Here is a 72,089-nt window from a genome sequence, read left to right as displayed (position 1 = left end):
TTTTAAAATAGTATACCCAGGTGATAAAGAGGAAGTCCAGACTACATTTGAGAGTCATTGTCTTAAGGCTTTCTCCAAATCCCAAATCTCTTCTTTTTCTATAGCTGTTAGGAATGTAACACACTTGGCATGAATAAATACATCATATTCTCCTGGGTGTTACGACTCCATTTATAGAAACTGTTAAGGTTTACTAAGTACATTGAAGGTAGAGGAACAATAAAAATCAAGGAGTTTTGTATAGTCAAATTTCCACATCTTTTAAATAAAACTAATAAGTTATACACAATTTATAAGAACTCATTGCCCTGTAATATTTTAAGTTCAATATATAAGTAAAAAGAGGCCTCTTTATGGCAAATTTATTTCATAACTACAGTGATCTCTTCTCTGAAGGTGCACACACAAAAATGATTTTTTTCCTGTCATTTTCGCACATTTTACTACCATTAAATGGAAAAATTGCTCACACTAATATGGAGGCATGCATAAATATTGTATAAAATTCTTATTTAAAATTAAGAACCTCCTTTTAGCAGCAGTGCTCAAAGAAAAAAACTATCCCTGTGTCTAGTAAAAAAAAAAAAAAATCCTAGAATCAATTCAAGCACAAAAACATGTCTAGCTCCTAAGAAAAAAATTGACAGTAGCCATAAGGAAGGAAGTTAAACATATTTTTCCCAAAATATAGCTACCCAATTATAGCAGCTGAAAGACAGAATGGCATTTTCACTACTTCTTCAACGATTGTCATTCTACGTCATACAGAAGCATCTGACTTGAATGAGGTACAATTCCTTATAGCTAGACATGAGTGTTATGCCTAAAATATCTCTTTACTGGATCTGCCTACTAGAACACATCGTGGACTTTCTCGCTCGGCACAACAGTACTAAAGAAACTGCCTTGAGAAAAAGATCATGTGCCAGGAATTTCTTTAGAACTGTTGTGCTGAGCGGGGTTGCTTCTACTTTGGAGTTATTATCAACATAAATGCTATGGACATTCTTGTGCAGGTTTTTTTTTTTTTTTTTTTTAGAAAATTGCACTTATTTCTTTTAGACATATACTTTAAAATAATGGAAGTACTTGCCTATTGTGTAGATTCAAACATTTTTTCCAAGTGGGTTTATGTTAGTCCAGGTCCTCCAAGAGGCAATCACTAAAATGGGCCTAAACGTGAAAATATTTTATTAGGGAAAGTACCTGTGAGAGAAAATGGAGAGAGAGCTGGGGAAAGCTGAGTGAGATGCCAAGGGGCAATGCAAGTCTGAACTCCTTGTGAAAGATGGGGAGAAGGGAGGTTGGGTGAAGGAATCTTGGAGTGCCATGTAGTGTAAGGGAGTTTTGGCAAGGCTATCGAGAAGGCTCTTTGTAGTCAGAAAATTATAAGGCACATTCTCCAGGTTCATGGTTCCAATTCCAGGGACTGTATGCTTAACCGTTACTCCATGTGAATTTTCAGGTGGCCTGACTTTCAAAGTTTATGAAAATTTATATATTTGGTTGTTATAAATTATATAGAGATGGTTTATACAGTTATTTTATAAAGTAATTGGTGACATGAGTTTATAAATTGTATAATTTATAAGGAATTAAGTTATACAGATCTAAAGAAGATGTCTAACTTCTGAATTTCAAAAGGTAGTAAAATGTTTATGAATCCTTATTAAAAAGTATTTTTACAAAATTAACAAATTAAAAATCAGAGGTGAAGTTCATAAATATAAAATGACATGATGTCACACCATTTGATAATGGGGGCAGCATTATAGCAACAAAAATTTTTAAAGTTTCCAAAAAATTAGTACTGAGCACTTATAATATGCAACACTTGTTTTAATACAGAAATCGATTAACCGTATATCTTTATTTCCAGGAATTTATGAATATGTGAGGTCATTTTTTACATCATCAGCTACACCATGTGTCTAAATTATTTGGAGAATATTAATGGGTATCAGAAAGTAAATCTTTCAAGCCACAGTAAAAACCTTTCTGCCCGTGGAAGGGGACTAGCCATTAAGGAAGAAAAAGAAGTTCTGCCTTAAGAAAATATATTTGGGAAGGAGGAAGTGGTTAGCAGTTCTTAATGGGGAGTTAAAGTGAAGAAATAAGCCATTATTTTTTTCCTTGGAGCTTAATCTTTTAATAATGCTTATTATATTCTAAATATAAAACTAATATATACTTCTTGTATATAATCATGTAAAAATAAGTATAGAAAAAATAATAAACATTTGTATGTAAACCTATCCCTTATTGTTATTATTTTGTTATATTTCTTTCCAACAATTGTACATTTATATTCATATACATGTACATACATATATCTTTTTAAAAATGAAATTGATAGTTGGATTTTTTCACTTACTATTATCTTATAAGTATTATTAACTTCAAAAATAAGGTTTTAAATTAAACAAAATAGAACATTATATAGCTCCAATATAATCTTGATAATAAGCTTTTACTGTTTCTATGAGTTCTTAGAATTTTAGACTCCTATACATTCTAAACTGTACAAAATGCCTTCTAAATATAAAAGATTTACAGAGTATTTGTATTTTCTTATTAGTATAACAAGCAAACCTAAGTGAAAATAAAGAAATCCTGTGTCATGGGCTTACACAGAATGTATTAACCTATGAAACAACATAAAAACTTATTATAATTCAGAAATGTATATTTTTCTAGTACAGTGATTCCCAACATGGTGTCTCTGGTCTCCTAGGGGTCCGTGAAATAGTAATGACAGCCTTTGAGCTATTTTCAGTATTTCAAAAAGCTGAATATAAATTATATATTTATCTACAACAAAGCAAAATGCCAAAATAGCAGAAATTGTACAACTCAGTATAACAATTGACTATCTTATATTAATTAAAAGATCTGATTGGCTGTTACATCCTTCTGATTAACTAACTGAAAGATAAAAATAAGTTAATTATTAGTTCATAAGTTTAATGTTTGATGGACAAAGTTTTTTAAATATAGTGGATGAGTAGAAATTTTCTTTCTTTCTTTCTTTTTTTTTTTACAAAAATGTGTTATTGGTGATGAAAATAATCCTAAATGCAATTTCAAACCTCATATCTTCCTATATCTCATTGAATTCAAGCACCATTAATTATAAGGCACATCCTGATATTAGAAATGTTTACATGTGAGATAAAAAGGCTGATAATTATCAGATATTTTCAATTATGAGTCATATCTTGATTTCAGAGATAAAACATATGGCCTATATATCAAAGTTAACAATATCAGTACTTCGTATGTTGTTAGAATAAGTTTATTAAAATTATATAATGTATCCAGGAATCAAGCTGATAAATATAGCAATGGCAATAAAATTCAAAATACCTCAAATTTAATTAACAGAAAAAATAAATTTGCATAGTGAAACTTTAGGGTTCTTCCTGTTAGAGTTCCCCTGCATGGACATTATCTGAGCTTGCATCACATCACTACAAAAAGTAGCTTAATTAAATGCCTGGTAGGGAACACGATAAACACTGGGAGTCATGTAATTGAGCTATTTTATTTCTAGTAGTTTTTTAACCCATGCAACAATGTTGTTTTTCAAATGAATATATTCTATGTGTATAGCACTATAGTGATTGAGAAGATCAAACTATGTGTTTATTGGAATGTTTACATACTATTTTCCTTTTTAATGAATGGCAAATCTGAAGCTCAGAGAAGATAAAGACTTATCTAAGGTTGCCTAGTTAACCCAAGTCAAAACAAATATTGACCAATTTTGCCTTATCGATATGTTTATAAATACCTTTTTTATTACTTGGTAAGCTTATTCTCTTCAGTAAAATACTAGAGTATTCCCTCTAGCAAAATAAACTGAATTATTAAAGTAGACATGCATTCTTTTAACAATAACAACAAAAAGATATGATGCTCCATTTTAACCTGCTTTTTGATACCTACTCAGAGTTGTTGATCTGTATCTATTTAGCAATATCAACATAGCCTTTTTAGGGGTTTTTAGTGCCCCTAACAACCTACATTTTCAACTTAAGCTAAACTATCACAGCTTTAATACTGGATTATAGTTGACAGATTGTGATGAGGCCTAGTCCTATCTTTGATTGAGTTAGTTGTGGATAGTAAGTAGGTCAGTAGATAATTTTTTCCAGGAGATATCTACATTATTTTGAGCTGTATGGTAGTTAAATCCATTTAATTTCTACCTCTATTATTATAAAATTGTCAATAAATATTTTTACTTAATGTTTTTACATGTGTATGAATAAACCATTTTAAGACTTATTTTAGGTTATAACTATTATAAATAACACAGTACAGAGCAATTATTTTTACACCAAAAAAGTATTTTTAATGCAAGTATGTGTATTGCTTTGATATGAATAGAAGTCATAACAATCAATGATGTTGATCTTATAAATATACAGATATTCCATGAGTTTTTGGTATACACTGAATATTCAGCAGAATTTTGAATATCATATTGGAGATAGCTAATTAATCAAAGGTTCAAAGACTTTTGTCCACTTATCTATTTAATTAGATTGACTGTAGCAGATGCCTAAGATGTATAGTTCACATGCTCTTGACCTTACTTATCACTAAGGCTTTTGGTAACTTGTTCCAGTGACAATTTTAAGGTAATTAAAACTGAGGTGACTGGGCAGCTTCACACAGGACAACCTGAGAGTGTCTTGCATCATGCTTGTTCCACCTTTTCCACCTCTGTCCAGAGATTTCTCTGTTGATTTAGAAGCCGGAGGTCTCAGGAATCTACTCCACATCCATATATATGTGCATCCTAGGAGTACAACATAAATACTTCTCCCTTCCTCAACAGGATGGATTGTTGTGAGAAGTGTTTACTGTCTTCTAGAACAAAGCCACACAGGACTGAGTGATCTGTAATATTTAATCCTGAGTGATCAGCAGGGTAATGTACATTCTATTTGTCTTTCATGCCTTCCCTCCGTAAACCCCATTTCCCCCGACTCCTGCTCCCTGGGATGTACTCCTTTATAAAGTATGAGCACATGAGCCTTTGTCTAAAGCCCAATTTTCTGAGGAAACCAGCTAAGATAGTGACTGTTCATCCTGGTTTACCTGTTGTGCATGTAAACAGTATAATTAAAAATAGGGCCTCTTTTCATAATCAAAGGTGTTCTAATTTTTATAATCAATATTATGGTTGTTCTTTTTTTAGTAGTAATGAGAAGTGTGCTAGCTAACATTGAGACAACCAAGTAATTCTTGATTCCCTATTATCCATTTGCCTAGCAGAGTAGCTAACATATAATGAAACTCAATAAGTATTTGTTTAAGAAATAAGAGAATTGATTATTGAAATTCCATTGAATTAGATAGTGTTTAATAGAACATGACATACAATAATCTAATCAATTACAATTAATTATATGATATGAATACATAATAATATAATTAGATAATGACTATCTAATATACAAAGGGTATGGCGTATAAAGAGAGAGCAAGTGTTGGAAAAAGAGAGTTATACGAGTCTTTGTAGCGGAAATGCCATTTTACCTGGGTCTTGGGAAAGAAATGGTATTCTCAAGCTAGAAAAGAGAAAATAGGCATTCTAAATGGAGAGGAATATATCAATCAATGAGACTGGCAAATTAGATGGCTCGATTAAGAAAGGGCAATAACACATTTAAATCATTTTAACTTTCACATTTTAATATTTTTGAAAGTTGCACATATCTTTTAATCAATGGAATCTTCTGTTTCATGAAATGTGATGGCTTTACCTAACTATTCATTAAGGTACATAGTAAATGTTTGAGTAGATCATAAAGTGTGCTAAATGCTATGCTAAAAAGTTTGGATTTTATTCTTTAGATTATTAAAAATCAAAATAATGTTTTTCAGGCAGGAAGCGACAGGCAATTTTTTAAAATCACTTTAGTATCAGAGTGAAGAATAGAAAAATGAGACAGGGAAACCGCCCAGAAGTTTTCTGAAATGGTCTACACAAGAACTAAAATCATGGTAATGGAAAAAGAATAAAGGAGATGAATTAAATTTTAATGTAGAATCCATGGCATTTGAGGACTATTTGGATGTGAAAACTAAGAAGAAAGGAGGAGTTGAGGAAATAATGCTCAGATTTCTGATTTTGGCAATTAGATGGCTATGGGCATAGTTAACAATGGGGAAAACACTAAGAGATGGAGAAAGAAAATTCATAAAGTACATATTAGACATTTTAATTTTAAAATTCTGCTGGAAAACAGCAGAGAATGTATTTCATAACACTTGTCTGAGCTCAGAAGAGAGATCAAGGTTTGAGATAAAGATGTGGTGTCACTTATTCACAGGGAGATATTGAAACTGTGGTTATAGAAGACATCTCCCAGGGAAACTATAAAGTATAAGCAGAAAAATTCAGGGATAAAACTGTGAAAGACTAATTTCTGAAAAGGGAGATAGAGCAGCTTCTGAAGGCATTGAAACCTGGAAGAAAGGACAGAAGAGATGCAGGAACTGATGGGTTCACAGACACCCAAATTGCAAAGGAATTAATGAAGAGAAAAATGCAAAATGTGAGTGTTTTCAGAGGGATCAACTGAAATGAAGGGTTAATGTAGAAAATGAACTTAGAAGGTTACTGATGACCTTATAGAGAGATTTTCTTTGTAGTAAGCACAGAAGACCTATTGCTATGGTTTGAGCAGTGACTACAAGGATTGAAAATGACAAATTTGAATTAAGAACTGCAGTTTCAAAGCATTTCGATGTGGCAGCAAACAAAACAACCACAGTAACTAGATGAGGATAAAAGGCAAGAGGAGGGTTTCTGTTGTTATTTTAGGGTGAGAACTATGAACTTATTAACCGAGGACAACGAATAAATGAGGAAAGTTGAAGATTCAAGAGAATGAAGGGAAAAATTATTGAGTTGGTCTTGAAAGAAAATAGGGTGGGATTAGGGCAAAAATGAAGGGGTTAGCCTGAGAAGGAGAGATTTTTTTTTTCCTAGATAATACTAGGAGATAAAGAAAAATACACATATTGCTTGCTACAAATGTAGGCTGAGAATGAGGTAGAAAAGCTGAGTTTTAATTTTTTAAAGTTATTCTATTTAGACCTGGCTTTATTTTCTATAGATTATTTATTTCTATATAAGGCAAAATCTAAGGGCTTTCACAACTGTTTCAGAAATTTCTCATGTATTTTATTCTAAATTTCAGAATATTTAAATGCACACTAAAAACCTGTAATAAAAACTGCAATGACAGATATGGACTTTTATAAAACATATATCTTGCATAGATATATAATAAAGTCATCACATTGGAGGTCACTGACATATTCGTTTGATAATCAGATTAACTTTTTCCCTTTGCTGTCTGTGTTTGCCAGAAGATAGTTAAGAGATAAGGTGAGAAGGTAATATTAGTAACAACTTTAACATATGAATAAAATTTTTTGTAATATTAAACAAAGAAGAAAGCAAAAAAAAGAATATTAAGTATATCAAGTCTGAAGTCAGACCGTGAACCATAAACACCACAATAAACATTTTAGTTCTTTAAACAGTTTTGATATTCTTTGTTATTCTTTATGGTTGTTTTTAGAATCATTTGTTTTAATAACATTTCTAATGATAAAATATTTTTATGTTTTTTATATTGAATTTTTGTGTAAGATTTGAAAGTAATTTGAAAACTACTGCAATAGACATGTATAGACCTGCAATAACATGCCAAGACGTTGTATATGCTTCTGTTTCCTTGATAACATATTGAGAATAATTATTCTCTTGGAAAAGGTATGCACAGCTAGAGATATGCAAATAAATAAATGCCTGTCATTAAATCTGTAAGTTTCATATCAACCTGGTAGATTTCAGGGAGTTGTAAAGAATGAATGAGTGAGTTGTGTAATGAGGAACGATGAAATGCATTGAATGTGGAAGACAATTATCTATTTCTGCACTTATTCTTTTGACGTATGTTGTTCGATTCATCAAAAGTTCAATACGGGTAATTTAACTTCATGAAACTGAATCTTATTAAATCTTAATCTAAAAATGAAATCTTAATTTTTTTCACATTTTTGAACTTCTAAACCTCAAGTCCATCTTCCAAAGACTTCAAAGAAGATCAAAATTATAAAATAATAATGTTGGTTATTCAGTCTTCATCGTGGTAGTATTATTTAAGGTGCATGAACAACTTTTGTTTTCAACTGATACTTTAATACCAGAGGAAACAATGACCTTTAACACACTCATTCAATAGCATAATAATTTTGACTCTGATATACAGCTTAATTATATCTTATAATACTTTGATTCATTATTTCAATAAGTTGCTTTATTTTAAATCTTAGTTAACCTTAAACATGTTCATCATTAAAGTTTCAAGGAAAAAAAAAACTCTTTAGAATCATAAGCTGAAATCAAAATAATGGCACAAAAGTTTAAATTCTAGTTTGCCTCATCCTTTTTCATCAGATCTTCCAGTCTCCTTATCATTATAATATTTTTTAAGCCTAAGGGATTACCCAATATAGCCATTTTACTTTTATAAAGAATACTCTTGCCAAGAAAATATGATGGGATAACTTTCTACTACCATGTTCTTTCTGTATTGCAGTAACTCTTTGACCAAATATATCGCATGAAACAGAATATAAATAACAAGTGCAGCAAACAAATGTAGGCTATCATTACTTTATTCCAAGTCCAAAGTTTAGCTTCAAATTATTTTCCATAGGAATTTTCAGAAATGCACACAGCACTCCCACTTTGTAATTTCAGTATCTAATGTTCTCTTGAGTTCATTAACAACGAATTTAGAGAAGCAAAATAAAGAAGATTAATATTGAGTGAAGTAGCAAAATTATTAAGAGACAAATAATAAAGAATTTTGGAAGTCTTTGTATAAAACACAGATTGGAAATGATTGATTATATCCTGTCAGAAGATGTTTCGAATTCTACAGAAATAAAATGTTTAAAATACATGCATAATAAAGCATGTAATATCTTTTGACACTACATATTTTACAGTTACATAGGTTTTCACCACTCTTTTTTCTAAATAATGTGTGCTTTTATATAGTAACTAAAATAAGGGCTTATCTCCTTGCTCCTGATTGAGGAAATAAACTTTACATATATTTTGTTTGAATATAATTGCTCACAAAGTACACTGAACAACAGCCATATGTCTGGAATGTTTAACATATCTTCTTAGATTTCCATGTTGACAAATATTTTATGATATTTTTTGGAGGTGGGTAGAATCAACTTTGCTCAAACCTGAACCCACCAACTTTGCCCCGACATCTGTTCCATCCAACCTTCTTGTCCATGTCAAAAATCTCCAATCCAATCAAATTTCTTCCTTAAACATCTAATTAATTTACTCTTTTCTCTCCCTTATAGTAGGATTGCTGAAATTCAATCCTCTAGTTTCACCATCCTCCACACTGTACTCTCAGTATGATTCCTCAAACATGAAATCTGATCATGGCTTCCCATGCTCAAAATCTCTTGATCGTTGTAGTAACAATTCACATATCCTGGACCTTTACTATCTGCTGCACTATTCTCATGGTCTTATTGGTTGGAATTCATCCAACCAATCCTTGTCACAGCCCTATGAGGTAGTTATCTCCACTTTCCAGGTGAAGAAACTGCGGCATGAAGAAGTTAAGCAGCATTCTCAAGTTCATATAACTAATGAATAAATGACAGAGTCAGGTTTCAAAACTCAGGCAGTTTGACTTTGGCACACTGTTGTAAACCTCTTTCCTATGTTGTCTTTCATAAGCATCTTGTGATCTACAAACTAAAATATAAATTTAATTGCATGAAGCTGTTTGTACCTTATACGTATCACTTCAGTGCACACAGATGGACACCCAACTCCCAGCATTGCATTTCCTTGCCTGAATGCCTTATTTGGCCTCTAGAGCCTGTTTTGCTGCCAGTGCAGTAGGTTGGAAGTACCAGTGAATTAGTAGCTTTCCTTAACCAATGACCAAGGAGAGTTGGTGTATAAATACTGCAGGCCCATTTACCTGCTCAAGTGTAATAACTCTCAGGCCTGTATTTTTTACTGGCTTGAGTTCACCAATGGAATTAAGGGAATTAAATGCTAGCATGCTCCATAATAAGCTCTTAATTGTTTACTTTCTACCTATCTGCTTTATTCTCCTAGGGGTATTTTTTGGCTCACCTACAAAATAAAGTAGTTGCACATCCATCTTTTGCTTAAGTACTATTTCTGGAGAAACTCAAGTAAAGCACATCATATGAAAATTAGCGTCTGGATTCCTGTTCTTTCTTCTCTACCAACTCTCCCATCTTCTCTCTCAAAGTTTTGACATATACTTACACATTTACTTTCTTGAGTTTACCATACTCTCTCAGTTTTCCATGATTTTGTAGAGTCCACACCCTCCACATGAAAAGGTCTTCCGTTTTCAGTCTGACTGAAAATTCTTGCTCATCTTCATCCTCAATTTAAAGCTAAAACACCACCTTCCATATCATGAAGTTTTCCCTGACTTCCAGGAAAATGTAGAGTGCACTAGCCTCTGCAGGTGTACTTTGTGTAATTATGTTATGTAACGTAATTACATTACTATTGTGTAATTATATTACCATGACAATTATCTCAGTGGTTTTAAGTAGATCTGTGTCCCCACAAGAATCTAGGCACCTTGATGATATAGAATAGATCATTACATTTCTATATCCCTAACACTCAGATTAGTCACTTTGTAAACATTTGTCAAAAAGTTGGGTAGATGAAGCATTCTGTTAATTCTCTAGGCATTTTGATTTATAAAATAATATTTTAAGTTTTTTTTCCTTAAAAACATATTGTTTTATTATTTAATAGTCAAAAGGTCTATTCTATGTCTATCAAGCGCATTTTTATGATTAAAGTTTGATATTTTTTAAGATTCTTGACTGGGTGTTAATGTTACAAATATTACAAGGCTATGTATTACAAGATTTAAGCAGAGTAGTTTTGTATGTAACAATGACATTATTTTAAATGAAATTTAAAATATAATTTTTATATTGTTTAGTGAAACTGAGGCCTTAATAAATTGATGGGACTACATTCTATTATTTTTATTTTATTATAAAATATTTAATGAAATATAAGAAAATCTAAAACCATCTTTTACTAGTATTAATATTAATTATATTCTCTAGATGTGGTACCAAAAAGTTCTTTAGATAATTTGAGCTAAATTTTTGTTCAAATGACTTCGAGTTGATTTATTTTTCGAATGAATTTCACATGGAATCAAATGTCACTATGAAAGGTTCCTCTCCATCAATTTATTTTTCACTTAGGCTAGTCTGAATTTAGGTTTTATTTATATCCCTAGGTAGTTTCCCTTTACCTCTAAGAATAAGTATCAATAAAGAATTGTGGCCAAAAAAAAAAAAAAAGAGAGACACTTTGAGTGTATATATGCCTCATGCAGCTATAGAACCAAGTACTTTTTCTTCTTGGTTAGACTAACATTGTGTCACAGCTGATATTTTAAACATAATTCTAAGAATTGAGAACTGAGTTTAGTTCCCTTAGTGACAATAAGTCATGTTCTCTCTTGAGCAGCTATTTGTGTGTTTGGCTTTTGCATCTAACACTTTTCTTTTTCCTACCTTCTATTCGCGAAGAGAATTTTTAAGATGCATTCAAGTCCAGAAATTCAAAATTATGGTTCCCAAAACAAGTGTTGCTCAGCCACTTTGTGAATTAAGGCAATAAAGCAAATGCCTATGTTCAACTTTTATTTTTATTCATTTCAAAAATGTTATTCCCTGGAAAGCCCTCATGAGATGGACACCTCAGAGTGAATTACTTCAGCAAACTTCTTACCCATCTGGTAATCACCTGAATAAAAACGGTACTGGTATAAATGATAGAAATCCAGTTACCATTAAATGGAACAATTTCTTTCCTTCCTCAAGTACATACTCTTCCTATGGCTTAGAACACTTTTATTACCCTCCAACCCTCACATAGCCAACACTTTCAGTGTTTCAGATCTTGACTTAACTACAACTAACACCCCCATTTTACACGAATTCATAACTACGAATACATCTACTTCACAGTAATTTTCATAGCTGTTTTTAAATAATAGTGTGTTTATTTGTATATTTTATGCTTTTATCACTAGGATGCTAATTCCACTGAGACAAAAACCTGCTGCATTTCCAGCTGCTAGCTAATATAGTGCCTTACTCTTTATAGGCATTCAATAAGCATACATTAGTGAATGAGTCTCCCTGTTACCACTTTGTGCAGTTACTATATTAATTGCTTTTGGAGAATCATGTCCTCCATATTTTCTAGTGAGTTTTCATTTACCTTTTTATTTAAAGACACAATCTCCCTGTGGCTCTATCTCAAGATCACTTCTAAGTGTATTTGCAGTGATTCAATGAAAATAAAAGTTTAGTATGTCTCCAGGCTGACTCAGGCTCTGAGCACCTCAAAGAGAGGGTCTATTATGTACTTACATTTCCATAAAATAATGTAAACTAAATCATTACTAAATAAATATACAAAAGAATAAATGAATAAAAATAATCCATCATAGCACTTCATGGAACTGTTTCCTACATTATAAACATCTTATATATTTTAATTTTATTAATTGATGACTAAAAGAACCAGATACACATTTTATCCTACAGACATATTCTATTTATCAATGTAATATTCTGGCCTTCCCATAATGCTAAAGTCTCTGTATTTTAAAACAGTTCTCTCATAAGGGCCTAATATCCAAAATATATAAAGAACTCATACAATTCAACAGTAAAAAAAAAAAAATCCAATTAAAAAATGGGCAGAAGACCTGAACAGACACTTCTTCCAAGAAAACATACAAATGGCCAACAGACATATGAAAAGATGCTCAATTTCACTAGCTATTAGAGAAACACAAAACTACAATGAGATACCATTTCACACGTCTTAGGATGGCTATCATCAGTAGGACAAGTTGTAACAAGTGCTGGAGACGTTGTGGGCAAAAAGGAACCCTCAAACACTGCTGGTGGAAATACAAGTTGGTAAAACCACTATGGAGGTTCCTTGAAAAACTGAGAATTAAATTACCATGTGATCTAGCCATCCCTCTACTGGGTATTTACCAAACAAACAAACAAAAAACCTGAAAACATTTATCTGCAAAGAAATATGCACCCCAGTGTCCTGGTGGCCAGGACATGGAAGCAACTAAAGTGTCCTACAATAGATGATTGGATAAAGAAGATGTGGTACATATATACAATGGAATATTACTCACCATAAAAACAAACAAACAAAAAAAAAAATGAAATACTGGTATTTACAAGAACATGGATAAGCCAGGGAGAAAAAGTTGAATACCGTATGATTCCATTCATATGTGGGATATAAAACTGAAAGCAACAAACAAACATGACAAACAAAAATTCATGGACATGAACAGTGGACTATTGGTTACCAGAGGGAAGGAAGGGAGGGGGAAATAGATAGAGGTTAAAAGGGTCAAATAGTTGGTGACAGAAGGAAATCAAATTTTAGGTGGTGAACACACAATCCAAAATATATACAACATACTGTTGAATTGTACACTTGAAACTTATTTTATTTTATTAACACATTTCCCATTTGCCCCGAGAATACAGGCCAGTGGTGCTTATGACTGTAGCATCTACCCCAAGATAACCCAAGAGAGTTACAGCCCTAACTTTACCCTCAAAGTTTGCCACAAAATATCTCGCTTTTATTATTATTTTTGCATAGCTCTAGTATATCGATAGTCTTTGGAACAAATGACATCATTCTATTTATAGCATTCTGTTTTTAGTAGTGGTGTTTCCATTTACAAAATATAGTCATTCTTGATTGCTGAAAATGTCAAATCCTAGAATATGTAGCATTCTTACACATGATGTTAAATTAACGCTGGCAGCGAGCTACACTTTTTTTTTCTAAACAGTAAATGGGATAATCGATGTCACCCCAATAATTTTTAATAATATAAAAAAATAGTTTCTGAAGAATGACTTTTTAAATTTATAATTAGTACATTTGTTAGACATTTATATAGTTTATGAAACAATCCCCCCAATTACTTTTTCTTTCCTCTGGCTCTATGCCTAGCCATTACATTAATGCTGACTGCATTCCCTATGTGGTACTCCCCATCCCACTGACTATCTATCAACTACTAATTTGTACTTCTTTAACCTTTCACCCCTTTCTCCTAGCCCTTCAGTCACACTCCCCTCTGCCCGTCACCATATTGTCCTTTATATTTGTGAGTCTGTTTTCAATTAGTTTGTTCTTTTTGTTCCTTAGATTCTACATATAAGTGAAATCATAGTTAAAGGATATTAATTTTTTAACCTAATGAGGTTAATGTGTCCAATCAGCTTATTCACTCTTGCTGAATACCATATGAATTTCAAATTCTGTGCTAAGCACTAGGCATATAAAACTATAAAGCATGGTGGTTGATCTCCAGGGATCTATAATGGGGAAGCATAAGTAAAAAAACTATATGATTAGGCAAAATATATCATGAGTAAATGAGTGGAAGTGACCAAAACTCCTCTTGGCATTCAGAGAACTAAGTCACTGTGTTTGGAGGATAAGGGAAAGTTTTATGAAGGAGTTGAACTTAAATTACAATTTGAAAGATTCAAACCAAGTGTTTAGCTAAGGAAAAAGCATGAACAAGGAAGGCTACAGGGGTTAGAAGTCATATGCTATTCAGACAGCAGGCAAAAAATAACAGGCTACCAATGATTAAATACACTGTGTTGGCAGAAGCAGCGGTGAGCTATGCGTGGTGAATTTGAAGATATTACAAATGAGTAGAGAGTAAATGGCTCTCAGGGAGGAAAAACTTTCCCTGTATTCTTATAGATTAAGTTGCTGGGACCAAATGAGTTAAACTAACAAAAGACAGATTAATAGGAGAAAAATTTATAAATGTTTATGAACATCTTACATGCGCAGAAGTTCACAGAAAAGTGAAACTCAAAGAAGTTGTTAGACTCAGGGCTTATATATCATTTAACAAAGGAAGTAGTGTTTGTGCTTCAATGGATGATAAATAATGAAATGACTAAGAACTATATGGGGTACTAATGGAAATATGGATTATTTTAGTAAGGTCTGTTTATGCAAACTGGTTTTGGTGTCAATCTTCTGTCTCTCTCTCTCTTCTCATGCACGCAAGTGGGGGCATCTTCACAGAGGGGAATTTATGCCCTGCATTTAGACAGGTAAGGGGAGGGCAGAGAACTCTTCCTGGATCTGCTGATTCTCGACTGCCTTCAACTCAAAGTAATCCTTATGCCAAAGAGGCATTTTTGGAGTGGCATATCCTGATCCTATTCAAGTCTTTGAATAACTAATTATAGATCTTGAACTTTATCTTGTGTGTAAACAAAGTTATTCAATGATTTGAACAGAAGATGGACCATTTTCTGTCCCTTCACCTCTTCTAGCATATCTGTTGTACTAGCTAATCTGTGTTTAACTGTGCTCCTTTGTTGATACGGATACAAAACTAATCTCAGGTCCAGGAGCTCATCTTGTCTCCCAAAAATCTGCTTGAGAGATGTAGTCTCAACTTACCAACTCTGACCTCCTGTATCTATCGGTAAACCTTATGATCACATGTCTACTTCTTTTAATTGGTGAATATGAGAGTTGGTGAGAGTAGATATGTAATGAGAAGAGAAGAAAAAGCAAAGATGGTACATTTCAATTTTAATTTTAATACCCTATATGATACTATGCTTTCTGTGTCTCCTGCAACACTGCATATGGAAATAAAGATTAAATAAAATTTCTAATTCAAAATTTCACTTGACCTGTAATATCATTCTTTGACAAATATAAAATCTCAATTCATTTTTTACAAATATTAAGAGTTACAAAAGGATTTTTCTCTACCAATTCCTTGAACAATTATGATAGCTTTTTATAATTATAGTCTGAGATAATACCAGCCTATTTGCAGACATGATGAGATAAAATACCTTGACATCAGTTGCAGAAGCATCCCAGAATTCCATTAGGAGCATTTAGATTGCCATAGCACCATCTGGATACTTCTTTGTTAAGGAGTCCTTTTTCAGATTAATGTAATTCATCATACATTTATTCATTGGTGAAGAGTTAGCTGATGAAAACAATGCAACAGTAACTTACGTGCTGCTATTCTTTAATCTGCAAACAAACACAATGCCTCCTTTTCTCAATTTATCCTGGAGAGATTCTTAAACCTAATCTTAGGATTTTGAATTTTCAACTCTGAAAAGACATTTATGCAGAGCACAAGTTTACTGTGGTTTTTTTTGTTGTTGTTGTTTTTGTTTTTTTGATGAACATGTCATGCTAACCATGGAAGGGAGAAGAATCAGATTTTAGCATGAAAAGCATAGAAACAAAAATTCTATACCCTACTGAAAAAACTGTCTGAGATGAATACTATTAATCAGAAGGCACATCTACAAAGAAGCATTCAATTAAAAGAAACCAAGCAGTTCCAGTGAATATAGAGTAATATCCTTTTCAAATCTGGGCTCCCAATCTAGTACCCTTAAATGTTTATTTGCATTTTAATTGCTTGAAAAACAGTAGGATATTAGTGAAATTTCTCAGAAGGCAAATTGTCAAAAGACTCCATTTGAGGACTGTAGTTAGTAATTCTCATTGTGGTACCACAGAACACTTTCTTTAATAGGATGCATTTAGAAGGCAGTCTTAATTTGTAATTCTGGGGCCTGTGCAATGCTATTAACAGTTGTGTTTACCATGGCTTTAGGATGCTTGAGACAAAGGCTTTCTCTATAATGACCAAAAATAGTTATAATTATACAATCATGCATGGAAATTATATTCATAAGCCCATGGACTAATAATTCTTTCCCTCCATATGCCTGCCTACCTTGAAATCTACATTATAAAGAAAATGACTAATATTTTCATAAGTTGGAAAAATCCAATTGCAGTATCCAAGTCGTCAAATATCCTTTTGAGAGCAGTAAATTAAAAAAAATAACCAATAACCCTACTCACCCCCAACAAGCCTGAACGATATTTTGATATTCTATTCATACATATCCAAACACTTTTGGGATTCATGAGCTCAAATGCCTGAAATGTCAACTGGAGCAGTTAACACTGAGAACACTTTATTTCCATTACAATAATCAAAACAATGCTTAGACAAAAATACTGCACAAAACACATTTTTTTATTCTGTAGATTAATACCACAAATACTAAATTGGGCAAGAAAGATAAGTTTGTGAAAAATTAATTACTTTGGAAAATAAAATTGGGAGCATGTTAGGTGTGACAAATTTTATTGTTTTAATAATTTTCTTATGGAGTACCCCATTGCCCTTCTTATTTTCTGAGTAATACTCAGATTGCTGTAATGAATGATTTATTAACATTTCCCCCATTTCATTTGATATGAGAAAAAAAGGTAGAGAAGAAAGGTATCCAGTGTAGTTAGAGACTGAGACAGCAGTATTCCCATAGTCATGCATATCATCCTTTGTCTATAGGCTCAGAGATCACATGTGTGGGTATAAGCATGTGTGTCAGTGTGTGTGGACATGTAACTATGTATTTGTATGTGTACGTAAATATATATCTATATATAGATATACATTTCCATACCCATTGAAAGCTGAGGCAAATTAAAAATAAAATGCAACAATATGCACAAAGAGAAAAGTAATTAGTTTTGTCTTACTACTGCTCCTTACAAAAATCAAAATGGCATCACCTTTGTACTGAAATATTATAAATAGCACATGAGAAATAACGGCTAATATCTGCTGAGTACTTACTATGTGGCAGAAGCTGACCTAAGTGTTTTTTATTCATGAACTATTAACTAACTCGCTCTTTATAGCCATGCTCTCAGGTAGATACTATTATTATTTTCTCATTTTATAAATGAGAAAACTAAGGCACAGAAAGTTCACACAAGTTTTTCAAAATTGCAGGATAAGTAATTGGCTGACGCAGAATTTGAATCCAGGCTGTTTGTATCAAACCCTTTCTCTTAATCGCTATTTTATGCTGCATCCTGCTTAGAAGCATAATTGAAAGTTGAAATATTTTGGATCAGGTGGCTAAGTTAAGAAAACCTAGTGTACTTTAAATTTGCACCAATAAATGTAACACCAAATTTTCTATGCTTTTGCATTTTCATGTATTAATCGTCTCATGCTTTAGTATTATCCCTCACAAATAGTCTTCAAGCTCTTGGAGAGCAGGTGTCATCCCCTTTGTTGTACTTTTTTGAATGCCACTAAACAGATAACATAACACCACATATATAGCAGCTGCTCAAGAAATGACTTTTTACTTGATAAAAAAAAATTACTATGTTTGAACCTCCTCTTCACTTCATATGATGCATTTCAATGTTAGAAGATATATTATGTTTGGATTTTTCAGTTATGTCACTGAAAGTATAAATTCCCAGTACAATATTTCTGCAAATGAGTCATCTATTCTGGACTGGAACTTCTCCATTGACAAGGACACAGAGATTCCTGCTCAAAAGTTACATAAAGTATCTTCAAAAGAAGGGTTCTGTTAAGTTGTTTGCTTTCAGATACATTCCCATGTTCTTTGTGCTTTTCTGGACTGCAGGGGATGACCCTGCATCTATATTTCCCAGGCTTCCTCTTGCCCATTGGCTCACGATAACACACACTGACAGGGGGTTGGAGAATGGGAAGAAGAGAGCCTGCCGATTTGGGGTAAAATATTCTGGAAGTGGTTATCTTTCTCCAGATCTCCTTGGCTTCTGAGATCTGAGCTCCTTCTCCCTGTGTCACCACTGTCATAAAAGTGGCCATATCTTATTTTGCTTATATCTGGCCATAGCTTCTTTTGCTCATTTTGTTTCCATCTCTTTGATTACATTTGTAATGAATTATTTGCACTAAATTCCTCTTGTTTAAAATATGTATAGTGTTTTTATTTTTCTTATTGGACTCAGATTGATGGCAAGATGTATTGTAGAGACACAGCAGATGTGGTCCTATTATCATCCCTGCTATTTATTTTCTACTTGATTTAGTTATTTATTTAGCATCAGTAACAAAGCTTCATTCTTACATAACAGATAATGTATATTTACAACCAAATGACCTCCTTCCCCCATTCACTGGTTCACCAACAACCTTATGTTCTAACAAGAAAAAAGTTACTATGAAAAATAAACAAGCCCACGTGAGTTCCTATCAGAACTTTGTTTACAAAGACAAAAAAGAGAACCTACAAGAAATAGTTTTCAGAGAAATTACTTCTGCAAAAAACTGTCCCTCAGAGTACGTGCTTTATCTCCTTGCATTATTCTGATTGCCATCTATTTGAAAATAAAAGATAGCTTCTCAAGTGCCTGCCAACTAAAAGACAGTAAAGAGCAATTCCTTTACCTTTCAAAAGAAGTGACTGAAAGGGCCACCCATTGTGCAGTCATCATTCAGTTTTCAGGGAGAGAAATGTCGATAGTAAGGTTTGTGTACTATTTATTGGCCATGCTTAAACACAACTCGCATCTTACTTTCAGTGTGTAATATAGGATCCACAAAATATTTTCTCTGATAAGTTCTGATGTAGAATTATTGAAATATGGAAGCTCTGTTTCCACAATTAAAAAGAGAAAATGTAATGTGTTATCTCTTTCTGTTTTATTCAACTCTGACTCTATATTGCATCTAGCAGTTTCCATATTAGTAGGTTCTGAATGATAAAGGGCTAAAAGTGATACCAGATGAAGCTTTGCTGTTGCCAGTATTTGTTAACATCTTAATATAATAGTCAAAGATATTATTGAATATCTATATTATATACAACAAATCCCCTATCCTTTAAGCCTTCACAGTTTAGTTTGGGAGACAAAATTTTAAAAATTAATATATGTTACATACTACATATATAAACAAATATATATGTAAATGTAGTAATAATGTATAATTCTATTAAGTACAACAAGAAAGAAAAAATCATCTTAGCTTAATCAACTTAAATCAGCAAAGATTTATTAAGGGCTTTTTTTTAGTATTACAATGGTTTGACATTCACTTTAGAGGAAAAATATAAATGGATCATAAAGAATGGATCAGGTATAAAAGAATAAGGGGTCCACAAAGAACACTACAGGCAAGAAGTCCAGAATGAACAAGAAATGACTGAAGTAAATTTTTCTTCACCTTTTTAAATGCTTTCAGTGATGAATTGTGTAATTCAGTGTTGAGGAATCCACCTTTTCCCCACAGTTTATTTATTTATTTTTTTAAGTTTACTATAGAACTACTAAGTTTACGAAATAAATAGTTGGGGTATAGAGAAGACAAATACAAAATGTGCCCCTTTAAACAATAAACATTTTTGGTATCCTCTTGTTTGATAATTCTATACACGATTTTATTTCTTCTCCTTTTTAATTTATTCAATAATCTACTTATATCGGTATGGACTCATGAATATTTATTTTGTACTTTGGGTTATAATCATTCAATATTTGACCACTGAAAGCTTTTCAGTTTAGTTCCTATATCCCTTTGACACCCATCTATCCTTTTGTTTTTTAAATATTTCTTTACTTTCTGATACTACAAAATGTTTCAGGATCATTTTGTATTTTCCCTGCCCTGGCCCTACAATCAGTCGTTTCTCCAAGAAGTCCTTTTAATTTTCTTGTCCTGGTTAATTTTATTGAAGAATGGTATTCAGAAACCAAGATCTGGTTGCCAAATTTGCTCATTGCTCCTCGAGTTTCATTATTTCTAGTCACTCTCAACAGACAGAATAGATAACATATTTATATATACTAACTCATATATCTACATGTATTTGTAATTGTCTCAGTATCTATCCCTCTGTAAACATATTAAGCAAAATTTAAGACATACTGATTTCTCTGACTCTAATTCAGTAGTATAAGTTTTATTTTAGCCTTACTTTCTTATCTGTGACTTCCCTTTCCAAAAGTGAGAAAACTGGCTCCCACCATCTGCTATCCATTTACTTATTTGTTCATCCTCAGTATATGTGCATAGTGGCTTCAATATTGTTCATCTGTACTCCTGTAAGAAATAAGTTTACTAACTAGGATAAATTTCTTAGCACAATATGTAAGATTGTCTATGATCTGGTTTCTCAATTATTCTCATCTGGTTTCTGCTCTACTGAATGACCCATCTTTGAATAGATAAATTGTACTCCTTTCTTACTATTCACATGACACAGAAACATATTTCTATTCTGCACACTGAATTGTAACCATTTATGTACATTTCTGTCTCTGGAACTTGAAAATGAGTTATTTCATAGTTGATGCCTGATACTATTCATCTCTATGTCTCCAACACTTTAAACAGTCCCTGGTATACAGTAAGTCCTCGATATTGGCTAGAAGAAAAAGCACATGAATAGTGTGCTTAACGCTGGTGGTTAGTGGAAGGAAAACAAAGGCAAAGGTAATGATTGGACCTCTATCTCCACCCCCCAAAAAAGAAGAAGAAGTCTCTGTTATGCAGTGATTGCTAATATTCTCTATCCCCCACCAGATTCAGAAGTTGAAGCCCAATTTTCTATGATGCTGGTACTTACATATGTGGCTTTTGGGATGTAGTTAGGTTTTGATTAACCTAACTATGCAATCAGTTAACTCAGATAAACTAACTATGCAGCCCCCATAATGCGATCAGTGCCCCTATAACAAAGACCAAGAGACCAGAGCGCTCAAGTGTTCTCTCTCCCTCTCTTTCTCTGACTCCCATGTGAGGACATAGCAAGAAGGCAGCAGCCTGCAAACCAGAAAGAAAGCCCTCTCCAGATATCAAATCTGTTCGTATCTTGATATTGGGCTTCTTAATTTCCAGAACTGCGAGAATTATATGTTTATTATTTAAATCATGGTATTTTGTTAGAGTAACCCAAACTGAATAAGACAGTCTCTGAAGGTGCAAACTATCAATACGAATCAGTAAAAGTTAATTGGCAAATGAATGATGCCACAGAACATTTTGTAAAGTTCTGTTTTTGATCTTTAACCCAATGAAAACAAGAAAAAGGGAGAGCAATGCGTTGGTGTTTCCCACCTAATATTTTTTTCTATTAGCTCTTCAAAAATACAAGTCATACAAACTAGGCAGGGTTAGATAAAAAGGTTTGATAACAAACTTTTGTTAAAAATGTAAAAAAAAAATCATAGAGATTTGTTCTGTTAAGTATGACAGGAAGAGAAGACTATTTTGACACTTAAGTTTATTTAATTGTTTCCCTGAATAAGAAAAATAAATTGAACCAATAAGAATTAATTATATTCATAGTCGAATGAGGCAAGAAAACTACCCCCAGATCTGCTGTAACATGAAAGAAAACCATCCTCAGCTCTGCTGTGACAACCTTAGGGAGGTGGGTCAGTGAGAAAGAAGTTTACTCACATAGATGGGAATGGTGGGGGAGGCTAATTAGGTTCCAGGCTGTGGGTGCTACAATGAATTTGACTCTTATTCTTTTGTAATAGCACTAAAATTCAGCCCTATTTTTCTGACTAATCTCCCACTAGACCTTTTCCTCTCCACTCCAAATATAGAATCCAGCCAAACAGATCTCAAGTGGGAAAACATCTGCATATTATGTTTGCTTAATATCGTCTCTTTCTACAAAGATCACTTTTGTGACCACAGCTATTAAGTGTGTAAAATGAGTGACCAAATGTGTTATTAAGCATGTGTATGTCATGTAGAATTTAAATAGGCCATCCAAATGTGGCTAACTTAGAGATGCCATCTGCATCAGAGTCACACACAGAAAGGAAACAAATACTCAGAGGAAAGATCATGTTAGGCTTGAGGATTCAGGGAAGTGTTACAAAACAGGTCAGTTTTTAGCTGAGTCCTCAATAGTGAGTGTGATTTTAATGAGTGAAGAAGAGACTTTTTCTAGGAAAGAGAAACTGAACAGAGGTGAGATCATTCAAGTATGTGTGAGTCAGGGACTATACTAGTTTGAGTAGAGTGGTAGATCTGTAAAAGATAATAAGGCATCGAAGATTTGGAAACTGTATAAAGTATAGAGATGGAAATATAACTTGCTGAACAAAGTTAATCTCTCCTGAAAAAAACCATATTTATTCTACTGTTGATGAAGTAGTAGACTAGGAAAGTGCATGGCATGCTTTCTGGAAGATTTCATCATTACTGAACTCTAGTTTTTAAGTTTGTCCTGATTATGGTTTTGACTCTACTGCTCCCTTTTCTTGCTGATAGGGCTTCAGTGTTATAGATTCTGGATAAATGTATAGACTTATAAAAAAAAAATCTGCTCTAAAAGCAAGGTCAGAGTCTTGTTGTTCACCAGGACAAACTGAGCCGCTTCCTATATTTTCAGTTTTCTTTTCAAACATTTGCACTAATTGATAACACGAGGATATTTGTGTGTTCATGAATGCCTACCGTGAAATTGCAGTCTCTTGCAAGTCTGTGGTTTCCAAGAAAACTCTATTGTCTCTAACAACTAAGTCAAATGGTTTAATTGTTCTTCCAATTGACAACTTCACTCAGTTTTCATTTTACCAGGCAATCAATTTTTCCTACTAGCTAGGTTTACTCAGCACACTTAGATATTTAGATGAACTATTTATTGCTATACATATACTATGTAGGAAAAATAAAAGAAACACAGTTATCTCAAGATGTAACATGAAAACTATTAAAAAACTTCATTGTAGCATTTGCCTTCTAATAACCACCTCTTTAAATTATTTTCCAATTTCTTAAATGAGAGAGGGTTTTGTGTGTTGTGTATCAAGGTACGTATGTGTTGTGGGTTATGCATTAAAGCCCTGATAAATATAATTATGAATGCATCAAAGGCAATTAAGCTATGTGATTTTGATTAGGTATATTGTCAAACTGTATTAACAGCTGGCACTATGGGGAAAATCATCCAACTGCTCAAGGTTTAATTTACTATACAACATTTTCTATTCTTTGAAGCTGACAAATCATTTTGAATAAAGCATTATATTTCATTACATAAAACTCTTTTCCTGATACACAATGAGCTTCAACTAACATTGTACACAATGACTAAAGCTGGCAGGTACACGTGTATTGAGTTTCATATTATTCTTCTTACTATTTGCATAAACAGAAAGCATAGCCCCTTAGAGTCAGGCTTTCTTAGGATCCTAGTATCTTGGCATCACTCACAAACCAGTTTTCATCTTTGTAGCCTTTAGACCATTACAACACCTGCCCTTGCTCCAGGCAATTATGCAGCCAGCAGGTGGAAGAACACTTAGCACAGTGTCTGGCCCAAATAGGCACTTGATGCCTCTCTATGTAGGGCTAAGTGGGGGAGCCCAGAGGGTAAACAGACTCTGACCTAGAGTTAAAATACAAAATTGGTGTCGCAGACTCACCAATGCCAGCTTGCTGACTCTCTGAGGCTCTAAATTTGGCTTCCTCACTGATTGACTGAATGACCACAATCCACTCCCTGACCCTACCTGCTCCTGACACCACCTGCTCCTGACCCCACCTGCCCCTGACCACACCTGCTCCATGACTACACTTGCTCTCTGACTACGTTCTGCTTCCAAATCACACTCTGCTCCCTGAACAACTGGCATCCTAACCACATTCTACTTGTGACTACACCCTACTCCCTGTCTGCACTCTACTTTCCGCCTATACACTTTCCCATGACTGCATCCAGTTTGCTGACCACACATTACTATGCATCCTGCTATCAAACTATTTACTATTCCCTGGCAGCACCCTACCACCTGACTGTATCCTGTGCCCTCCCTATACACTAATCCCTAAATACACTCTGCTCTTTGGTACACACTGCTTCCTGACGACACTCTACTCCCTGACAACACTGAGCTCTGTGACTACAATGTGCTCCATGATTGCATTGGGTTCCCTACCACATCATGCTCTCTAGCTTGAGAAATCATCTCTCTCTCTCTCTCTCTCTCTCTCTCTCTCTTGTTCTCCCTCCCCACAGCTCTCAGAGACCCAGTCTTTTCCCTGATAATCAGCAACCCGCAAGTCAGCAAAAGACAGTAGCTCCAACTTGACTAATGGCCACAATGTCTGGACCTCTGTCAGGCTAAAGATAACAGCTCGACCTAAGTTATGTTTCAGTTCCTGAGCCCTAAAGTGGAAAGACCTCCTTGCTACTTTCCCATGAGACAAGACAGAGGCACTCTGGAAAAGACCTCAGAGCTGTCATCAAGACCTGAAGAAATTATTTATTACTATTATTTCACCTCTGACCAATAGCTCCCAGCATGACTCCAAACTCCTAACCCATGGTGTCTTGTGATTTTGCCCTATATAATATATAATCTATAATCTATAACTCCTCCCTGACTACCCACACTCCCTGACTACACATGCCATCAGGTTTTTAGAAGCAAAAACTGCCCGCCTTCGAATTGGCCAATTCAATATTAAACTATTTTTTTTTCTTTCTATACTGCAAACTCCTGCTTGTGCATTTCTTTGGGTCAGTGCATGCAGGCAAGCAGACAAGGAAAAACATTGGGGTTCTGGTAACACATCCTGCTCTCTGACAACATTGTGCTCCCTGCCTACACCCTTTTTCTTGACTTCATTCTGCTTTTACACCACAGTCTGCTCCATGACTACATTTAGCACACTGCCTACACCCTGTTCTCCAGTTGCACTGTCCTGTGACTGCAGTCTGCCACCTGACTACGCTCTGCTCCTGGAGCACACCCCACTCCCTGATGACATTGTTCTGTGACTGTACTCAACTTCTTATCTACTCCCTGCTATGACCACATCCTCCTCCCTGACTACCCGCACTCTGTGACTACACACACCCTGATTCACATTCAACTTCCTGACTACAATCGGCTCCTGCTACCTGCCCACATCCTACTCTGATTATACTCTGCTCCATTATACTTCTCTGGTCTCTGACTACCCTTGCTCCATGAGCATATCCTTTCTATTCACTATACTCTGCTCAGTGATTGCACTGTTTCCTTAATCTATTCTGCTCCCTGTGTCAACAACATCCCTACCACTTCTTGTTTCCCTTTGCTTAGGCTTATATTGTTGGCCTTCTTGGCTAACCTGATTCTCAAACTGACCCTCAAACTGTCTTTCTGTAATACAAGCAATATCTATTTAATTTTCATTTTATATAGAGTAGTGTTGGGCAGATAGTAAATATTTTAGGCTTTGTGGGTTATAAGGTCTCTTTGGTGACATCCAGCTCTGGAGTTGTGTAAAGACAGCCATAGACAATAAAAACAAACAAACCAAAAAAAGTGTGGCTGTGTTCCAATAAAACTCTTTTTTATAAAACCAGGCAGAGGGAGGGATTTGGTCTACAGACGCTAGTTTGCCAATCCCTGATCTAGAGTATCTTTTAATCTCTGATATGGGACATAGTACACCATTACCACCATTTTTACCATTTTAACTGAAAATAAATACTTTCTTATATTCCGCTTAAAAAGTGAAAGGAAAGGCAGGTCAATAACTTGCACAGATTTAAGAAAGAAACAAATGGGACTTTAAAATGGTCTAATAAGAGCCTTTTATTTTTTAGATAAAAAAGAAATTACTGTTAATTCTCTATTCTTTTGTTTCCTAGAATAAATTTAGCTTTATGTTGGAAGAACAATTTTGTCTCAGACTCAGTAAAAAATGAAAAACAAACAAACAAAAAAACCCTGAAACATCCAACAGTCTATGTATGAGGCCTTGCTTGTAGGTAACTAGTAGCCACATGTATGAGGTCATTTTAAATCTAGAAGGAATACACAGGTGCCATAGTGCCTCTCTTATCTCTTGTTGATACCTGTAATTACACTGTTAATTATATTCATATAAGAATGTTTAGACTCCACAGGGAAATACTAAATCACAAGATACCTAACTCTAAATGTGAATGTATTTCACATCTATTATGGGTATAAGGTTTTGATGAATGGAACAAGAAAAGAATATATGAACACTGTGTATTGAGGTACTTCTGAAAAACTTTATACTGAACTGGGGCTCATGTTAAATGCAACTTTTGAACCAACTGCTCAATTTAAAGCCAGCTCCATTACTTCCTAGCTGTGAAATCTTGAGCCATTTATTCAATTCTTTAAGCCTCGATTTATTTATTTTTATTTTTGTTAAATGTATTGGGGTGCCATTGGTTAATAAAATTTAATTATACATATATTTTATAACACATCATCTGTATATTGCATTGTGTGTTCTCCACCCAAAGTCAAATCTCTGTCACATATGTTTGAGCCCCTTCACCCTTTTTTACCATCCTGACTCTCCTTTCTGTCTGATAACCACCATACTGTTGTCTACATCCATGAGTTTTTGTTTGTCTTGTTTGTTTGTTGTGTTTAGTTTTATATCCTACATATGAGTGAAACATATGGTTCTTGACTTTTTCCATTTGACATATTTCCCTTAGCATGATATTCTCAATACTTCAGTTGTTTCCATGTCTTGGCCACCATGAATAATGCTGCAGTGAACATCAGGGTACATATATTTTTAAAAATAAATGTTTTCAATTTTTTCAGGTAGATTCCCAGAAGAGGGATTGCTGGGTCACACTGTAGCTCTAAATTTCTTGAGGCATCTCCATACTGTTTTCTATAGTGGCTGTACCAATTTACATTCCCACCAGCGATGTATGAGTATTTTTTTTTTTCTTCACAACCTCTCTAACACGTTATTACTTGTCTTGCTGATACTAGCCATTCTAACAGATGTGAGATGGTATCTCATTGTGGTTTTGATTTGCATTTCTCTAATAGCTAGTGAAGTTCAACATCTTTTCATATATTTCTTGGCCATTTGTATGTGTTCTTGAGAGAAGTGTCTGTTCAAGTCCTCTGCCCATTTTTTAATTGGATTGTTTTTTGTTGTTGAGTTGTATGAGTACTTTATATATTTTGAATATTAATGCCTTATCAGAGGTGTTGTTTGCAAACATCATTTCATTTGGTCAGTTGCCTTTTTGTTTTGTTGATGTTTCCTTTTGCTGTGCAGCTTTTTAGTTTGATATAGTCCCATTCATTTGTTTTTGCTTTTTACTTCCCTTGCCTTGAAGTCAAATTCAGATAATCTTCTCCAAAACTAAGGTCCATAAGACTAGTACTTGTGTTTTCTTCTATGTAATGTTCTAATGGTTCTAATGCTCAATCTTTTGTTTGTCTAAAATGGAATAGTGCGAGTAATAAATAAGACTTGATATAAACAAGGCCTTAACAAATTTAAACTATGATTATATCTATGTTGTTTAGACTGTTAGCGAATCTTATACAAAGGTTATATATAAATGCAGCATTCACATAACTCCTGGCATTTTCTGCATAGTTTATATTTTCAAAGTTTTCTACTAAAGTGATTGATACATAATCACTATAAAATCCTGGGAACAGGTAGTATACATATATGGAAATTAAACCTCAGTAAATTTAAGTGGTTTTTACTAGTTTATTTTTTCATAGTAGAATTATGTATTCTTCTCAAGACAAATATATATCAAAGAATTAGTTACCTACATCATACCAAATGGCTTTTGGGGGAAGTACATTTCTTAAAATGCTACACATTGGGGCCAAGGGCAATCCAACTTCAGTAGTTTCTAATGTGACCTGGAAAAAATGGGCTTTTTCCTGAGATGGTCAGCCTGAAAGTTTAGAAATTCTCAATATCCAAAACAATTCTTTGATCTTCTCTCTGATGCTCAGAAGACCTTTACTAGGAAAGCCCCATTATTTGACAATTTGAAGCACAGCTTAAAATGGATTTGATCTTGGTAAATGGAACTGTGTACTTTGATCCCTACTTATAGTTCCAGCTTCGTGTTGAGGTGGAACTATAAGTCATCTTCATCCACTGAAGTTGGAAGGCTCTCTGTTCCTCTAACTTTCCTACTCCAGGTCTTCCAACTGCATTTCTGTCCACTTATAAACAAACCATTATTCCCTTGCAACTGCCACTCATGCTTTATGTTTCAGTTTGCATATCAATTCCTTAAGAAAGCATTTTATGTCACCTCAGATTAAAGTTAAGTTCCCCTCTTCCACTGTCACCAGGTATTATAATTACCTAAATGTCAATCTGAAGGATTTCCTTAATGTCTTCTTTCCTCTATAAAATATAAGCTCTTAGGAGCAGAAACCATGTCTCTTTTGCTCATTGCTCGTTCCCCAGGGTCTAGTACATATAATGCCCTATACTTATATTTGATTGACTGAGTTACATTCCTATTTGGGTGCAAATAACCAATATCACATCTTCTCCTGAAAGAACATGATAAGGGTGTGAGTTGAGAAAGCACAATGGTGCTATTAACCTGACTGAGGTTAGAGAACAGTAAGGGGCAGTAAGGAGAAATGTCAGAATGCGGGGGGAGGGGAGGGCAGTCAGAGCTAAAACACACATGCACACAAACACACACACACAAATATATAAGCACAATCCATTCACTAAATTACTTTCTATCCTATGTAGAAGATAATGGATTCTCCTTTTTTCTATATAGTACACTGTTGTGAAATAGGAAAAAGAACATGATCATCATGTATCAATCCAGATGACTGAATGGCAGCTATCATCCAAGAGAAGCACTGGAAAAAAATAAAGGATTTAATGTCTGAGGTCAAATTGAAGCCTCATATTCAAAGAATTATAGGATGGTTGTCCTGGCTACAGGGCTCTTGAATACAGTGGTATGAGTTGTGCATTTCACAATTTCATGGGACATTTTGCACATGTATTTTCAGCTATTTGCTCAAGTGGGCTTTTAGATATCCATTTGCTTCAATTATTGAAAGAAGGATAGTGCCTGGTTCCTAGTGGCTAAGACCACTAAGATGGTGAATTGATAAATTAGTTAACATTTTACCAGGCTACATTCAACAGTATCTCAACTTTATCAAATTAAGAATTACTTCGATATGCAACAACACATATTCAATTTAGGGATAGTGCAGCTCATTGAGATAATCATCAAAGGCTGAGACTCTTTCTACACTCCTGCTTTACCATTTCTACTTATAAGATAGGCTGGGGCATGGAGGATTTGAGCTGGGAAAATTCTCTTCTTGAACAAAATTGGAGTGCCTTAGTAAAGGAAGAAGTGAGGATAGTAGATGTTGGGCAGGCCAATAGCAGCGTCTGGTACACTTAGGACTGCAGCTCATGCTTTCTGGCAGGAGGCAAGGTTTGAACAATGAGTCTGAGCCAACTATGCTCTGGATATATTTCCTAACCTAGTTAAATGTAAATATGGATCTGTTGGTTAACTAGTATGCAACTTCAAAACATTGATTTTTTTAAGTGCTAAAGAATAGACAGAGGTGAAAGTAAAGAGGACAAAAGGAAGATGTTCTTTTTGAATGAGATGCTTGAAAGGGATCATAAAATAAAAAGGTCTAAAGAATCAGTAGTTAGAATAAAAAGAATAGCAATGTTTAATTTTTAAAATAGTAAAAGAACTATCCAGATGTGAGTGGATAAGAAGCATGTATTTAGATGTTGGCCCAATAATTATTATGTATAATATTAAACTATTTTATTATAATAGAACCTGCAGACTAGATTCACTGAAAAACATCTAATTATATCAACAGGGATATCACTATATTTTGCAGAATGGACCTGTTCCAGGCAAGAGTTTTTGTCTCATACTTGGGATTAGCAGTCTGCATGTATATTCTCTTTCATAAGAGATTCAAATACTGCTGAGGGACTCAAAGGGAGTAAAGTTAGAGCCTTCTATTTTATTTGAATGACTCAATCATTCAGATTTTCCCAGGGAGAAAAATGTCTCCAGCATAAATGGTAAGTTAAGCTCTTTCATATGTAATAACTGTTACAACTAACTAGATCTTTTCTAATATGCTCCTTCCTTTGAGTTAAATTATTCCCACTAAATAATTATGCACTTTTAGGTGCTCCATGGAGCAACTAGAGACTCCAAATTAAAAGAGTTTAATTTGGAAACATAGCTATCTATATAGCTCTCTTTGGTGCCTTCTTAACTTTTTTTTTTTTCTTCCAGATTCTTTTATCCCTTTGTGTCTACTTTTCCTTTATTTTATTCTTAAGAAGTAGCCATAGCAAGAACTTAAGACCTAGTGTGAGCTAAAGAAAATTATTCAGTCTCTCTCAGATTCCATTTTCTCATGCCACACTGAGATAAGGATGCCTCATTGGTTTGAAGGGATAATTAGAAAAGTCTTCACATCTAAAATATTTAGCAGAGCCTGGCATTGGCACATGGTAGGTGCTCAGGTTGTTTTACTTTCAGTAAAAGTTAACATTTCAAACCCCCTCTCTTCTTTTCCTCCTCCTCCATCTCTTTCTTTTCCCTGTAGATGTAAAGCATCATCATTGCTCTTTATTTTGTAGACTATCTCTTGTCTCTTGGCTGTCTCTTTGCCCATTTTTCCCCACCCAGTTGTATCTTGAACACTATTATTAGATTCAACCATGACTTGTAGGTTGAATTTGAGAAAGTGATTAAGACTCAAGAGCAACTTCACATGGGAATATGGGAATTAAAACTCTCACAAACAATAGGCTCCCAGGAATGCATTAAAATCAATCCAGCAGGAACAACTTGCTGACAGCAGCTGAGGATTCTCAGGAGGTGGGTCAATGTTACCCACACTAAGGTGTAAACATGGAGAGAGGGTCATTTTCTGCATGTGGGCAGTGCCTGTGGTTATTCTAAATGAGAAATGTGAAGTTGCCATCCTCAAAGACATGGAGAATATTTAAGATTAGAATTATCAAGTATCTCCTCAGCTTGGATTACAGTGTTTAAAGCAGAGCTGTATAACTCATTTGATCTCAGCAGGACAAGCTCATTGAAAATATAACATCTGTTCACCTAATGCTCCTCTCCCTCATGTAAGTCTCATTGCCTAATTGCTTGAAGTAAGACTTAAAACTTTCAAGCAAATGAACCCCCAAATGAACATACACTGTAACAGAATGCTAGAATTACATCTATACCTTTCATTATACTAAAAAATTCTCATTATCTGACAGGATCCATTGCTTCATCTTTTACCTCTTTCCTCTTAATTAATGAATATAAATTGAATTTGAATACAACTATTTTCAATCAGTAAACAAATACCAAGTATCTTTAATGCTTCAGAGAGATAATAGATAAAAAACTGGTGAGGAAAATAGACACATTCCCTGCCTGTTATGAAATATGAATATTAAACAAATAATGCCACAAAGATAATCATTGTTTTGCCTGTTAAGCATATGTCCAAACTGAGTCCTTGTCATTCATATAAACCTTTTTTCTGGTAATAGTCACCATCCATTAGAGGAGTAGCTATGTCTCTCTGACTGGGCCAATCATAGTATTCCATGTTTCTCTAGTCACTGTAATTGGTCCAGGGTCGGTCATGTAACTCAGCCTGGCCAGAAGAATCTTTCCTCTGGATTTTTCTACCTATAAACAATAGAAAAGAACCCAGAAAATTAGGGCCACTATGATGCCCAACAGATGAAAAGGGTTCATTGGAGGGAGAGCATAAAACCAAGCACAGACAAGCATAAATTAAACATCAATGGGAAAAAGGGGAATAAAATCTTACTAATTTTATCCTTACTTCTAGAACTCATAGCCCTTGGAGGTAATCTGGTTTCTATTTTGTCTCTTAAGATTCTCAGAGATGACCAGATATTGTGCAATATTCACACTGTGTAATCCCACTTTAGTTACATTTCTGTCACTTAAAATTAAAAACATTCTTACCAATGAAATAAATATGAATTCATGGTTATTAGTGGTGGTACATGCTTTAAAGGTGGTACATGAATCAGAAAAGCATAAAATAGAGGGAGTCATTTCATTTAAGGGGGTAGGAAAAACTACTATGGGAAGGTACATTCAACCTGAAATCTGAAGAATGAGTCTGCATTAACTAGCAAAGGGGCAGAAGAAAATAGCAAATGATGGGCCTGGTGGCAGTGTGTTTGAGTTTCTGAGTGAAGGCCAGAGTAGCTGAGACACTGATCTGTAGACCCACATGGGCAAGATCAAAGCACAGAGTCTTGTGGGCCATGTTTTTTTCCTGACCAGAGTTATAAACACTAAACACTTCTTCACGTATATATCACAAACTTAATTTGAGGACAATTTTTACCAGCTGACATTGTATTATAAACTTTGCAATGACCAGCAATGTTTCTTTAGTCATTAGTAACACCCACTCTCCTACAGAACTTATATAGAAGCTAAGTGACCCTATGATAATGAAATAAATATAAATGAAATAAAATATTAGTGAAAAAGGATAAACAGATTGAAATTTTGTTTGGTATACACAACCATCAGAGGTGAAAAGAAAATCTGTGTCCTACAAAATTTCATTAAGGTAGGAGATTCTACACCAGTTAGGACAATTTAGGGTGATTACATTGACTAAATTTAGTTTGCAAATACAAATATTTGATCAATATCTAGGGCATTCATGAAGAGATTTATAGATTCAAAATCTCAGAAAGAGAAAAGTGTATATTTTAATGTTTGGAAAAAAAATAAGAAAGCAAATGGAGAAATAAAGTAGTGGGTATTTCTGCTTAAAATATTTATATATCTTTTCAATGCATATAGATTTTTCTCTTTAAATTCTAGGGGACTATGACCATAGTCATGCACCAGAGGAAACAGACATTGGTGGTAACTTAATGGGAATGGATATGCCTAGAAAGAAAAATAAATCTTAACCAGCAGCATTATGTAAAATTTTAAGACAAAATCATAAACCCAAGCCCACTTATTATATTTTGTTGCCTAGCAGAAGCCATCATTGCTTATGAAAACATGGCTTCACATAAACGCCACAGACATTTTAAAAATAATTTACCAATAACTTGCAGAAAGAAGATTTTAAAAAAATTATAGCAATGCTATTTCATTAGAAGGCATAGCAATGGGCGTAATTTTAAAGTACAGGAAATCTCGCTTATCTGGCTCAGCCTGTTTCCATCAGTGGAAAATGACTGACAAGCTCAGCCTCAAGACTAGTTGTGTGTTAAATTAAGGAACCCCTTCAATTATTGCCATTATTCATATTCCTAACACAGATTATTAACTGCATATTTCTAGGTTCAACGTCTATATTTAGTACTGTAATCTTCTTTATTAAACATTTCTTCTAGTAAGTAAATGAACATGTCACTAAACAATAGTTGTTAGAATTGTTCCAGTCCATTCTCCTCAATTATTTATGAAATGAATTTTTAAGTCACTTAAGGGATGGAAAACTCGAGGAAGCTTAGATTTGGTTAGGGCAAAAAGAAATGAAACAAACAAAAGAACGTAGCAAAACCTGCTCCTTGATGGAGGTAGCTTGTTTCCTTTGAAGTCCTTGTGAATATTGCTTAGTGTTGCTCATTTAGAAAACTCATTAACGTTGAAAAGTGTTAATTAAATGTTTAGTCCCTTGTGCTGAGTACCACACTACTTTGAATTTGTAGGTTGTACCCTCTGCATTACTTGTAGTTGAAGATGTGTTGTCTTCTGTGGGATCTCCAAGCCCTTAATCCTCTGGCCCCTGTCTACTTCTCCAGTCTCATCCTTACGAGCCCCTTCACTGATCATTCTAACACCATATCTAATTACTTTCAGATTCCAAATACGATGAGTCTCTTTTATTTTCAGGGCTTCCAGAATACTGCTGCTACTGGCTTACAACACCTTCCTCCCTCTTTCCTCTTCTTTTACTGAACTGATGTCTCTTCCAAACTCAGCACAAACACTATCTTTTTCAGGGTCATATTTGATCTCATCAGGTTGGCTTAGGTTCTGCTCCTCTGTACAATCTCTTGGCTTTTTGTGTTTAATTAGAACACACTTCTTTGCACTGTAATTGAACATTTTATTTTTAACTGCAGATGGTCCAGACTTACAATGGTTATAATTATGATTTTTTGACTTTGTAAAAGCGAGTTTCTGTAAAAGTTTAGAGAAATAATTATTTTAAAAGAATTATAATTATAAACATAACTAAAAGTAAGCACTATTCTCCTCAGTTAATTTTACTGTAAATATTGAGTCAATTCAAGTTACTTTTTTACTTAGAAAGATGCAGTCACTTTTGGCGGTCGAGACTTGTGAAATGTAATAAAACATGGTCTTGTGACTAGTTAAAAAAGACACTATAAAACTTTGATAAAGATCAATCAAGTGGCACACTAATAATGTATTGGGATATTATAACAAATATGGTGAAGGCCACTTTTCTCTTAACTAGGTAATAGAAAATAGACATTGAAGTTGTAGAGGCTTAGTCATTTACTAGCTTTGAGACTCGAGAAAGTAGCTTAAACTGAGCATCAGTTTTCTCATCTATAAAATGGAGAAGATAATTAATACCTTGCATGTTGGCTTTGAGTATTAATTACATGAAGCCCTTAAACAGTGCCTAGCATATATTAGGCTTTGATATACAATAGCTATTATTATTCCTGGCATCTTAATGTAGTATTTATTAAGCATGTATCACTAGGTCCTCCACATTATATTTCACAGTGATCTTTTAAAAAATGTTCCTGAGTTGCAACCCAGAGATCACAAATTAGAATATTAGAAAGTTAGACTTAGGACTTTGAATTCTTAAGAAACATCATTCATGAATTATTTTTATTTATTTTATTAACTGAGCATCACTGTATTGAATGATACATATCAGTTCCAATAAGATGAATAAAATGTATGTGATCGCAAAGTGATTGTGGTATGTGAACTTTCTAGTTTATCTTAGAAGATTATGCCTATCGTTGTATTTAGCCTCACCATGTTCCGATTAATATGATCATTTGTATGCTCAGAAATGTGTAGTGTAGACTAATCTTACTGTGGTAATAAATTATATCATGGGCACTTAGTAAATCAGACTATAATGAACTATTGTTAAAAAACTGTTATAAGATGGTTATAATATATTGACCTATAATATGTTAGCGTTAACTTTAAAAGAAAGAAAAAACCTTTGCTAGTGCTTTTGGTTTTCAATTTATATGTTTCCAAGATACACCTTTAACCTATAAATGCTGTGCAACTGATCCAGATACTATATTGAAAATGTAAAGTATAAATTCCTCAGTGTAATGTTCTGCTCTTTTCCGGGACCTAGGGGGCATCATTTTTACAGAAGTGTCATTTGAATCAGCTAATATCTATGTATCTTGTGACAGTAGAAGTCTTTGGCACCTCATTGTTTGGAAGGAACTCAACTGTGAGAATTACAAAGACTTATCCAACATTTTATAGGCCCTTTCATAATGAAATCTAGGAAGCAATTATCTATTAGCACATCTGCACTGGCCCTGGGAAAAAATAAACAGCATTAATGAAATCATAAGCATTAATTAATCATTCTTTTTGGTTTTAATAGCCAAGAACTAGTCTGTCCTCATCCAATTTAATAAATGGCCCCTCCCATGCTGGTTTTACTATTATTATTATTAATTTTCACACCTGCAATTGTTTGCATCAGCTAACTTCAGCTTTAACTGTCTGAGCTCTTAGAGGCAATTGCATCTAAAAGTGCTCAGCTGAATGTGCAATTAGCCTATTGTCAGAAAACTGCAGTGCATAGATCATACGCTAATACAAAGGAATCTGGATGTTTCTCTCCTAATGCTCATCAAGCCTTAGAGGTCAGCAGGGAGTTCAAGAAGTTTCTAACACTATTCGTTTCTTCCCAATTAACTTCAGTTTTAAAGTATCCAAAGGGATCTAGAGCATTAATTTTAAAGTATTCTATGTAAAATTGGGTTTTCTGAGGCCAAATGCAGATCAAATTCATTTCAACCATTTCCCAGCCAAGCAGGATGATCCAAGAGGTTAAGTATTCTAGGTTTTGGTCATGCTAGTATATTACTACTGGTTTTTGAACAGCAATATTTTGGTCTGAAAACAATCTTTGAGATTATCTCAAATACTTCAATTAAATTGACCTTTGTTGAACAGTTGCATGTTACACTCATTTTACAGATAAATAAAAGTTAAAATCCAGAGAGAAAAAATTTTTTGTCCAAAGTCCTATAATTAGAACCCCACACTGTAGGATCTTATCTAGATTCCTTTTAAATCATGCATTTACCTTAGTAAGACTTAGCTAAGAGGCAGAGCTGTGCCTTTGAAAGTTGCCCCTACATTACAAATATTGGAAGAAAACTCCTGAATTTTTCTACCATTCTCACCAGGATTGCACATATTTATTTGGATTTCAATGATCTGTTAGGAAATACTATCAATGAAATTCCCTAATAGGTCCCCAAAGCTACAAAAGACTTGTGATTGCTTCTGGAACATTTCTGGGCCCAACACTATCTCTTATTGTTGTGAGATTTAGATATTATATGTGTATGTTTTATATTATCATCTTGTCACAAGAGGCATAATAAATTCAATTAATTAATTAATTACAAATCAATAAACTTAAAATTAAAGCTAAAGATGACAGTGGTTAAAACAGGTTCCAAATGGGACTTAAAAAAGAAAACATTTTGTTGTGGAATGAAAATGTTTGACACAGTTTGAGAGCCATTTGTTTATCTTACATATTTTGTACAAGAAGCCCGAAAATTCTTAGTATGCCTCTTCCTTAGGATAACACATTGTAATTATAAAATACATTTTAAAAATGCAAATAAAAAATATATGGATATTATTAAATAATTAATTCGCATGCTCACATGAATTAGCACAATATTTGCTAAGAGAAATCTTTGGTAAAGTGACCTCAGGGGTTGAAGTTCAGAAAAATTGTGACACATTAAAAAAAAAAAGGAAGTTAAGAATAGTATTAATCTTAGAAGGCTCACTGCACTGTATTAGGGACTCCTAACCACTTTGAAGGTCATAATGGGCAAGAGAAAGAAGGCAAAGAGATATGTGAAGGAAAAGGGTAGGCATTTCTTTACTTTCACAGTTTTCTCTAGGGTCAACCACAAATGAAACTCATGGAAATAGAATCATGATTCCAAAATAGTTCTGGAAACTAATATGGCAAACATATATCTTGTCATAATATTCAATCAAGTCAAGTCACCAATGGCATTTATACTTGTTTATCCAAGAAGACGACGAACCTCTGTGTTCCATATTCCATTGAAGGTCTGTTTTTCTCTTCTATTTCCAGGGATTATGATATTAGGTGGCTGATCTCTTCATATCACTAGAAGTCATTAAGCCAGGTTTTCAACACATATTTACCTTTTATCAAAAAGCTCATAAATTCTAAAGCAGATTTCTCTGTTCTATTCAACCCACCTTGCCCAATGGCTTTGATCTCACTTAAATTGAGAGCCATGTGTCTTATCCTGGCTGACAAGGTTCTACATGATAGATCGATCATGCTTATTTCTCTGATCTCAACCTACTACCACTCTGCCAACTTGTTCATGATAGTTCAGCTAATCTAAACTTGTTTTTATCAATGACATTAAGCACAAACTTGCCTTTTGGATTTTGAACTGCTGTTCTATTTTCTTTGACCTTGAAAGGGAAAAGATTAAAGTGTGCAAGAGTATGGGTTCTGGAGGCAGGAGATTCTGGTTCATAATCAGGCTCTTCTACACATTTCTTTCTTTTTTTTTGCTACAACATGGCAAGCTATTTTAAATGGATTATTATGTGTAAAAGACTTGGAACAGTAAAGAGCTTAAATTAAAGTGTTAAGAAATGATAGCTGTCACTACTGTTTTGACTATTTCTATTGTTATTATTATTAGTCTTTTATATAAAGTCTAGTGCCTTCATGCCATTTGTGTCTCAGCTTAAATGTCACCTCTTAGAACTCCCCTTACCATCAATTTAAAGTGGCCTCCGTTACTTTCTGCATATCAAGATACTTTGATTTCTTCATAGCACTTATGAAACTTGTCGATGTTTCCTATTGATTTATATACTTTCTCTCACCCCGCACACATCAGTGAAAACTCCATGATAACAAAGACATTGTCCACTTTGTCCACTCTTGACATTTGCATTATTAAGAAAATATTATAAATTTCTTGTGCAATTCCCTCTGATTAATTTCAATATATCTATTTGTACAGAGAAAAAAGAAAACATGGATTGTCCTGAATTATATTTCTGTGAATTTCTGACCATTGTTCCCATCTTAATATCACCTGCCCTCTTAGCTATGTTTCCCTGAAAGCAGAGATTAAAAAAGAAAAAAAAAAAAGAAAAAGGCTTCTATGCAAATAGTTTATTTGCAAATAGTGATTATGAGCCAAGGAGAGGGCATGAGGGTTAGGGATCAGGAAAAGTGAAAAAGCCAGTCCAACAATGTTTAATTAAGTCAGTCACTGCTATAATGACTGGTGTTCACACAACAAGATTATTTGATAAGTGTTATGAGATGTAGCTTGAAACCATTCAACTTAGGAAAAAAGGAACATTTATCCATTGGCTCTTGACCCCCATTGGCCAAGATTGGCTCCACAGGCATTAATTCCTCTGCACTTCCAGGTTGCTCATGAGACAGTGTCAATATGATGTTCACCAACTTAAAAAGCTCAGAGTGCAGGGAAGGCTAAGGGAATCAGGAAAGAAGCATGTGGAGAGGGGTCAAGGTCAAGTATTGTCAGGTAACAGCAGCACAAAGCTAAGTCTTCATGAAACTGGTTGCTTTATGAATATAAAAGTGGGGCTGAGAGGACATGAAGTTGGGTCACATCAATTCTTTTTATACGGAGGCCTCCCTGTTCAACTTCTGTCCAACTAAGCTTATACACAATCTCTGATGATTAATGTTGGTATTTAATCTGTCAGTTGTTCATTCATGTCAAAATAATGCATACTCCAAGCTGGTCATAAACAGTCATGTCATATGAGAAAAAGACAGAAGTCTTATGAAAATTAGAATATTAGAATATATGATATTGCTTGATTTTGCCTTCATACAAAGATCATCATTCTGTCATTAAAATAAATCAGATTGGTTCAATATAACTTTTCATTCACAAAAACATTTTTGTTAAATGTCCAACTCCCTAAGTTATTAGAGGAGATTGAAACATTTAGAGTTTGATATATGATTTCATTCCTCTGAGATACTTGTTTCTTAAAAAAAAAAAAAAAAAACTTTGTGAAATTACTTTTTTCTTTGAGATTTGAGAAATATTTCTATTTTCTTTTTTGACCTACCTCCTGCCAGAGTATTTAGCTTATCCAATTAATGTCTTTCCTGATTTAAAAAACAGAGCTGTTGAGTTCTAAGAAATATGAATGCTATATTATTTATGTGGCGCATTTGAAGAAGCATTTTCTTTCCTTGGGCCAGAGTAAAGAAGGAGTCAAACTAAAAAATTAGTAGCAAAGTTGGGATAAAGCCTTCTTAGAAGTTCCAATCCAAAAATATATGCTTGTGTCATGGTATTCTTGGAATTTCAATTTGGTAAAAAGCAAGTTTCATCACAAACATTATTGGTTCTAACTGCATGCTTTCAGATTAGAAGTTTGATAGTCTCTCTTCAGAAGAGCTATCAGCCCATTCAATATTTTGAATTTTTTAAAAGCTCAAATTTTAAAGATTATTTCATCTAATTATTTTTGTATTCAAAATCAGGCCTATAATTGATTAAATGCAGTCATAATCAGTGGGCTGAGAAACACTTTGGTAAAATGTTTGGCAAAATATCACCTTCTCTATACCCTTCCATTAAACTAAATGTCTTTTTTTCTCCTACGTATTAAACTATGGAAATGTATATTTATATTACAATTATTTTACAATTTAGCTCAAATTCTTTATATAATCTTGAAATTTTATTCCCGAGTAATGTTTTAATAGTATAACTCTTTGGATAAACTCAGTTTTGTATCTTTATATTTAGATAAGCAGCCAAAAGAACTAATTAGGCACATACTCACTGGATGTAGTTTCCCATTTGGACACAGACAGACAGACACATGCACATTCACACACACACACACAAATCTATTTGGAAAAGAATTTGTACTAGACATGGGAATTTATACTAATCAGGAACTTATAGTATAATGTCAAACCACATTGCAAATATTGCTAAGTTAGCGGGGGTGGGGGGGTGGGAATGCTACTGATTTAATTTAAAACGATATTAAATATTATATCCAATTAGAAAAGGATACTTAGTATTGTCATATAGTAAAATCTCTGCTCTATTTAAATGCATATTATGTCACAGGTCTGACATACAAGTGAACTCATTTTAATATTAAATGCGAATCTCAGTACCTCAACAGTATTTTTTCAACAACGGGCCTCCTTTTCAGATTGCTTTCTCTCTTAATATCTTTGGGAGCCCACAGCAATATCTTATTTATAATGATTAAGATTCCCACTTTTATATATCTTTTGGCCACTGCTCAAATTTCCTGTAGTTCCAAAACTGCAGGGCTTATTTTTTATTCTACTAGAATGAGTGTATATCTCTTTCTGTGTCCTTCACTTTTAGATCAACTATGGGATGAATTCAAGTGTCCTAATATATATGTAATTAGTATCCTAGAAGGTGGGAGAGACAAGGAGAGAAAATATTCAGAGAAATAATGGCCAAAGTTTTCCCAAATGCAATGAACAAAATAAGCCCATATGTCTAAGATGCTCAATGAATCATAAGATATTTGAAGAAAATTACATTAAGATACATCATGATGAAATTTATCAAAACCAGTGATAAAAAGAAAATCTTAAAAGCAGCTGAGAAAAAAGACAGATAGTGTAAAGAGGACCAAAAATAGGCATGACAGATTTCTTGTTGGAAAAAAATGCAATTGAGAAGATAGTAGAGTAACAATTTTAAAGTTGAACAAAAAAGTACTGTCAATCTAGAATATATACCCAGCAAAATACCTTTTAAAAAGAAAGTAAAATTCAGACTTTTTTAGATATCTAAATTAATCAGCAGCAGACTCACACTACAAAAATGTTAAAAGAAGTTCTTTAGGCCAGCAGAACATAATGCCAAATGAAAATATAAATCTACACAAAGATATGAAGAACACTGAAAACTGTAATGACATCTGTAAATATCTAGCCTTTTTTCTTAGTATTTAATACATTTTAAAGGTATTTGATTATTTAAACAAAATACAATGTAGCATATGGTTTATAACATATATAGAAAAAAGTTCATGACAACAATAGAACAAGGTTCCAAAGGGGAGAAATGGAAGTTTAGTGATTTAAGATTCTTAAAATGTTTATGTGGTGGTATAATAATACTTGAAAGTAGACTATACTATACTATATCTATGCTATACATCTATACTATAAATTTGAAAGCAACCACAATAAAGCCAAACAATAAATATAAAAATAAGTAAACAAAAGTAGATTAAAATAGGGAGATGTTGGTAAAATAACTTTCAGCTATAAGATCAATTAGGTCTGAGGATCTAATATAAAACATGGTGACTATAGTTGATAACATTGTATTACATAATTGAAATTTGCTATGAAAGTAGAATTTAAATGTTCTCACCAAAAAAGGAAGGAAGGAAGGAAGGAAGGAAGGAAAGAAGGAAGGAAGGAAGGAAGGAAGGAAAGAAGGAAGGAAGGAAGGAAGGAAGGAGAAAGAAAGAAAGAAGGAAAGAAAAGAAGGAAAGAAAGAAAGAGGGGGTAAATATATGAGTTGGTGGATGTGTTAATTAACTAGATGAAAGTAATCCTTTTACAAGGTATACATATATCAAATAACCATAGTGCACCCTTTAATTATCTTACAATTTTATATTTCAATTACATCTCAATAAATCTGAAATAAATAATAAAAAAATACTTAGGTGAGGTAGAAAGACAAAAAAGAAGAATAAAACACACATAAGATCAATACAAAAAATAGGTGGTATACTTAAACCTAACTATACTAATAATCATATTGGATATAAATGGTCAAACACTCAATGTAAAAGGCAGAGATTTTCAGGTAGGATAAAATAAGAAGACCTAACTATATAATACCTGCAATAAATACACTTCAAATATTAACATACAAATAGGTTAAAATCAAAAAGTGGAAGTACAATGCTAACACTAATGAAAATAAAGTTTGAGTGATTATACTAATATCAGACAAAGTAAATTTCAGACCAAAGACAATTACCAGGAACAAAATGATCATTTCATAAAAATTAAATAGGAAGTTCATCAGGTCATAAGAATCCTAAATGTTTATGCCCCAAAATATCAAGAGTTCCAAAATATGTGAAGTGAAACGATATAATTACAAGAGGACAAAGGTAAATACACAATTATCATTGGTGATCTCAATACCCCTCTCTCGATAATAGACCAAATAGGCAGAAAATAAACAGGGAAAAAGTAGGCGTGAATAGTACTATTAACCAACTTGACCTAAATGATATATATATAGATCCTGCCACTTAACAATAATAGAACATACCTTCATTCTAAAACATTTACAAGATAGACCATATTCTATAAAATATGGAAAGATCATTAAAGGAGTGTTATTTATATTAAAAATATGTAAGGATACAGGTCATACAAAATATATTCTCTAAGCACAACTGACTTATATTACAAATCAATAATACAAAGCTTTCTGGAAAACCTTCAAATTTTAGAAATTAAATAGTACAGTTCTAGATAAACCATGGTTTAATGAAGAAATCTAAAGGGAATTAGGGTATATTTTGAACTGAGCAAAAAACTGCATCATTAAAAATTTTAGGATACTACTAAAGCAATATTTGCAGAAAAATTAATATTATACAAGAAGGAAAGTTTTAAGGCAATGAACTCAGCTTTCATATTAACATTAGGAAAAGGCAATCAAATTACACCCAAAGCGAATAGAAGAAAATAAATAATAAAACTCAGAATAGATATCAATGAATAGAAAACAGAAAGCAATAAAAAATTAATGTATCCAAAGCTGTATTTTTTAAGGCAATCAACAAACCTAATTAATAGATAAATTGATAATGAAAAAGGAAGACAAAAATTAGCAGCATCAGAAATGAGAAAGGTGACATCGTTAAATAGTCTACAAGAGGGGAAATTAGAAAATGTCATAGAAAATTTTTAAAAATATTTTCAATGACAATAAATTATATATTTTCACACAATGGAATATTATACAGTGGTGGAAAGGAATGATATTCAGCCACACATAACATATCATGGATAATTTTTAGCCAATAAATTCAACAATGTAGATGAAACAGACCAATTCTTCAAAAGATAAAGTTTCTAAAGCTCACTCAATGAGAAAGAGGTAACTTGAGTAATTCAATTTCTCTCAAAGATATTGATTGTAGTTAAAAACTTCTCCATAGAGAAAACTGCGGACCCACGTATCTTCACTGATAAATTGTACCCAGCATTTAAAGAAGAAATAATACCAATTCTTCATAAGAACAGAGAAATTTAAACACCAAGACACACATACACACAAAGAGAATGTCATATGAAAATGGAGGTAGATATTGGAGCAATATGTTTAAAAGATAAAGAATAGCAAGATATGCTGGCAACCACCAGAAGCTAAGAAGAGCGGGGGAAGGAAGGATTATTCCCTAATCGGAGGGACTATAGATCTTCTGACACCTTAATTTCAAACGTCTAGCCTCCAGAAGTGTGAGAGAATAAATATCTGTTTTTTTTAAGGTATTTAATTTGTGGAGAATTATTACTGTAGTCCTAGGAAATTAGTACAAATCACAATTAAAATCCCAGTATGTATGTTTGTAAAAATTGATAAACTGATTCTGAAATTCATATAGATATTAAAAATACCTAAATTATCTAGCAGAACTTTGGAAAATAAGGACAAAACTTGAGGACGAACACTTCCTGACTTAAAGACTTCATCTATCATATGATCTAACCATTTTGTTCTTATATACAGAGTTATAAACCAATGTCCACAGTTCCAAACTAGAATCAATCCCAATGTCCATCAATAAGTAAATATATAAATATATTTTGGTACATCTATACCATGAAATTCTATCCAATAATTAAAAAGGAACAAACTTTTAATTAATGGATGAATCTCTAAATAATTATTGTGAGTGAAAGAAGCCAGACCTTCTTTGTTCCCCATAAAAATAATATTATATATATATATACATATATAAACATATACATATATATATATGGCATAATTCTGTTAATATAAAATCTTAGAAAATGCAATCTAATGTATTGTGACAGAAAGAAGATCAGTTGCTGCCTGTTGCCACGGTTACGGTGGGGTTATAAAGTGAGAGGGAGGAATAACAAAGGGGCACAAGGAAACTTTTGAGATTGTTATACGTGCTTGTTATTTTAATTTTGGTAATGGCTTCATGAGTACATGCCTATGTCAAAACTTACTGACTTTTATACTTTAAATATGAGTTTATTTTATGTCAATTATACCTCAATAAAGCTGTTTAAAAATAAAAGTAACAGTCACCAACTTTTACTCAATTGTTACTGTCTTATGCACTGTGCTGACTGAGACTCATTTTGGGGTAGAACAGATGATAGATGATAGATAGATAGATAGATAGATAGACAGATAGATAGAAAGATAGATAGATAGATAGGTGGATGATAGCTAGGCAGGTAGGTAGGTAGGCAGATATTTGTGATGAATGCACATTTTTGGATACCTGAGTCCTTTCTTGATATTTGTTTTCACTCATTCACATCCCTATCCTCATTTACCAGGCACATCCATATAAGTCTAAATCCTAAGAATAATTTTGGTTCAACATTTTTTACCATCCCCATCTCCCCCAGGAAGTTCTTTATACCCTATGTCTGTAGTTACTTGTTATTACCTAATTCATCATCTACATTTCTGCCCTGATCAAATACAATGACAATATAATGCCATTTCTTAAGGTACTAGACCATTTCTATGCATTCATATAGCTTTTAACATTTTCTGCTGTAACAGTGATAGTAACCAGATACATATAATTTTTATGTAAAAATCTGTAAATTAATATCTAGATGGATTCAATGACTCATACTTAAAGTTTATAGGGGCATGAAGACTGATTTAAATCTATAAACAGAACCCAATAAAAATATATGGCACTAATGAAAAGAGAACTGTACTGAAACTGAGTATTACTGGACTTCAGTTTTGTCATTGGTAAACATGCACCCACAAACAATTTATCTCATGGCTCTATTCATGAGTTTATGCATGCATGCTTTCCTTCATTCATTTTATCAACAGATTCTTATTAAACACTTTCCCTAGGCCAGGTCTGATGTTAAGCCCTAGAGATAATATGTTAAACAAAAACTGATATGATTCCTATGCACATTATCTTAGAATAAAGTATGTGTTGCAGATATTAACCAGAAAATTTAAAATAAGATCTCGAGTAGTGCTACTAAAGATGTATTCTTTATTATGAGTGTTTAAAACAGAGATATTTGTCTTAGCTAAGGTTGTCAGGGAAGCCTTTCCTGAGTAAATGGAGCTTGGACTGAGATCTTGAAAATGATATGGACTTAAGCAGGTCAAGAAGAGATACAAGAGTTTTGGGGCAGAGGAAACACTTAAATGTAGCCGAAATATGGTCAATCAAATGTGTGGAGGGTAATGTATATCCCTTTCAGGACTAAGCTCTCTATACTTCTTATTTGACCATTTGGAAGCAAAGAATCCAATGAGGGACTCTATGGCCCCAAGGGATAAATGGATATCTAGATTAAAGGATCCTTGTATACTTTCATGGAATAAATCCCATCATGTGCCCTCCAACCACATTGGTCTTTGCCATGAGTAATATAAATCTGAGTTTTATCACGTACTGAGTTTTGGGGCTGTTTGTTATAAGGGCCAGCATTAAATACTATGACTAATTCATGGAAATAGCTTAGTTTATCTTAAAAGTCTTTTCCAGTTGGAAAATTCTGTGATCTAAACTTAGCATTTGAAAAAAAAAGATGTTTATGTTCTCTGTTGCCTTGCGTGCTTTTTTGAATTTCTCAAACAAGATTATAAACACTTTCTTGGTAAACACTATATCTTATTTATTTTACTTATTCTATCTAATAACAACTGGGTAAATAATAGGCAGTCAATAAATGCTTCCTAATATTTCAATCAATTGATCTTCGTTATACAGGACTATTCTTTCTTTACTGCAACATACTGCTTTTCATTATAGTTTTCAATGTTTACGGAAGAAGATACATTTATATCTGATACTTTTTGTACTTGGAAGCTTGGAGTGAATTTTTCCCCTAGTTTCCTGAGGCTTATAATGATCAAATCTGCCATTAAGTTTACTTCCACAAAATACTGAATAATTAATGATTTTAATAATATTAAATTGCTTTTAGTAGATTGCTAATGATATTAGGATCAGGATATAAACCACAGCAGCTGGTCATAATCACTGATGTTGAAAACATGTGGCTTTCAGTGCACATTTTTCAAATTGAGTATAAAATTCTTCTAAACCAAATGTACTTAGAAAAACCAAATAAATACAGTTATAAATTCAAATTGTAATGACTGTGTTTAAGACTAGATCAAGAATATTGATATGTGTGATCAATTTGCTTAATTAGATAATATACATATCAAGCTACCCATATTTTAAAATATGGAATTTTATTTCAGGGAACCCAAAGGATTTTAGAGCTAATAAAAGAATCCTATCAGTTAATTGATTTTTATGTTGTAATTTTTGTTGAGAAACAGAACAAGAACAGTTTTTGAGAAACTCTTACTTCAATCACTTGGCCAATACTTGGTTTTGGCTCACAAAACCCAACTTTTTATCTAGTCCACTCTACCATAAAGATTTTTTTGTGTATGGCCACCAAATACATAATTTCCCAGGCTTCTCTTTTGGATAAAGATGGCCAAGAGATAGAGATCTAGCTAATAGGAGATAAAAGTGGGGTGTTATTGGGTGTCCTTCAAGAGGGACCAATTTAGTTTGTCATGTGGCTTTTAACTCTGTGCCCTTCCCTGCTTTCCTGGCTGGAACACAGACATGATACCTGGTGGTAGAATCGCTATCTCATGTCTGGGAGATGATAAACATACGCAGAGTGGTAGAACAGAAAGTGCCTGGTGCCTGATGGCATCATGGAACCACCATGCCTATTCCTGACTGTATTCTTTGAACTTTTTATTATGTTGAAAAATAAGACATTTCATTCATTTAAGCCACACCATAATATAATTCTTGACTTATTTACCATTTTATTTTTCAGACAAACATATAAAACTGATTCTTCAAACAGTACACCTAATGTTTAAAACCATGCCCTCATATATAAAATCTTGTCACTATTCATAGTTGGATGAATAGCTGTATGTATATTACCTAGGTTAGAAATTTTAGTTGTCAACACAGTGAAAACTGGAACAATATAACTCAAGCAAAACCATCCTGTTTTTATAAGCATATTATCACATTTCAGGGATTTTTTACTTTGAAATAAAGATCAGAAAAAAATATTGTATACTGGATCTTTTTTCAAAGAAAGCAAAAGAAACAATAATAGGATGTTAGAGAGCCTTGTCAGGAAAGAGATAGATCTTTATGACAAGTTTCTTCTTAGCAAAAGGAAATATCAAAAGGCATAGTGGTTTTGTGCAATTCCTCAACCCGAGACTTTTTAAATTCAAACAAAATTAACATTTGTTTGGAATCGATGACACCTGTGCAAAACATTATGCTAGATACTGTAGAGGAAATAAATGAATCTCAATCTATGCTATCACATTACTTATAATCTTAACTAAAAATACAATATAAAGCTTCAGCTCCCAGGTAGGCATGGGAGGGGTTATATGGGTCTGGGAATGGGTTTGTCTCTGTCTTTGATCTATATCCAACACCTGGCACCCATGGGTCCTCAGTGAGATCTGCCTAATGTTTGAAGGCTGGAGAATCTCATAGGTCCGCTATGTTATTTGGTGAGATATTTGAGCATAGGCTGCATATACAATCATTTAAAATTATACACATAATCTAATAATTGTCTTGTGTTTAGTAGATTGTCAATAAATATTTATACATCAAATAATAAAGCGGGGAAGCCTAGAGGATCAGGAATTATGAATATTTGGACATTTGAACTGAGTTTGAATGAGCATGATATTAATAATTAGAGGTTTTTTGGGGGGAATGGTGGAAAACTGGGTGAAGGGCATTTTAGACAAAAGAAAAGTAATACAGGTTAGAAAATGAATGGTTTATTTCAAGAATGCCAAACAGTCCCAGGGGCTCAGGATCCAGATATACCAGGAGATAAATATTTAATAATAGGCTGAAGTAAGTTCATATAGGGTTATGACTCCTCCGCAAGGAGTTTAGATAGTATTCTCTAGGCAGTGGAAAATCATTCAATTTTTTAAAACTAGAAAAGTGACTTGATCCTTTTTGGGTTCATTCTAAAAAGTGAATTTGGATCTCTATCATACCCCACTCACATGAAGAAACAATCTTGGCCAGGTGAGGGCTGGTTGTAGACATTGAAACAAATGCATGGAGACTGATCATATAGGAGTCAACTAAAATAGTCTGGGCAAAAGTTGCTGAAGACTTAACTGAAAAATTAAAAAGAAAAAAACAATTAAAAGTTGATGACAACTTGACTGAATGTTCTGTAGTCAAAATAATGAACAAAAAGTGAACATATTAAACAGTAAGACTGTGGATCCTAAAAGTTTGGCAAACAGTTAAATGGCTGATAAGAGTAGAAGGATGAATTTGAAAATGGGACTTAGCTTGAGTTACTGAAAAAATGAGAAGATAAGATTTAACCTTAAGAATATAAAATGAGATAACAATGTGGAAGGGGAACTACTGAGTTTAGTTTCAGCCATGCGGTGTCTATGATGCCTAGAGTATATGTTTATATAAGTGGTCAGTAGAGAAGCTTGCTCTATATTGTTTGTTTTTAGGATTTTCAAATAGGATATTACTAGCGATGCCTGTATTTTTAGAAGGTACGGTTTCTAATAACTATAATTATTACAGTGCAGTCATAATAATACCTTATTTTGAATAATAATTTACAAACTTTTTTTTTGCTTTCATATTTCCATTCAATTCTCAAGATAACTGTAAGATCATTGGGATAAGAGCTGATATCACAATTTTTTAGATGAGTCAACAAATACCAAGAGAATTAAAATTACTCATCTAAGGATGGACAGCTAAATACATGGTGAAGCTGCATGAAACACAATCTTTTGAATGCTCATCCAGGGATTTTTCACTTTACTATTTAGGCTTATTAATAAAAAGATAAGCAAAAAATTTACAAACTCCTTTTGTAATAGCAATAGCTTATCATAGAATATACAGATTAATATTCTGGGAAAGTCATTTTATGTACATATATGTGCATGTGAGCATATATGTTATATATAGTATGTGTATATATGCACACAGATTCATGTATATATCTACATACACATATAAATATGTGCCCATTTTATTCTTTTACTTCAACCAAAATCATACCTCTTAACAGATTGAGCACAGAAACAGAAACAATAATTCATTTTTCTATCAAGACTGATATTAAGAGATTTTTCAATAATGTAAAAAAATGACACCTTTTCCACCAGATATTTTGGCTTTAAAAATACACTATTTTATAAAACATGGGATTATGTTATTAATATTTTTAAATAAATTGATAAATATTTGTATTTTTGTTTCAATTTGAAATAGAGAATATTAATAAATATTTACCCATGAAAGTAAAATCTCATTGAAGTCTTCAATAATTTTTGAGTATAAAGGGCTTTGAGGCAAAATATATAAAAACTGTTATTATACAATATTAGATGATTTATATGTGGCTATTGCTTTAAACTCTCATAGTACCTCTGTAAGGGTTGAGACAGTATAGCATGAGCTCACAGGCTCTACATATGTCACCCTTGTTCAAACTCCAGCACTACTAGCTATTAAATCTAAGCAAGCTACTTAATTCCTCAGTGCCTCAATTTTATCAACATGGCAATGTTAATAAGATGCAAAGCTGAGCTACTTCTAATGAATCTAAGAGTTATGCCATGATGTTCCAAGGGCAGGGTGGTAGATATCATCCACCCAGGTGCAAGCAATAAAGGGACACACTGTTTGTAGAGAAAAAAAAATCAATAAAAATATATTACTAAAAGTCAATTTGCTCTGATTAACACCATGCATCTGCAATCTTAAACAATGTCAATGATGAAATACTCATTCTCCAAAACATCTTTTGTTAGATTTAGTTCTAAACAATTACCTGCACCCAGAGCGGATGGCTGCAACTGCCCCACTGTTATAGACAACTATGTAGCTCTTAGCTTTGCTGAAGAGTCTTCCCAGTTCCAGAGCTCCCATGAGATTAGTGGCTGGGGTCTCTGTTTCAACTACATTCCAGTTCAACCTCTCCCTCTGCTCTATTGTACTTCTCTCGCAGCCTTACAGAAGTTATTCCTGAGAGCACAACTCAATAAACCTTTTCTACACAAAACTTTCTCAGGATCTGTTTCCCAGAGAATTTATGTAAGACAAATAACTAATTCATAACCACATGGCTAGTGTGTTTAGGCACCAGAATTCAAACACTGGCAAGTCTGACTGCAGTGAACCCACACCTGCTTAATTACTACTTCATTATATAAAGATGACGTCTTGGTATCCCCAATTATTACAAACAAAATGATGATCAGCATTTCAGTGAGGCAAGCAATATTAGATTGTCTCTTTGGCTTGATGTATAGCCAAAGCTTTGATCACTAATGATTATAGAGGAACAATTGTAACCTATACTTGGAGTCAGTGACCAGAAGCCATTTTGAGAGACAAATTCTAGAACAATCACAAAGGAACAATCCTGCAAATTCTGAAACAATCACAAAGGAAGAAAGAGATTGGAATTCTGCTAAGGAGCAAACATTAAAATTGCACATTATCAGCCGAACACCTTTCCTTGCTTTTCCTTTCTTAGCTGTATTTTGAGTATCAGTTGCCAGATCCATACTATTTCCCAGAAGAGACAAAAAAGTTTGTGCTCTTACAGATCTTGAAAGTCTACTAAAGCATCAGCTAGGTCTTCAAAAAGCCTCGTGCAGAATGCCTGTTTTATTTCTCTTGGTTAAAAGACATTTCCTAATATTTAAATGGCAATGGGTTGGAATTTTACTTTTAGTTTCCACAAAACCATAAAGAAGAAAAGTTAATACACATAACCGCTCCCTAAAAGAGCTCTTAATTTATTTTCCTTATAGTACTTGTTAATCCCTGCCATTTTTTTCAAATGTATTTTTAAATTTGTTATTGTCTTTTTTCCTCCATTAATGTGAACTTCATGAGAGTAAGGACTTATTCCTTCTTTAAACTGCTAGAACAGTGCATGACAAACAGTGCTCAATAAATGCTTATTTAATGAAATTAACCACATTTTCTTCTATACAATTAAGAGGCATAGTGAATTAGAATAAGAAACAAGGAATATTTGGATCATTCTATCTATCTATCTATCTATCTATCTATCTATCTATCTAATCTATAGCCAGTTTAAATATGTTACCTAAATTATAAATTGACATTGCTGTATGTTGAATTATTTATATGCTGGTCATTGTTATGGCAATTTAACACTCTGCTCTGTATTCCAGTTAGTTATATTAATGGCTATGCTTCTAGGAGTCTATACAATTTGTGATGGCAGGGCTAATTTGTACTTATTTTTATGTAGTACATTGTTTTGTATACAATTGGTGCCCCCAAATCACCTTTCAAATAGAAATTGAATTTTGATCATCAGCACCCACATTTACTTGCCTATATTTCACTCTTTTTCTTTACAAATATGTTCTTCTATTCAGTCTTCCTAATTATCTATGACCTTTTCTGAAAATATAGAAAAATATATCAAGAGATTTTGATTAAAATAGTAGCTTTAAATCCTATTAAATGGTGAAGGGGGTTAAAAAGTACAAACTTCTAGCTATAGAATAAATAAGCCATGGGAAATAATGTATAGCATGGTGACTGTAGTTAATAATACTGTATCATATATTTAAAATTTACTGAGAGTAAATCTTAAAAGTTTTCATCACAAGAAAAAAAAATACTGTAACTACGTATTTTAATGGATGTTAATTAGACTTACTGTGATAATTTTGTAAGAAAATACAAAATTATGTCCATGGTATGTTGTACAACTAGAACTAACATGTCAATTGTATCTAAATAAAAATAATAAAAGAGAAGAGGAATATTAACAACATATGATTTTTACTGCATGAGTTCCAGTTCAATGGCCTTTGATAGGAACCTAGGTCATTAAAAGAAAAATGTTCAAAACAGAGGGTCTATGAAAGCTGAACAGTTAACAAAACTGTATCAATGATGAAAATAGGTTTGAAAGAAATTTAAAGAGGCCATATAAAAAAATATATAATTTTGATTCTATGACCAGAATTCTTGATCACTGCTTAGATTATATGTTACACTATTGTTCCATGTGACAAATAATGTATGCCTATATCTACCATGTTAATGCCTTTTCATAAGTTCTTATCTAAATGTTGTGGTACTTTATTGACTACCTTCTAAAATATCTGCCTGTTTTTAAAGACTATTTAGAATAGCATCTCTTCAAAGTATCAGTTTTCATAAGATCCTGAGGACCTTATTGCAGAGGCAACAACTGAAGCATCCCTTGGGTTGTTGATGAGTACACTTGAAGTCATTGGTGAGAAAGCTTTTAACTTCAACAGTGGTAGCTTCAAGGAATAATTTATAAATGATAACATAATGTAAATATTTATGCAACTCTAATTATCATAATGACAATAGAAAGGAAGTTCTAATAATCTACAATTACAAATCTAAGAATCAGAAAATGCAGGTGAGAGAGAACAGAACTTAATTCTGAGTAATAGTAAAGTCAAAAGATATGCTGCATATCTATCTATCTATCTATCTATCTATCTATCTATCTATCTATCTATCCTCTTCCCATTAGTGTGATATCTAGAATATAAAAAAGCTTAGAACTTGGACTATGCCCTCAAGGGACGTATTTCATTGCCTCAGGAGAAAATAGTCACTCCCATGGAAAAAGAAAAAAGTTGTCATGGTCCTATGGTCAGGATCTTACTATTTAACACGTCTAAAAATTTCATTAAAAATATCAACTTTTCATAAGCTAGAGGCTTAAGATTGTTTTCAGAAGCTATTTTCAAAGTAGATAAAAGGGAAACTGCTATTTCCTCGTATTACTGTCTCTGAAGGGTTGTCCATGGAAAAGCCCTAGCTGTCTTAGGCAGTAACCCTGAATTGAACTAGAAGTTGAGTACCCACCACTTCTGAGAGGTGGCACTATGAGCCAGAAAGAATTCATTATAGGAGAAAGACAGGAGAGGGAGGAAAACGGTGGAAACAAATACGTTTTTAGAAGTCAGGTAGCAAGAATATTGTTAAAATGGCTTTATTTCTTTATTTCAAATAATAGTGACAGCATGTCACATAAATATATGATCTCAATAAGACTAACAACAGGTTATTTTTCCACTTTTGTGAATTCTAAATCTACTAGGCTACTTTTATGAAGTGATATATTATTATAGTAATTTCATAAACATCTATACAGAATTATTTCTTTGTGAGTAAACATAAGTTTAATAAAAATAACTTTAGATTTATATCTTAAGAATTTTAACTTTACAATATACACACATATAGACAGTAATATATCAGCTTCTTTTCTTATTTAATATTATAAAGGCAGTACAGTATAAAGAATAAGAATGTAACCTCTGCATCTGGGTTCCCTGGCTTCAAAACATTAGACCCTTCATAGCTATTAATTTGAGTGAGTTAACTTACTTATCTCTGGTTTACATTCCTTATCTACAGTGGAAAGTGAATAATGCTAGTTATTTCATAGGTTTGGTGTGATGATTTAAAAAGCATATGATAAAATTAAGAGTTTAAATAATATACTACATATTTTTACATATATATAGTATATTATAATACTCTATTCTCAGATATGCATATATATATCTCAGAATACTGCCTGGCACATAGTAAATGCTTTCTATTATTATTTAATAATAATATTGTGATTAGGCCACATATTCATCTAGAAAATATTAGTTTTTTTAACCATTTTATGAAAACAATATATTTTATGAAATGATAATTTAATGCTATTCAATATAATCAGAGTTGTTTCCATCCCTCTCGTCTTTATTTTTAGCAACTTAAAATAATAACTTAGGCTGCTTTTTAGGCTAATTATTTTAAATCCCAGCTACATGCTAATGGCAGCCACATTTAAATCACAAGGAATGTTTGGTATAAAAATAGGTACATACAATAATAGAATTGAGAACCCAGAAATAAACTCACTCATAGATGTTTAACTAATATTTGATGGGGGATGAGGGCAAGAATACTCAATGGGAAAGGAATAGCCTCTTCAATAAATGGTCCTGGGAAAACTAGCTATTCTCATCCAAAAGAAAGAATTTGGACACCTCTTACCTCACTCTCTCAAAAAAATTATCTTAAAATGTCTAAAGACTTAGATGAAACTGCACTACTTCTAAAAGAAAATGTAGGAAAAAACTCCTTGGAGTTGGTCTTGGCAATAATTTTTTGGATATGCCACCAAAATCACAAGCAACAAAAGTAAAAGTTAATAAGTGGGACTACATCAAACTAAAATCTTCTGCACAGCAAAAGAAACAATCAACAAAATGAAAAAGCAATTTATGGAATGGAAGAAAATATATGCAAACCATTTATCTGATAAGGAGTTAATATCTAAAAGATATAAAGGACTCATAGAACTCAATAGCAAAAGACCCAAACAATCTGATTTTTAAAATGGTCAAAGGACTTGAATAGACATTTCTCCAATAAAGGCATACAGATGACCAAGAAATACATGAAAAGGTGCTCAATATCACTAATCATCAAAGAAATACAAATCAAAACCACAATGGGATATCAGCTCACATCTTTTAGAATGATTGTCACCAAAGAGACAAGAAATAACAAATGGTGGTGCAGATGTGGAGAAAAGAACGCTGGCGCCCTGTTGGTGGAAATCTAAATTGGTGCAGCTACTATATAAAACAGCATGGAGGTTCTTCCAGAAATTAAAAATAGAACTACCACATGATCCAGCAATGCTACTTCTATATATACACCCAAAGAAATAAAATCGCTATATCAGAGAGATATCTGAGACCCCATATTTATTGCAGCATTATTCACAATAGCCAAGACATGAAAAAACCCAAATGTCCACTGCTGGATGAATGGATAAAGAAAATTACATACACACACATACACACACACACGCACACACACACACACACACACACTGGAATATTATTTAGCCATTGAGTCATAAAAGTAGGAAATCCCTCCATTTGCAATAACATGGATGGACCTGAAGCGCATTATGCTAAGTAAAATAAGTCAGAGTGAGAAGGACATACACTATATCTCATTTATAAGTGGAATCTAAAAACAATGAACTCAGGAACAGAGAGTAAAATGGTGGCTGCTAGGGGGTGAGGGATGAGGGAAATGTGAGGAGATGTTGGTCAGAGGCTACAGACTTTCAGTTATATGATGAATAAATTTAAGGTATAGCATAGTGACTATAGTTAACAATACTATATTGCGTACTTAAAAGTTTCTATGAGAGTAGAGTTTTAATGTTCTCATCAAAAAATATCACCAAGTGGTATTTACGTGATCTGAAAGGTGTGTTAACTTGCCTTATTGTGGTAAATACATCGAAATATATATATATATATCAAATTGTTATATTGTGCATATTAAACTTGTACAGTGTTACATGCCAATTAGATCTCAATAAAGCTGGAAAAATAAGAGTACATTATTAAAAATGAAAATAATCACAGGAACAAATTTTCCAGAAAGTTTAGATATAAATATCTACCTGCCCATTTGATGTGTATATTTTAATATCTAATTGGCATCACAAAATTAACATGTCTGATCTAAAATTGATTCTTTGCACCACACGACCTGTTTTCAGTATCTGTGTCTCTCTGTAATTGGTACCACCATCCATCCAGTTGGTCAGGTCCAATATAGACTCATCACTGACTCTTTTTGTTTACATCTCAAATCCAGTTAATTCATCAGTGAAATCCTCTTTGTACTACTTTTAAAATATCCTATATGCCAAATTCACACATCTCACATTTCTCTGCTACTACTCTGGTATAAGGCACTAGGACCTCAGGCCACCCCTAGACCACCCAGACCACAGACTGCATTTTCCTGTCTCCACATACATCCTCCAACAGCAGTTTGAATATCTTTTTAATAAAGAACAGATAACGTGGCACCACTGCTCAAAACCTTCCAATGGATTCTCATTCACTTAGAACAAAATCTAACCCTGTGAAAGCCTAACTAATACAAATCTCAAAATCTTCCACCTATTCAGTGTGCCCCAGCTGCACCATGATGTCCTTGAAACAAGCTCAGCATGCTCTCAGCTCATAGTCTTTTGTATTTGTTCTTCCCTTTGTCTGGAATAGTTTTTTTCCCAGCTATATGAATACCTGACTCAATCTTTTCCTTCAAGGTTCAGTTCAAATGTCAACCTCTAAGATAGTACCTCCTAACTATAAAATAGCACCCTTCTCATTTTCAATGACCTTATATTATTTTAGTTATTTTTATAACACATTATTGTTGATGTCTTATCTAATATTTATTTGTTTAATATATATCTTCTCTATGAAATTAAACTCTATGAAGTGGAGACATTATCTCTTTAATCTATTGCAATGACCTCATGCCTAGTTAAGTCCCTAGCCCACAGTATATGGGAAAAAATATTAATGAATGAATAAATGATTGGTCAATTCAAGTATCTTCAGATTATCATATCTCTAAAAAGTGGTTTCTCAAAGTGGTGGAGGTGTTGGTGTTTAATAAAACAACTAAAATTTATTGTTGATAATCTCTACTAGTCAGGATTTGTTTTCCTGTAGTTCTGAAATGATCTAACCATGAACTATTATACTGACTTGTGAAGACAAATCCATGAGATGGACTGATTTATTCACTATATTCCACACCTTTTCCCTAGAGATATTAAATGGAAAGTAATTAGTGGAAGCAATTTTAACATAGGGAAGCATGAACCATAAAGGGCTTTTATTTTAGTCTACATAATGTGGAAGTAAGTTGTACATTTAGATATCTATAACTTCCATGTAATAATTTAAGGTTCATAATATTTATAAATCTTTTAATTTTCTGATGATTTTATGATCATTAGTAATTTTTAGTGGGGCCATTAGCTCTCAATATAAACATTCTTTTGAACTGGATCAAGAAAATGTTTAAGTGTCTTTATAGGATATATAAATCCACAGGAAATCCCTATAGGTTTTATAATTAGATTTATAAATTTTGATGATCTATCTCCTGGAAAGCAATGTTGTGAAAGGAATGGTGGGAACAAAGAAAACCCCACAAACCACACAAGTATTGACCTTGATTTCATGTGAAATTGTTGGATACAAGTGCACACAGAGGGAGTGAGATAATGCAATAAGAAAGATGGGACATTAGAAAAGTGTCATCACTCACTTATGATTTTATTCCCTTTCCTCAGGAGGCAGAGTGAAAAGTATCATCTCTTTATCTTTAGTTCAATAAAGCGAACTCTGAATGATGTCACCATGAATTCAAATAATTTTGTGAAAGTCATTATGTGTTGAAGAATATCCTAAGGGAAAAGAAAGATAGGAAGATTGCTTTATTGAATCATAGAAGATGCATATAAATATTCTATACAAGCATATTCCCATGTGAAATATAGAATCTAATTTGGGATTTGCAACTCTTTCATCAAAGTATCAGGTTTGTAATCTTGGGAAGTCATTTACCTCAAAGGTGTGACAAGTTATAGCCCTAGGTTTTTAGACAACTGGAAATGACTTTTGAACATCTTATTTCTCATTGTACATTTTAATCCTAAAAATCCAAGAAATTTAAAATGTTGTGATATTACTATATATAATTTATTTGACAAGGAACTAATAAAATAATCTTTAATAGAGCTGTAATTCCTTATATCCTTCTATCGGTTATTTCTAGAATCTAATAGATGTTTTATATCTCAAGCAATTCTTTTGGGAAATTTACATAGCATATGAGAAAAATATGTATTAAAAAGATAAAAGTCCAGAAATAATACAATCACAAATTACAGCATATATTTATGCTAAGAAATAATTTTTAATTTAAGAGAAAAGGTCTTATTTTTAATGAGAGCTCAAACAAAAGTTAAAGGATTCTGAGTCAATTAAATCTTCCAAAGGAATTGATTCTAAATATCTACAGGTAATTTAATAAAGGAAAAGACAAAAGTCTTCTCTCATAACAAGAAATGTTCTGAAGTGGTCTATCATTATTAATTAATTTAGAATTCACTGTCAAAACATTAGTCACATTTCTATTAATTCAGTTTAATCAGTGCTTTCATGTGGAAATCTCAGATTTCTGCCTTATAATGCATTCCAAGACAATACTCAAAGAAAGAGGTTGAAGGAATAATGACATTTCTAATCATTCTTTAATTATCATTTTAAAATAAATGATACTCAAACAGAAAATATGGAAAAATACATTTAAAAAAAATTATTGCTCACACAAGATAGACAGTTTTGCAGTCTATTTCAAAGTCAACACATAGCAAATAGGCAAGGGCTCAATTAGTTGGATAAATGAAATATTTACTTGGCAAGTTATCTAAGATATAGTGGCCAAATTATTAATTTGCATATGTCTTTTGTATAATACAGTAGTCCCCTTCCCTTTATTTACAGTTTCACTTTCCACCATTTCATTTACCCACAATACACCATGATCCAAAAATATTAAATGGAAAACCCCAGAAATAAACAATTCATAAGTTTTAAATCATGCACCATTCTGAGTAGCATGATGAAATCTCACTCTGTCTTGCTCCACATTGTCCAGTGAATCCATGCTGTATATGCTACCCACCTGTTAGTAGCTGTCTTATTTATCAGATTGATAGTTGTAGTATTGTATGCTTACATCCAAGTAAACCTTATTTTACTTAAAAAAAAAAAAAAAAAGGGTCCCAAAGAGCAAGTAGTGATCTGGGCAATGTAGATATGTCAAAGAGAAACCATATAGTGAAAGGTGAGTATAGTATGATAAAATACTGAAAGAGAGAGAAAGAGAGGGGGAGGAAGAGAGCACATTCATATAACTTTAATTACGGTATATTGTTATAATTGTTCTATTTTATTATTAGTTATTATTGTTCATCTCTTACTGTGCCAATTTATAAATTAAACTTTATCATACATATGTATGTATTGTAAAAACAGTATATAAAGTGTTCAGTACAATCCGTGGTTTCATGCAATCACTGGGGGTCTTGGAATGTATCCTCTAGGACTACTGTAGACATGAGTGAAATAAAATAAAAAACTTTCATTGTTCTGTTCATCTCTTCCCATTTATTCATGGTCATTCATTTATCTCCTTTCTATATCTTTAAAAGTATGTTTATATAAGTGTGATTGCTTTTAATTTTCCAATACTATGCCAGTTTGGCAGATATAGGGTGGTTTAATGGAACAAGTATATTAATTGAAGTCATAAGATTCAGATTCAAATCTTAACTATCTGATGAGCGAAAGTTATTTTTTAAATTCATTTTGTTTTTATTTATTGTCACTCATTTAAAATCATAACTGTGATTTGAAAATGTAAGTTTTCCAGTCTGAGATTCATCTGTAAAATAGGGAAAATGACACACATCTTAAATCACTGTTGTTAGGTCATACATGTAGAAATATCCAGCAAAGTCAGAAACATAGAAAACACAGTAAATATCAGTAGAATCTGAAAAAAGTGTGTAACAACATTAAAATGAATTCCAATCATTGGGCTAGGAACATTAAGTTTCTCAGCTACTAGAGCAATTTGTAGGCATGAACATGGAACTTCTGCCAGTAATTCTGAGTCACCTGAAAATAGAAAAGGGATTCAAAAACTGGGTAACAGGGAAAAAAAATTCTTCTAGCTTTTACGAAGAGGAGGACAATGGATTTCATAAACTATTGATCTATGAATTTTGTATCTCACAAAAGCAAAATTCTAGAGTGGATCAAATGCATGCTTTGTGAGCATTTATGAGAGGAAGTGGTTATGACCAAGGGCTAATGAGTAGTCATGGAAAACATTTATTTTAGATGGGCTTCCTTTGTCTGTATCACAGGTTACTAGACAAATAGACCATGAAGATTTTTGATCTTAGTCAATCATTTGGTAAGTCATTTACTAACATATTTTGGGACATTGATCTGGTAAATCAAATCAATGGTATGGTCCACTGGATTTTTAGCTCATTCCAGAATCATACTGAACAAGGGCTAAGTAATAGATCTGTGTCTACAGGGATTGTCAACACCAGTTCATAACAGACCTTTATATCTTGGTTTAGTCACATTAAATATTTTAAAATTGACAGTTCAAAAAAAGAAGTGGAAGTTCTTATTGGTAAATCCATTTTACTCAAAAGTTTTTTTTTGTTGTTATAAGACAGTAAATAAATGACAAATCATATCAAAGTCAATGGTGCATGCTGGGGGAGCATGAAATGACAGAAAGATTCAAAATCACTTTGATAAGTTAGAATGATGGTCTTCAAATAATTAGATAAAAAGTAAGAGAGGTAAATTCAATGTTTCCATTGGACTTTAAAATGTCATCTATACCATACGCGTACATAAGAAAAGACCCATGTAATTTGCTTGGCATAGGACTCAGAAGATAAAATTATGGCTTTTTAAAAAAAATTAAGTGTAGTTAAATAAGTAATGCATAAACACAGTTTGCTCATGAAAAATATTTAAAAAGTCCTGAAAAAAAAAAACAAAAAAAAACAGTGCCTTTTTCTACATTCATCATTCTATATCTACTCGATCCAAATTCCCCAGGATGCCTCTTTTGCAGGATGCATTCATTCTTGACCTTTTTAAAATGCATTACAGTAGTAGAAAGTATCTGCTCTTCTTTTGTGTTTTTATTTTTCTTCTTTTATAATTTACATAAATGGGTCCTCATAATTTCCCCTAACAGTTATATAACCTGTCTATAAGAGTACTAAAAAGATGCCTCTATGCTGTACATGACTAAATATTTAAAAGTTGCAAATTAAGCCAAAAAACAGGTACATAAAAATATATTCTACCCTCTAACCTTGAAAAATACTTAGTTATATGACAAAATAAAAGTATGGTTAAACCTATAGTTTTAACAAGACTGAAGTTGGAAGATTTCAAAGATGATCAAATTTACTTATGATTCTATGTGTCTGGGTTTCTACTGATTAGCTAGTGATGTCTAGATAAATAATAAAGGTGTATATAATTCACTAATTGTTATATTGTTGTCCCATAAAATTTATTTTTCTTGCTTTTATTTTAACAAAATCACTGCTTATATAGTAATTATCAAGATTCTCATTGATTTTTGTTCTCCTGACAGCATGATATAAAAGATTAAAATTTTATTGTGATTGTATTTCAATTGTGTACAATATCAATATTATTTTATAAAATGAATAACTTAAATTTTAAAATAGTAAGAAGTAATTTTGATTTTTGAGTTTTTTCTTTGAAATTATTCATAATTATTTAAGTAAAAAAAAGAATGTAAAAATAGTTAATATCACCATTTAATATATTTAAATTGATTTTTTTAAATATTAAGCAAATCTTATTAAATATTTCTTCACATTTTGTATGAAAGTAATTTCAACTTTATAATCTGCAAAATAAAAGTAGTACAAAGAATACTTATATTCTGTACACAGATTTGTCAGTTGTTACATTTTACCACATTTATCATTTGTTCTTTTGCTTTCTTTCTTTTCTATACAAATATGTACACGTACACAAACATATAATTTTTCTGGGCTGTTAACTTTTACAACAAATGTATGATGTAGAGGACACAATGATCATTTTCATTATACAAATGTGATAACCAAGATATAGAGAGAATACATAACTTGCCTAAAGTTTACAGAGCCAATTAAGTTGTAGAACCAAAATTCAAAATTTAGTTCCAGAATCTATATTTTAACTAGCAAATACACAGAGAATTATAAATTATTTAAGGAAAAGTTCAGGGAGCTAACAGAAACAAGAAACAGATAAAATTTATTTAGTAATTGCAAATCACTTGGATACATTTCTAAAGAGGCTATACATCCTTCTTGAATCAGGAATCCTATGTGGAATGTCAGAAAAATGTCTTTAAAGAAGTATCATACAACTATTTATAACTTGACTGATATAGCCCCAGTAACAGAAAAAATATTACCTATTCTATAACATCAGGCTGGCCAAAATCATTTACGGTGCTTTATTGGCATTGATTGACTGCCTCATTGCTTCGTCAGATAGTTTTGCGTGAGTAATTATAGGTCACTACTTGTAAAGTGGATGAATTTGCATACTGCACATTAATCAACAATCATTCCAGCTTTGAGAAATAGTGAAACAGATGGCAACGGCAATAGTACAAGTAACTGACTTTTGCCTCAGCGTCTGGGTGGATGCTCAATCAAGAAAATTAGTTTATTGTGATGATGATTTATTTTAGTTCCCAAGAGCTTCTCCAAGTAGCAGTTCAAGGAATAAGACCTTCTGAAATGTCTTCAGGTATTCTCCCCAACAATTACAGCAGCGAAATGCCTTCTTCAGTACTGCATGTTAAAAGCCAACTACCAGCATAGGCTATTTCCTATCGGGTGTTAATTTTTCAGTAGCATCGAGGGCACAGGTTGCAATTTCTGCCTAACAGCATTAGTTTATAAGCTGACTTTAGTAAACATCACTGCTTTTTCTCCAATTTGCTCTTTAATCTGAGTTATGTGGGTTCATCTCTCAGGCTAGCCTGAATAATTATTTCTTTAAGTTTCAAAATCACAGCATCAGTTCTGTAAAAAGCATATATTCACAGTTACTCTCACACTGTCTTGGAATTAATTTGGAGGAAAACAAGGCCTATTCTAGTTTGACATGATCCTTGCTATTGCACAGAGTACCTAACTCCCTTGGGGGTATTTACTCCTTTGCATCAATGTTGGCTTATAGGGAAAAACAAATGATATTTATATTTAAAATAGGAAAAAAAATCACAGTGGAAAAGAACAAAGTCGTAATCTCTAGAAGAGAAGAAGTCAGAGTAATGCCACAAGTATTCAAGACTAACAACAAGGAATATATACATTATGTCTACAAAAAATAAAATAACACTGTCAGCAAGCATTTCAGAAATGAGGGGACCATAGCTATATATATAAAGGTGAATTTTTAACTTTGAGAATAATTACTTTCTCTAAAATATGCTACTAACTTTGTAGGACTTCTTTTCTCAGAAATTTTTAAAACAGATTGAATGCAGTTGTTTAATAATTGATATCCAAGTATGCAGGTGAATAGACCAGATGGACTTTCCAATCACATAATTCTATGGTGATGGGAAAGCCCAAATTCCAATCTTGTCTTGGCATATTTGGTTGGTTTCTGACCAGAAAGCAGCTGGTATTTGTGGTCGTATAATGAAATTTTAATCACCAATTGTGCTAATTGTAGTAAAATGTGAAGGAAAGCATTCTGGTTTAATGATTTTCATTTAAACCAGTTCTCTTAAATTTTATACACTTCATTTTGAATTGGGTTACAGAACTCTCGTTCTAACCTAGATCATTCAACACCAACATCAACAAAATCTGGAACTCTATGCATAGGCTGGGTAGAGAAAGATCTGAGGATATGCATGCAGAGTCACATTTTGGCAGAAGTGAAATAGCAGGTAGAAGATAGTATCTAACAGATACAGTCATTATAATATGTTTGAGGCAGTTCCCTAGATCAAGGAAAAGGATCTATTCTAACACAAGTAAAACAAAAAAAGCAAAGTTTATATGAAAAGCTAACACCCTTAAACCTACCCCAGCAACTCAGCATCAGGTCTGTCAGAATATAGCAGGGGCTTACCTATGAAAATGAGACTTCAGTGTGTGGGTTTGGAATAAGTAAGAAAAGAAAGGCAGAGATTTAGACTAAGTAGGATCAAAGTAATAGGTGGGATATCAAGAATGAGACTGACCCAGGAACAAGTCTCAAATCCAGCTTGCAAAAGTAGGCTATAAGATGTGTAATGACACTGACAGAAATAAAGCAAACACCCATTTTTCAGTGGAGTATCATCAGGACAGGTAGAGAGTGTTTATGTAGAGTCCCTTAAGTTGCTTAATTTTCCTTCTTGAATTTATTATTGGTCCTAAATATTGGAACTGGACTGAACCACAGGTGAAGATCAAAAAAACATCTGAGAAGAAGATTCGGAACTTGTCAGAGTCTAATAAAAACAACCTAGAGAAGCAAGGTTACCTCAGCTGCACTCACATGAAGAGTGGCAATGCTACTGGATAAGGTGAAGATGAGAAATTCTGAGCCAGAATAACAAGTAAGATTATGACCCCAGACTCAGCTGGGGCTGCCAGACACGAGAAATATGTAGTCATTTGAGTGCAGCAAATAAGCATAGTAGAGGACTAATTCGATCAGCTACTACTCCAGATTATTACACATCTTTGGCAGATAGAAGTGCTTAATTGCTACAGAAGTGGCCTCTAATGCTACTATAGGGGTCTTTCTGAGCTTTCTTCTCTGAAATATTTCATAAAGGTGACCATGAGATCTAAGTCCTGGAACAGTGAGATTGAAAAATAAATAAATAAATAACACCTATATTCTACTTCCTGTGCCTTGTGTTTAATGATTACTTTTAATCAAATTTCACAGGTGGAAATTTAGTAAAGCCAGTCAAAAGTCCATGACAGTGATATGTTCCAGGAATAAAAGAGAAATTTACCCATTAAAACTAGTCATCATGGAGATCTGCCTGCACCATGGAGCCATAATCTTCTATGCCATTTTAGAGGGATTAACTAATAAAATCAAATGAGTGTTAATTCACATAATAAAGAGCTGCTATCTGGATATTTTCTCAATGGAAATGGCGAAAAATCTTATTACAAATCATTGCCCTATGTCACATTTTTCTTTCCAGTTTACTTAATTTTTATAATATAGGGGTATGGCCTGAAGGAAAAAAATGTAAATAATAGTAGAAACCTACTTAATATTCAGTAAAGTATCCTTATTAGTCATGAATATTATAAAAATCAATATAAGACATATGTACAATAATGAAGACACTGATATTATTTATGAGAATAGCTATGATAGTTATTCTCTGTGAAATAGTGTTGAATTGCCAAGACACACAATCTTAACAATTACTAATATTATGATGCTCTTCCAATCAAAGAGAACCTAATTTGATGGCTATTAAAACTGTTAAAATTATTACCACTCTATAATATTCTAGCCACTTGGTAATATTACAATTAGAAAGGCTTTATTCAATATTTCTAAACCATAGTCTTTTCTTCTTTGGAATTACCAATGTTGTCTTATAAAGATTAATATAATATAAGGATAATTGTCTTATAAAGTATCAGATTATTTTGGAAAGTCACAGTATTTTTTGAACTATTTGCATATATATTCAACTGTATATTTCTATAATTTTTTATATGTTTTACATTTAAAAATTTTTAGGGATCAAAGAAAAATGTTTGGAATAATTTCAAGAGAAAAGACACATAGGTATTATGTGGCCTAGGACTAAATAATTATGTTGCAGTGTTTAATCACGTCTAATATTCAAGTTAGTGACATATTTTTGGACTACTGAACAATTGAGACTACATTGCCATTGTTTTATCAAAGTCTTGCCATAAAATGAGGCAGAAGTATTTTTTAAGACATAGTAAAGATGACAGAATTTGGTACAACATAGAAACTTTGACACCTTATTTTTTAGTAAGATTTTCTTTCATAACTGTACACCTACTAATTTAATATGTATTTTTGTATGCCCTTAACAATAAAGAAAAAACTTTCATTATTCTAAAATCTGAAAGTGAGAAGTTAAGCCACATGCATTTTAAAAAAACTCAACTTTCTAATGATGAGAGAGATGGACTTTTTCAGATAGCACATGTTGTTTCTTGAAGATTTGACATTTTTCTAATGGACTGTCCAGCGACATGGAATTTTCTTGGTATATCTATATATTTAATTAAATAGAGGACTTTATTCTAAACAAACACAGATGTTTATGTTTCTGCTTGACTGACACCATTTCTCTTTGCCAAACATTATTGTTTGGAGAGTCATTAAAGGTTTGACAGAAACAACTCTACATTAAAAGGACAGAATTTAGTTTGCAGTAATTACATCACTTGATAGGAAGTAAGGCTGAATTAGAGCAATGAATGCATATTTTTCCAAAACTGCAACACAGCTCACAAGTGAGCTTGGATGCCAGCATGTTTTTCAAATAAGTCAGGTATCCCTTTGCATATGCACTCATTCGCCTTTAGTATGTTTGATAGAAAAGCATCTTATGAGAAAAAAGAATCAAAGCAATGAACTTGAGAAACACTCAGCTAAAATTAAGCTGGTTTTCTTTTCTCAGTAAAATTCTAAGAACATTTAATATGCCTTGTGAATAACTAAGACATTAACATGTTTCTCAAAACTGACCACTAAACTCTTTTTCCACCCCATAATGTTTCATGGTATTGATGGATTATGGGATACACTCTGGGATTTGTTGTTCTGAAATATTGTTCAAGTAGTAAATTTTATCTACCTCTGATTTTTAGAATCGATCAATTCTGTGCCTCACTTCTCTGAACACAAATTGGCTCATAAAAGAAATTATCTAAAATACCTGATTTCTAGGCAGACTCTTCCCTATCTGTTTACTTTCCTCATTAGCTTATGCTTGTTCTCCTAGTTTTGGATTCAGTGAACTTGTTCTAACAGCAGAATGGCAGGATAGTGGAGGAATCTCTTTTCCTCTTTTCTCACCATCAGCTCCCTAAAATAATTTGGTCTGTACATTCAGCTTTTTACCTTCCACAGTACTCTAAGCATATTACCTATATGAGTCTAGTTTGGGGGTTTTAATGACATGAAACAAAAATAATTGATGTAGGCATAGAAGAAATAGTGGAAAAGAGATTAATAATATGTTTATAATACATAATTAATAACTATATTAATATATATAATAATATAGCCAATCATACTGCTGGGTTTCTTGCAGTTACCTGTTTGTCAAGAACATGGGTACTAGATGATGAAGAAAGAAAAAGGAAGATAAGCAGGAGAATCTGTCAAGTTTTATAATAAAAATAATCAATAAGAAAGGCAGGAGGAAAAGAGATCGTAAAGTCTTTCTGGCTGGAGAGGCAGGAGGGGTTATAGCATATAGAAGCCTTTGGAATCGTTATAGGGACAAAAGGCAATTTAAGGTGAGAGCAGAGATAATTTGAATTGGATCTCCACAGGTGAAGACTAGGATGACTTTTAATTACTTTCAGCTATAGGACTATATTTTCATGAATGAATATAGCTTATGCAAAGATAATGCCACAGGGCACCTTGGTTTATATTTAGGTTGTATTAGCTTTTTCCATTGACAGACATTTTGGAGTTGTGGCTCAGCTTTTTGGATTTTGGTTTCTAATTGGTTCCTTGCTCTGCTCCCTGTCTTGGTTTTGACAGTACTATCTCAGATAAGAAATTTCAGTACCATGTCCAAGCCCTGACATTCCACAAGAGACTACTCTCTAGTCCTGAGTTCTTTTCTTTCCAGCATCCTCTCCTATCCTTAGTCAGTGGGACAGAACACTTAATTACCTTCCAATATCCTCTACTTGTAAATGAAGAAGCTCTTACATAATGCTTAAGAACTGGCTGCTCTGTTGGTATAATTTGTAACTGACTCTGTTTTGTTGATCTTGTTTGTTAATCTTTGTCTTCTCTGTATCACTGTGTTTTTAGACAAAACAAATGAAAGTTGAAATGATAATTTCTTCATAGCAGAGACTCAAGATATCCACACCTCACTTGGGAGGTTTGGCAAAGTGGGGGTTCCTGGGGCTAGAAAGGGTAAAATTCTAAGGGTTATACCTATGAATGTGCAGAGCTAAAGAATGGAGAAGAAGGAGAAATTGGAAGGAGAGACTTCAGTAGCTGTGATAGCTTGGATTGCACATTGGACCAAAGTGAGGGGGCAAGGATATCTGTTTATGAATAATAAGTCCTTTGCTCTGGTAGTCAACTGAAAGGAGGAAGCCATGAAGTATGCAGAAGGCAGGATGAGGATGTGTGTGGAACTTCCTTTATGCAATCAAGGCTTGGAAGACTCAATATTCACAACTTACTGGGCCAGACATCTGTACCATCAGTAGAGAACTCTCAATCACATTGCAATCATACAAAGTTCAGATGTCATATTCTGAGATGTAAAAAGATGTACTTTTATTGCTGTAATTTCCTCTCCTCTTAATTTCCCCAAGCTAGGAAGAATACTCTGTCTCCAACACTCTATTCCAAACATTTGCTCTCATGTACATACTATCTGACCATGACATGTCTGTGCAACAGTGCCTCTTTCCTCTAGGCATCCTGTGACTTGGAAGCATGTCATGGAGATGCATTATATTTTACACCCTACTCCAGATTGTTTTCCAAGAGAACACACAACGGTGTCTCCTATTTATATACGCATCCTTGTCTTTTTTATTTTTAATTTTCTATGTTTTTTCTGATAGTCCTTCTATTTCATTCTTCAGAAACCATTTGTAGGGCTCCTGTCTAACCAATTTGCTCCTATTAAGAAGAGGTCATAAAATCATTTGGAAATAAAGACATTATGAAGGGATTCACATTTAGGCTTGCATATTGCATAAGAAATCACATTATATTCCATTTTTTCTCTATTGTATTTTAAGTACATTGTTCACTAAATTTTAAAGTTTTTGCATGCTAAAATGTGCAAATTTTATAATAATTATGCCATTGCTTTTATTTATATTTTTCTAGAAATTTCCTTTTTATTACTTTTTTCCTACATAAATACTAAAAATTGAGTCTAATAATAACGTTAGATAACATTTTGAAGAAAACTATTACATGTTCATTTGTTTTTGACATAGCACTGGCTTTTTAATATAACATTCCACTGAAGTTCACATTTAATTTTCTATGAATATATCATATAATCTGTTTCATGTTACCTTGATTCATAAACAGGCCTATTTATCATTTTTCTTGGAATTGTTTAGTGCCTTTACAGCTTATGATTTATATATTTTTATTTATAGAAAAGTTATTCATCATCATGTACTTTTTACATTTGAATATTAAGCAGAAAGAGGTTTATGTAATTTCTCAGAGGTTTTGTTTTGTTTTGTTTTGTTTTGTTTTGTTTTTTGTTTGTTTGTTTTTTTTGTGCAGCCCAACTGCAATAGGTATTTGATTAGAATTTACACCTAATCTAATGTTCAATACATGGAGTGTACAGTTTTTTTCTTCTTTTACTTTCCTACTGAATCTGGTTAACATACCACAAGGGGTATTGGGAAATCCTAAGTCATTTCCAGTTTCTGCCAGTAACACTGAGATGTGTGAAAAAGGGGGATGCTGGTGAGGATTTTTTTTTCAGCTTCAAATATTTAGAGATTATGTACATTCTATTAAAAGTGCACATAGTGAATAATTGACCAATAAAAGAGCATAAATTTTCATGCATTTGGGTAACATAGCTTCTATTAAGATACAGGCAACATGTAGACATTATCTTATGCATTTGTCCAATATAAAAGTAGCACAACAGAAACTCAGGACAGCTTTGTAAGAAAGTGAGTTAATGAATATATTTCATCAATTGTAGGAGAAACAGTATGCACTAGCTGCTTTTGGTTTCTCATATCTATTCCTCATTTTTCTGTTAACTCTATCTAGGTTTCCTTTGGGGACCCTCCTCATCCTCAAACTCAGATCCTATGCTTAAAGTGGAGCTTTTATCTGGTTCAGTGGTAGAGCCTGTGATTTATATGTAAGTCAATTAATGCACCATTCAATCAATGCATTGAGTTCATGTCCCATGTAAATGAAATAAGGCTCTAAGTATCTTCATATAGAAACCTTTAGGACGAGGGTTTCCATATGTGAATACATATACATATACATATGCACATACAAATGCAGATACAGATACACACACATACATATAAAACAACAGAAAATAAAAAACATGGACTGAAGCTGAGATAACACTGGCTCTGGAGAAGCTGTAGTCATCCTGTGACCATGTGGAGGCCATTTCTTCATTTTTAAGAATAGAGTTGCATAGCCAAAGGCAGAGTTGACATGTGAAAAAACTACAAAAACAACAAAAGAAGAGTGTGGGCTTTGAACAAGTCCTATCCTAACACCCGTTAGCTACAGGAGGCAGACATATTTTTCTATTTCTTTAAAACATTTTTTGCCTAGGCTTGATATCTTTTGCAACTGAAAGCTTCTTAATCAATACCAAGAAAAAAATCACTACGGCTAAACTGTAGAAAAATTGATGAAATATTCTTTGTTCTCTCATCCTATCCAAGTATACAACCAGGTTATACAGTACAATTGTTTAAGCAATAGCTTTCAAACCTTACACCAAATTGTATGCAAACTGGGCCTTCATTCAAGTGCTCCCAAGAAAGAAGAGAATGATAGAGACACAGAGTTCTAGAACATCATGCTGGGTCAACCAGAGACACTCCACATCTCTACTGAGCTTTTGAAGAAAGAGTTATGAAACCAAGACAAGTTTTAAAGCTACTTACTTAGACCGTGTGTTTATTCCAAAACTAAGCAGACAACAATAGAACTGAAGGATAGTTGTATTGCTCTGTCATAAGCAACTGGGCTATAACACTATAGGACCATATTTACATTTATAATTTTTCCCCT

This window comes from Pteropus alecto, unplaced genomic scaffold, assembly GCF_000325575.1.
Source record: "Pteropus alecto unplaced genomic scaffold, ASM32557v1 scaffold131, whole genome shotgun sequence".
NCBI classification, from domain to species: domain Eukaryota; kingdom Metazoa; phylum Chordata; class Mammalia; order Chiroptera; family Pteropodidae; genus Pteropus; species Pteropus alecto.
The sequence above is the reverse complement of the archived record's forward strand: the minus strand, read 5'-3'. Positions refer to the sequence as shown.